The sequence below is a fragment of the Osmerus mordax genome, unplaced genomic scaffold (genome assembly GCF_038355195.1).
Source record: "Osmerus mordax isolate fOsmMor3 unplaced genomic scaffold, fOsmMor3.pri Scaffold_30, whole genome shotgun sequence".
Lineage (NCBI taxonomy): Eukaryota > Metazoa > Chordata > Actinopteri > Osmeriformes > Osmeridae > Osmerus > Osmerus mordax.
In genome coordinates this window covers 161,481-233,180 of record NW_027120587.1, presented here as the reverse complement: position 1 = coordinate 233,180, position 71,700 = coordinate 161,481, and the positions used below count along the sequence as shown (strand labels likewise).

General features: G+C 42.8%; 3 protein-coding genes across 3 annotated transcripts; 1 reads left to right on the top strand and 2 right to left on the bottom strand.

Moving 5' to 3' along the window:
* The first annotated feature begins 44,514 nt into the window (after nt 1-44,514).
* On the top strand, nt 44,515-47,589 carry LOC136939642 (uncharacterized). Its single transcript, XM_067232208.1, has 4 exons — nt 44,515-45,180; nt 45,417-45,655; nt 46,142-46,326; nt 46,577-47,589. The coding sequence occupies exons 1-4, from the start codon at nt 44,913-44,915 to the stop codon at nt 47,370-47,372; spliced, it is 1,488 nt and encodes a 495-aa protein (XP_067088309.1). The 5' UTR covers nt 44,515-44,912; the 3' UTR covers nt 47,373-47,589.
* LOC136939643 (G2/M phase-specific E3 ubiquitin-protein ligase-like) lies at nt 47,452-50,779 on the bottom strand. The gene is made up of 7 exons (XM_067232209.1): nt 50,722-50,779; nt 50,130-50,341; nt 49,659-49,978; nt 49,313-49,488; nt 49,074-49,246; nt 48,565-48,779; nt 47,452-47,904 (listed from the first exon to the last, which is right to left on the bottom strand). Exons 1-7 carry the CDS (start codon nt 50,740-50,742, stop codon nt 47,636-47,638), a joined length of 1,386 nt encoding a protein of 461 aa, XP_067088310.1. The 5' UTR covers nt 50,743-50,779; the 3' UTR covers nt 47,452-47,635.
* A 368-nt stretch (nt 50,780-51,147) lies between these two features.
* LOC136939641 (uncharacterized) lies at nt 51,148-54,217 on the bottom strand. Its single transcript, XM_067232207.1, has 9 exons — nt 53,951-54,217; nt 53,182-53,301; nt 52,655-52,902; nt 52,449-52,571; nt 52,180-52,314; nt 51,855-51,923; nt 51,478-51,525; nt 51,282-51,401; nt 51,148-51,162 (listed from the first exon to the last, which is right to left on the bottom strand). Exons 1-9 carry the CDS (start codon nt 54,153-54,155, stop codon nt 51,148-51,150), a joined length of 1,083 nt encoding a protein of 360 aa, XP_067088308.1. The 5' UTR covers nt 54,156-54,217.
* Between the last annotated feature and the right edge of the window lie 17,483 nt (nt 54,218-71,700).

Sequence of the window (71,700 nt, the reverse complement as noted above, 5' to 3'; positions counted from 1 at the left end):
AGTGAAATAGTAGACTACTGTTTCCGAAAGTAGATGTACTTCCTTAATAATATCAGCTTATATTGTACATTACACATCACAATTGTGTGTCATATCACAAAGTAAAATGAGTAAATATTTATCACCCTGGCCTCTTTGTTTGTGGCGTTTCTGCAGCTGCCTTGCAGTAAAGCTATAGTTAGCCTAGCTATCCCCCAAGTTAACAGATGCCAAACGAATGTTCTGCCAAAGGTAGTCACGCGTGTTTTCGTGACATTATTGCAGACCGGTGTAAAAATTGACCTAATCTCTATGATTTAAACGTCATTTTAAGTTTTTCTCTTCTCATGATATTTTCAGGCATTTAGCCTACTCATATTGCATTCATTCATGAATAAACAACCCCTTTGAAGATTATTCTACGACGTTACCCGGCAGTAGAAGATGGAATCGCAATTCAAACGGTACCATCTGCTAACTGAAAATATGCCCCCCAAAACGTAAATAAGCTTGACATTTATTTAGTGGAAAATTGCTCATTCATAAAAAGCATATTGGTAGCGATCATTGTCAGTAACAACGCAAAATGCGATATAGCCCTGCGTTGAGAAGCTGCCCCGGTAAATTGTACTACTACGGTACAGTACTAGGCTACTGCTGTGTTCGTCTTGGTAGCGATTGCGTTGGTTGAATTGGATTTAACGTTCCGTTGTACGGTTTAGGCTGAAATTAATTATTTTCATGAACAGATTGACAACGTTTAGGCTGTGGCAATGAAGTTCAGGTTAGTAGTTAGATAGACTTTTGATTTAAGTAAGGGGAGTGCCGAACATTTTCTGTCGCCGTTTGACTTCCTAAACAGCTGTGTACTGTAGCTAGATGTTTTTGTAGTGTGTCTCGCGTAAGCTACAGCGTTGCAGTGAGCTACACTGGTTTGAAACCACAGGTAATGGTAATTTCACCAACAAATCGGTTTCTAATGTCAGAATAAATCCTACAACGAAAATGTATATGTGAGGAATGTTTATTTTAACGATTGAAAACAGATAACGCTACATCATAGACCACTGTAGTATGTGTTGCCCGGGAAGCACAGGCTAATGTCATGATGCTAATACTTCAGTGAAATAGTAGACTACTGTTTCCGAAAGTAGATGTACTTCCTTAATAATATCAGCTTATATTGTACATTACACATCACAATTGTGTGTCATATCACAAAGTAAAATGAGTAAATAGTTATCACCCTGGCCTCTTTTCTTGTGGCGTTTCTGCAGCTGCCTTGCAGTAAAGCTATAGTTAGCCTAGCTATCCCCCAAGTTAACAGATGTGAAACGAATGTTCTGGCAAAGGTAGTCACGCGTGTTTTCGTGACGTTAGAGACGCAGTGACGTTAGTAACGTCAGTGACTGTGGCTAGCAAATTAGCCACCGTTAGCTTCACTTTTCGCCACAAAAACTTAACTTACGCTTAAACCATGCAACGGAACGTAAATTCCAATAGAAGCAACTCAATCGCTACCAAGACGAAACTTTTGACACCTACGTTGTCTATGTAGGCCAAGTATTTACTGAGTTTTAGGGGGGCAAAAAGAAAAAAAAAAAAAAATAATAATAATAATAATAATATATATGTGAGAGAACAAAGGTTGTGCTCTCGCCGAAGGCTTGAGCACACCCAATAACTAGAGAGGATACAATTTCTGGGGAAATTGTAGGGTGTGCTTGCTTGCGTCGGTTGCACAGGGGTCTGTATATTTTATATAAAAATGCATCGGGCCTACTTATTATTTATAAAGGTTACATAGATTTAAAAGCATCTTTTTTTTGCTGCTCATTTACAACTCAAAATACGAGTGAAGTGTCGAATGAAATATGATGTCTTCTCATTTCCCCTGCAAGAGGCAGCTGACAGGCTGAATCAAAACGAATACATTTGGCAGACCGGTGTAAAAATGGACCTAATCTCTATGACTTAAACGTCCTTTTAAGTTGTCCCTTCTCGTGATATTTTCAGGCATTTAGCCTACTCATATTGCATTCATTCATTAATAAAGAACCCCCTTTGAAGATTATTCTACGACTTTACCGGCAGAAGATAGAATCGCGATTCAAACAGTACCATCTGCTAACTGAAAATATGCCCCCAAAAACGTAAATAAGCTTGACATTTATTTAGTAGAAAATCGCTCATTCATAAAAAGCTCACTGGTAGCGATCATTGTCAGTAACAACGCAAAATGCGATATAGCCCTGTGTGGAGAAGCTGCCCCGGTAAATTCTACTACTACAGTACAGTACTAGACTACTGTTCGTCTTGGTAGCGATTGCGTTGGTTGAATTCGATTTAACGTTCCGTTGTACGGTTAAGGCTGAAATTAATTATTTTCATGAACAGATTGACAAAGTTTAGGCTGTGGCAATGAAGTTCAGGTTAGTAGTCAGATTGTTTCAACTATTGAAAGACTTTTGAGTAAGGGGAGTGCCGAACATGTTCTGTCACCGTTTGACTTGAACAGCTGAGGAGTTTTTGTTAGCTACTCACACTAGTGTCTCGGGTAGGCTACAGCGTTGCAGTGAACTACACTGGTTTGAAACCACAGGTAATGGTAATTTCACCAACAAATCGTTTACTAATGTCAGAATAAATCATATAACGAAAATGTATATGTGAGGAATGTTTATTTTAACGATTGAAAACAGATACATCATAGACCACTGTAGTATGTGTTGCCCGGGCAACACAGGCTAATGTCATGATGCTAATACTTCAGTGAAATAGTAGACTACTGTTTCCGAAAGTAGATGTACTTCCTTAATAATATCAGCTTATATTGTACATTACACATCACAATTGTGTGTCATATCACAAAGTAAAATGAGTAAATAGTTATCACCCTGGCCTCTTTTCTTGTGGCGTTTCTGCAGCTGCCTTGCAGTAAAGCTATAGTTAGCCTAGCTATCCCCCAAGTTAACAGATGCGAAACGAATGTTCTGCCAAAGGTAGTCACGCGTGTTTTCGTGACGTTAGTAACGTCAGTGACTGTGGCTAGCAAATTAGCCACCGTTAGCTTCACTTTTCGCCACAAAAACTTAACTTACGCTTAAACCATGCAACGGAACGTAAATTCCAATAGAAGCAACTCAATCGCTACCAAGACGAAACTTTTGACACCTACGTTGTCTATGTAGGCCAAATATTGACTGAGTTTTAGGGGGGCAAAAAGAAATAAAAAAAATAATAATATATATGTGAGAGAACAAAGGTTGTGCTCTCGCCGAAGGCTTGAGCACACCCAATAATAATATATATGTGAGAGAACAAAGGTTGTGCTCTCGCCGAAGGCTTGAGCACACCCAAATATATATGTGAGAGAACAAAGGTTGTGCCCTTGCCGAAGGCAAAGCACACCCAACTAGAGAGGATACAATTTCTGGGGAAATTGTAGGGTGTGCTTGCTTGCGTCGGTTGCACAGGGGTCTGTATATTTTATATAAAAATGCATCGGGCCTACTTATTATTTATAAAGATTACATAGATTTAAAAGCATCTTTTTTTTGCTGCTCATTTACAACTCAAAATACGAGTGAAGTGTAGAATGAAATATGACGTCTTCTCATTTCCCCTGCAAGAGGCAGCTGACAGGCTGAATCAAAACGAATACATTTGGCAGACCGGTGTACAAATGGACCTAATCTCTATGACTTAAACGTCCTTTTAAGTTGTCCCTTCTCGTGATATTTTCAGGCATTTAGCCTACTCATATTGCATTCATTCATTAATAAAGAACCCCCTTTGAAGATTATTCTACGACTTTACCGGCAGAAGATAGAATCGCGATTCAAACAGTACCATCTGCTAACTGAAAATATGCCCCCAAAAACGTAAATAAGCTTGACATTTATTTAGTGGAAAATAGCTCATTCATAAAAAGCTCACTGGTAGCGATCATTGTCAGTAACAACTCAAAATGCGATATAGCCCTGTGTGGAGAAGCTGCCCCGGTAAATTCTACTACTACAGTACAGTACTACTAGTAGACTACTGCTGTGTTCGTCTTGATAGCGATTGCGTTGGTTGAATTCGATTAAACGTTCCGTTGTACGGTTTAGGCTGAAATTAATTATTTTCATGAACAGATTGACAAAGTTTAGGCTGTGGCAATGAAGTTCAGGTTAGTAGTCAGATAGTTTCCCTACTGAAAGACTTTTGAGTAAGGGGAGTGCCGAACATGTTCTGTTGCCGTTTGACTTAAACAGCTGAGGAGTTGTTGTTAGCTACTCACACTAGTGTCTCGGGTACAGTAGGCTACAGCGTTGCAGTGAGCTACACTGGTTTGAAACCACAGGTAATGGTAATTTCACCAACAAATCGTTTACTAATGTCAGAATAAATCCTACAACGAAAATGTATATGTGAGGAATGTTTATTTTAACGATTGAAAACAGATACATCATAGACCACTGTAGTATGTGTTGCCCGGGCAACACAGGCTAATGTCATGATGCTAATATGTCAGTGAAATAGTAGACTACTGTTTCCGAAAGTAGATGTACTTCCTTAATAATATCAGCTTATATTGTACATTACACATCACAATTGTGTGTCATATCACAAAGTAAAATGAGTAAATATTTATCACCCTGGCCTCTTTGTTTGTGGCGTTTCTGCAGCTGCCTTGCAGTAAAGCTATAGTTAGCCTAGCTATCCCCCAAGTTAACAGATGCCAAACGAATGTTCTGCCAAAGGTAGTCACGCGTGTTTTCGTGACATTATTGCAGACCGGTGTAAAAATTGACCTAATCTCTATGATTTAAACGTCATTTTAAGTTTTTCTCTTCTCATGATATTTTCAGGCATTTAGCCTACTCATATTGCATTCATTCATGAATAAACAACCCCTTTGAAGATTATTCTACGACGTTACCCGGCAGTAGAAGATGGAATCGCAATTCAAACGGTACCATCTGCTAACTGAAAATATGCCCCCCAAAACGTAAATAAGCTTGACATTTATTTAGTGGAAAATTGCTCATTCATAAAAAGCTCACTGGTAGCGATCATTGTCAGTAACAACGCAAAATGCGATATAGCCCTGTGTTGAGAAGCTGCCCCGGTAAATTGTACTACTACGGTACAGTACTAGGCTACTGCTGTGTTCGTCTTGGTAGCGATTGCGTTGGTTGAATTGGATTTAACGTTCCGTTGTACGGTTTAGGCTGAAATTAATTATTTTCATGAACAGATTGACAACGTTTAGGCTGTGGCAATGAAGTTCAGGTTAGTAGTTAGATAGACTTTTGATTTAAGTAAGGGGAGTGCCGAACATTTTCTGTCGCCGTTTGACTTCCTAAACAGCTGTGTACTGTAGCTAGATGTTTTTGTAGTGTGTCTCGCGTAAGCTACAGCGTTGCAGTGAGCTACACTGGTTTGAAACCACAGGTAATGGTAATTTCACCAACAAATCGGTTTCTAATGTCAGAATAAATCCTACAACGAAAATGTATATGTGAGGAATGTTTATTTTAACGATTGAAAACAGATAACGCTACATCATAGACCACTGTAGTATGTGTTGCCCGGGAAACACAGGCTAATGTCATGATGCTAATACTTCAGTGAAATAGTAGACTACTGTTTCCGAAAGTAGATGTACTTCCTTAATAATATCAGCTTATATTGTACATTACACATCACAATTGTGTGTCATATCACAAAGTAAAATGAGTAAATAGTTATCACCCTGGCCTCTTTTCTTGTGGCGTTTCTGCAGCTGCCTTGCAGTAAAGCTATAGTTAGCCTAGCTATCCCCCAAGTTAACAGATGCTAAACGAATGTTCTGGCAAAGGTAGTCACGCGTGTTTTCGTGACGCAGTGACGTTAGTAACGTCAGTGACTGTGGCTAGCAAATTAGCCACCGTTAGCTTCACTTTTCGCCACAAAAACTTAATTTAAGCTTAAACCATGCAACGGAACGTAAATTCCAATAGAAGCAACTCAATCGCTACCAAGACGAAACTTTTGACACCTACGTTGTCTATGTAGGCCAAGTATTTACTGAGTTTTAGGGGGGCAAAAAGAAATAAAAATAAAAATAATAATAATAATAATATATATGTGAGAGAACAAAGGTTGTGCTCTCGCCGAAGGCTTGAGCACACCCAATAAGTGCCACTGTAATTTGGAGTTGGGATTCAACCATATTGCAGGGCCACAAGGCCACTAAACACAGGAATAAGAAATAATAATTCATAGTATCTTATTACAACAACAAACATATATATATATATATATATATATATTCATATATATAAGAGAGACTGCAAATATGGGAATCCCAAAGATCCGTATACTCTACCGATACTCTCCAAGTGAAGCCGAACTGTACCCTCCTAACTTACTATATGAAGAAACATGAAATAAATTTAATATTTTTCATTCAGACCCAACGGGTCGATGGTCCTTAATAAATGTATCCACGTTCTTTCCGCTTTTTGTCTGAGTGTTCTGGTCCAATGCCTCTTGCTTTCCAGCCCTTCAATTCTCATGCTTAAAATCCCATGTGCTATAAAATGTCTGTATAGAACTGTGTCTTCATTCCCCCTCCTGACCTGGTATTTATGCTGTTGAAAGCGAATCTGCATAGAGTGTTTTGTTTCCCCAATGTATAGTTTCTGGCACTTAATACAACTGATAGCATAGACCGTATTAGGAGTCTTAAACCCTATTTGATTCCTTATTGGTACCCCTCTCCCTGAATGTCTATTACCAATATAGACATTCATGTTAAAGGAATGGTTTTCCTCGGGGGATACCGCAGGTTTTTGGTTTAAGTTGGAATGTACCAGTCTATCCTTGAGGTTTTTGTTTCTCCTATATGCAGAAATCAGTTTAAAACGCCCCAAGTCTCCCAAGTCCCCCTGGGCCTGCTGAAAATTAAGCCTCAATTGACCACCCAAACGTCCTAGGGGTTGTGAATACGTTGTCACCACAGGTATTACCTCTTTATCTTCCCTCTCCACCACATACTTGCCATTCAATTCAAATATTTGTCTCACCTCCTGTTTTATTTCCCTCAGGAACCTACGAGAGTAACCCCGAGGCCTGAGGGCTTTGAACAGGATGGATGTCGCCTCCTCCACATCACTCAGGTAAGTACAAATACGATTGAATCGTATTAATTGTGACTTAACTAGTCCTTTGTATGTGTGTTTAGGATGATAGCTCTGTTTGTGGAGCAAAGCATGTCTATCGGTCTCTTTAAAAAAGACCTTTGTAGCCAAAGCTTTACTTGTTCCCAAACCGGGTATAAAAAAGACCTGTGTGTCTAAAAATTCGAGTTTTTCCCTCTGGACGTTGTGTGTAATTGTGATTGTTGGGTGATGCGAGTTCAAAATATCTAAAAACACCCTAAACTGTTCCATGTCCCCTTCCCAGATACCAAAGATGTCATCGAGGTACCTGAAGTATAGCGAAGGTAGATGTCTGCACTTTAAAAAGGCTGATTCCTCCCAGCTACACATATAAAGGTTGGCATAGGCTGGGGCAAATTTCTTGCCCATCGCCGTACCATGGATTTGTAAATAGTGCTTTTTGTTAAACTCAAAATCATTGCGGGTGAGGCTTATTTCCAACAGTTCTAAAATGTATTCATCAGGTCGCCCAGAGACGGGGAACTTATTAAAAGCAGCTCGAACTGACTGTAAGCCCAGAGTCGTGTCTATATTAGTATATAGAGAATTGATGTCTATAGAGAATAGAAATGCATCCGCAGAAACTGAAATATTCCCAACTTTCTCCACAAAGTCATACGTGTCTTTCACGTAGGACGCATGTCTCTGTGAAAGTGGGTTTATGTGAAAGTCCAGATATTCTGCTATGTTTGACGACTGAGCCACAGTCACTAACAATTGGTCGACCACAGGGAACCTGGCCAGGGACAGTCCACTTATCCAGTGCCTTATGTATCTTAGGAAGCAGATAGAACAACCTCGGTCTCGGGACGTCCGGTCCCAACAGGTAAGTCATTTGTTTTAATGTTATTATTTCTTCCTGATACATTTCACAGAGGATGTCTTTAATCATGTTTTGTGTTTCAGGTTGCATAGGATGGAATAGCGGCGCATAATGACTCCTGTTGGTAAGTTGTCTATCTGCCTCCAAAAGATATTGAGTCCTGTCCATTATCACTATCTGTGAGCCCTTGTCTGCCGGTTTGATCACAAGAGATGGATTATTTGCCAGAGTGTTAATGGCTTGCAGCTCTATTGCATTCAAGTTATGACTTGTTTCCGGTCTCGGTCTGTAGCGTCTTAAGCATTCCAGATCCTTTTTGACAAGGGTTTCAATAGGAGTTGCCACCTCCCGTGGTACCCAACTAGATGGATCTGTGAAAGGTACGTGAGAAAAGTGGCTTGCATACTTGAAATGATCTAATAATTTCAATCTCCTATGATAGGTGTGGAGATCCCTACGTAGTTCCCTGCGGTCAGGCTGCTTCGGAGTAGGAATAAAGGCAAGTCCTAATTCTAACACCCTTTTCTCCACCTCACTGAGTCTATAAGACCTCGAGAGGTTCATGATGTTAGACGCGGGAGTTGTGTTGTCACACTCCTCTCCCTCTAAAAGTTTAAATGGCCCCGCCATAATTTAAAAATCTCTTGCGCAGTTTCAGGTGTCCAGTGGACTGGATCCTGTGGCAACACACGGAAACGACGCTTCTCCAAGACAGGTAAGTATTGACATATTTTAACAATGTTGTGATTTAATCCCCTCAACAGACTCTTATTGAGCCGGTCAGAGAAGTGGATCTGAGCCACATGGATGGTGGCATGTGGGAACGTTCTCTCACACACCCGTAGTAGTTGCTGCAGTTGTTTCACTGCAGTATCTAGTTCTTGCTCCGAGAGACAATTGACTAGGCCCACAGAAAGCAGCACCTTCTCTGTTTCCAGATGGGGCGCTAACATTTGTATCACCTTCTTTAGATGGTCGCAATTGGCTCCCGGAAAACTATCCACCTGGATGTTAGCATCTTCAAAGGTAGGTATTTTTGAGAGATTGGAATCTCCTACAACTACCACAGGTTTTACCACCTCCAAGTTCCACTCGCTTGCCTTCCTCTGACTGTTGGGGTGCCTAACGGGTTCCCTCCGATGAGTGATTCTGGATGGCGGCTGACGGCGGGGATTCAGGTAAGTGGGGTCTGGGGGATTAGGGGTGGAGGGGTTAGGGATGGGAAGGGGAGGGTTAAGGTTAGGACCAGGGGTCTGGACCAGGATAGGCCTCCCATTAGTCCCCATTGGGGAGTTAGGGTTGGGATCCCCCATTGGGGGAGGGGTCAGAAGAGGAAGGTTGGGTTTAGGTATGGGAGGGGAAAGGTTGGGGTTAGGGATGGGGAGGGGAGGGTTAGGACCAGGGGTCTGGACCAGGGTAGGCCTCCCATCAGGCCCCGTTGGGGAAGAGTTAGGGTTAGGGTTAGGTTTGGGTTAGGGTAGGGTTAAAAGAAAAACTGGGTGGTCCTAAGGAGCACGGGCCTATTATTTCTGTGTTTTAAAATATAACAAAAGAAAGGAAAACAGAAATACAAAAAAATGTGTTGAGAAATAATGTGTGTGTTTTTTTCTTTTGCAGGTGCTGTGTGGTGGTGGTGACTGAGTGGATGGTGCTGAGGATTGGAGTGGATGGTGCTGATCAAGGTAAGTGTTGTTGGAGGTGTAATTTATTCATTGAGTGAAGCAGGTCTTGTATGAGGTGAAGAGTGTTATGTTTTTTCATTCAGTCCCAGGGGTGTAATTGTGTTTAACTGTGTGATCCATTTTCTTTCGGCGTGTTTCCGCTGTCCACTGGACCACCCGGATCCCGACTCCACACCAGATATGATGAGGTGAGTGACGGGGTGCTCCTGGAAGTGTGTGACGAGTGTTGTTTGTAGGTGTGCCCGTGAAATGTTGTATAGGTGTTGTTTGAGCCTAGTGTCTATTGATGAACCGGTTTCTCCTATGTAGTGTTTGTGACAGAGGGTGCAGGTGATGATATATACTGCATTGGAGGTTTGTAAGGTGAGGTTGTCCGGGACTGGAGCTGATGTGTGACTGAGGGTTTGTAATGAATTTTCTGTATTTATAATGAAGTGTATGAGGTTTGGCTGCTGGAGAGGGCATGGTGCTGAATTTGGTGTGTATGAGTATGTCCTTTAAGCTTTTATTTTTCCTGTATGCTGAAATGATCTTGTAGGGTTTTAGTGCGGGGTATGTGCGTTGAGCCGTGGTGAAGTTGTGTTTGAATGCATGTTGTAGGGGTCGAGTTTTATGTGAAAAGGTGGTGACTAGGGGAATGATAATCAACGGGTCTGTGACGGTGTCTGAGGTGAATGGTGTGCCGGTGTTGGTTGTGGGTGGTGGGGACGGGGGGGTGAAAACAGAATCCTGAGTGTTGTTAAAATCAGGATCGGGAAGAATGGTGGGGTTAAAGGGCGGGTTAGAGCACCCGGGGGGCCAGGGGCCCCTGACGGTAAAAGTTGAAACAGGTGAGGCGTGAGGTGACGGACGGGGTCAAGGGGGGCCGGGGGGCTCCCCGGGGGGGTCAACGGACCCCAGGGGCCCCCAATGGTCAAAATCAAAATTGGTGAAGTGTGAGGTGACGGACGGGGTCAAGGGGGGCCCAGGGGTCCCTAATGGGCCAAAATTTAAAAAGGTGAAAGGCAAGGGTATTAAGGGTAAGGGATGTTTGGATGGTGAATCTAGAGGTTGGGGTAAGGTATAGTTCTCAAGGGTTGTGGTTAGGGTCAGTGAGTGGGGTGGGGTTCTGGTCAGGTTGAAGGTCCTATCCGGTAGAGGTGAGGTACTGGTCCTGAGTTTTAGGTTTAGGCGTGATCTCAGTCGTCGAGGGTCAGAAGTGGTGGTCCAGTAAACTCAGAGTCCAGGTCCGGAGTTCCATCAGGGTAGAATTGAGTATTGCTCCCCTGGGTTTAGGTCCCGTGTTGGGCGTAGGTCCAAAGAAGGGTGTAATGGGTCAAGGGAAAGCACATACCGAGGAGCCAGAGTTGTATACAAAATCCATGACAAAGGGATACTTTCAGGAAACCTTTTTATTATCAATTAAGCATTTTATTTGTAAAGCACAGTAAAACAACCAGCGCTAATCAATATGCTATACAGTGTTGAATAGGATTACAATATGATAACTCATACAAACAGAATAATCGCATCAATATTCATTTTATTAGGACTAATCAAACAATAAGGTCCCAAGCAGAAAGAGACTGAATACCATTTTAAATAAGTTTATTAGGGAAACAAGTGAACTAGTAGATACAATGATAATCAAAATAAATGTTGGAAAGGATAGGTGTGTCTGCAGGTGTCTATAGAAACAGGGAAGAGTGTCCCCCGTAAAATGAGTCAGCAATAAAGCGTGAAAATAATCTTTTTATGTTTTAAAGGGGAGGGGCTCAGATTTGGTGGGAGTCTTAAGTAGACCAAGGTCAAAAAAACTTCCCAACCATCATCACGTGGTGCCCCAATTCCCTAATATTTTTTTTAATTATTTTATTCAGAAATGGTAAATAGGAGGTAACCAACAAATGGACATATGTACAGTGAACACGGCTTGCTATATAAGAATGAATGGAGAACTATATACAATAAAATGTAGAATTATGTACAATGGAAGGGATAGAACATCAACAACAGGTTGAACTATATACAATAAAACTGGGAAAACATGTAACATGGGAAAAACACCAACTGAGGGTCGACCTATATATGAAAAGGCTTTAGGGTTTCAGATCTCGTTGAGACCCACTGGGTGTCTGGAGTTGAGTCTGTTGATCCATGAGCTTTCCGCCCGCCGTCTGGTTTCTGTGGTCCAAGTTGCGTTGTGCGCTAAGGCACTTATGCACATGTTCTTTATGTCGTGTTTTCTAAAGTGGTCCGCCAAAATCGTGCTCTTCCACCCGGTTTGGATTGAATATTTATGGGTGCAGAGACGCGCAGCGATTGAATTGGAGGTTTGTCCCACGTATTGCTTGCCACAGGTACGGCATCGGATGACGTACACGCAATTTGTGGATGAGAGGGGTATCGTCCTTGGTATCAAGAACTTTTGTCCCGAGGTCGGGTTGCATACCCAGTGACGTTGGGGTAGGGGCTTTGCCTGGCGTCGGGTTGAAGGGAGCTTAGCCCTTACCAAGTGGTCCTGGAGGTTCGGATTCATGCGGAATGCCGATATAACTCGTAGGTTGGTTGTCCATGGGAGATTCGCAGTCATCTCCTCCATATGTTTCTTGAAGGTTTGGTGGAGTCTCGCCGTATACCCCGAGAAGGTGGAGATAATTGGTATTGTCCTCTGTGTAGGTGGTAGAGTGGGCTTTTTGGGAGCGGATTTCCAGTCTGATCGGATCTTGCGGAGGAAGGTCCAGGAGTAGCCCCTCTTCCTAAGTGCCGTAAAGAGGGTTAGGGTTAGGGTTGGGTTTAGGGTTAGGGTTAGGGTTAGGTGTGGCAGTAATCACGAGGAAACACCCTGTGGGACCCCAACGGGACCACAGTACAGGTGAGACCCCATTTAGGCACGCGCACCTGAAACCCCACTCACTCTGTCCCCCTGAAATGAATGAATGAGCAGGAGTCTGTTTTATAGGCTCCTCCCTTTCCCCTGCCAGACCTATCGACCAATAGGAGTAGTATTAGTAACCCTCAGGGATACAGTTGTCCGAAGACTTTACTACTACCAATTGTAACATAGGATATTCTTCTTGGACATATTGTTCCTGATGATCCTATGTCCATGTCTTGTTTTCTTCTTTCCAACCTGACCTTATTGGTAAATGGGAGCCTATCAGTATTAACAACCCCCAGGGATGACATACTGTTGTCCGAAGACATTAACACTACCCATTGCTAAGGTCATCAGAATAAAAATATCTTGAGTCCAAGTCTTCATCCAACATCTTGTGTCCAAGTCTTCTTCCAATATCCTGTGTTCAGAATATCCTTGTCTTGTTGTCTTCTTTCCAACCTGACCTTATTGGCAAATAGGAGCCTATCAGTATTAACAACCCCCAGGGATGACATACTGTTGTCCGAAGACATTAACACTACCCATTGCTAAGGTCATCAGAATAAAAATATCTTGAGTCCAAGTCTTCATCCAACATCTTGTGTCCAAGTCTTCTTCCAATATCCTGTGTTCAGAATATCCTTGTCTTGTTGTCTTCTTTCCAACCTGACCTTATTGGCAAATAGGAGCCTAGGGTTAGGGTTAGGGTTAGGTGTGGCAGTAATCACGAGGAAACACCCTGTGGGACCCCAACGGGACCACAGTACAGGTGAGACCCCATTTAGGCACGCGCACCTGAAACCCCACTCACTCTGTCCCCCTGAAATGAATGAATGAGCAGGAGTCTGTTTTATAGGCTCCTCCCTTTCCCCTGCCAGACCTATCGACCAATAGGAGTAGTATTATTAACCCTCAGGGATACAGTTGTCCGAAGACTTTACTACTACCTATTGTAACATAGGATATTCTTCTTGGACGTATTGTTCCTGATGATCCCATGTCCATGTCTTGTTTTCTTCTTTCCAACCTGACCCTTTTGGCAAATAGGAGCCTATCAGTATTAACAACCCCCAGGGATGACATACTGTTGTCCGAAGACATTAACACTACCCATTGCTAAGGTCATCGAATAAAAATATCTTGTGTCCAAGTCTTCATCCAACATCTTGTGTCCCAGTCTTCTTCCAATAACCTGTGTTCAAGTCTTCATCCCAAATCCTGTGTCCAAATCTTCTTCCAATATCCTGCGTTCAGAATATCCTTGTCTTGTTGTCTTCTTTCCAACCTGACCCTATTGGCAAATAGGAGCCTATCAGTATTAACAACCCCCAGGGATGACATACTGTTGTCCGAAGACATTAACACTACCCACTGCTAAGGTCATCCGAATAAAAAAATCTTGTGTCCAAGTCTTCATCCAACATCCTGCGTCCAAGTCTTCTTCCAATATCCTGTGTACAAGTCTTCATCCAACATCCCGTGTCAAAGTCTTCTGTCACTGTCTGGTCTTCTTCTTTAAGACCTAACCTTTTTTGGCAAGTAGGAGCCTATCAGCATTAACATCCCTCAGGGATGACATACTGTTGTCCGAAGACATTAACACTACCCATTGCTAAGGTCATCAGAATAAAGATATCTTGTGTCCAAGTCTTCATCCAACATCTTGTGTCCAAGTCTTCTTCCAATAACCTGTGTTCAAGTCTTCATCCAACATCCTGTGTCCAAGTCTTCTTCCAATATCCTGTGTTCAAGTCTTCATCCAACATCCTGTGTCCAAGTCTTCTTCCAATATCCTGTGTTCAAGTCTTCATCCAACATCCTGTGTCCAAGTCTTCCTCCAAAATCCCGTGTCCAAGTCTTCTTCCAATATCCTGTGTACAAGTCTTCATCCAACATCCCGTGTCAAAGTCTTCTGTCACTGTCAGGTCTTCTTTAAAACCTAACCTTTTTTGGCAAGTAGGAGCCTATCAGCATTAACATCCCTCAGGGATGACATACTGTTGTCCGAAGACTTTAACACTCCCCATTGCTAACATAAGTACAGCTGTCTTATCGTCTGTCAGTCATGTAGAAGTGAGAAATAAATCCAAATGTGAATCTAAATTGTGGAAACACATCATCAGTAGTATACCTAGGATCATCGGGCGTTTCGGCCTTCGAAACACTAGACACCCTCCCCATAGGCAGGCCCACCAGGGTTGATCAAATCCCCAGTGTGTGTTTCCAGTCCAATTGGTGAATCAACAGATACATTTGGAAAAATAGTAGTCTGGTCCACAGAAAAATAGTCCACCCTAATGCAGTCTTGAGGTGTAACTGGAGAGAATAAAGAAAACACCAGCGGAATACACATACATTTATGAATTAAACAGCCGCCTTGAACCAAAGCGTCTTTACAATAAAAAGTCACTTAACAATATAACAACATGAATGTCAACAATAATACTTACCAATACAAAGTCACTTAACAATAAAACAACATGAATGTCAACAATAATACTTACCTGTGCTAGGAGTAAAAGAGGGTTAGGGTTAGAAGAGAAAGCAAGGAGGGTTAGGTTTAAGACAAGAAAAAGAGAGACCCACCAGGGGTCTAGGGTTGGGGTTAGGATAGGGTGCAGGTGGGGTTAGGGTTGAGAGCAGGAGGGTTGGGTTTAGGTAAGAGAAGGAGAGGAAAATTAAATCAGTGACTCATACAGGGTCGACACCCACAGGGCGAATGACACTGCTGCCCACGGGGCTTGAGTCGAATTCTCCCGCCCAGCCCAAAGGAATCAATCCCAGGGGGTGGAAGGCAGAGACAGAGTAGGAAAAGCAGGGAATAGTGAAGAAGATCTGTTTGACCCGGTCCAGAATGATGTGAAGAATCCAAAATTAGGAGAGCCACAAGCCATCCTAAATTAATTGTAAAGTGAAAAAATCCTGTAGAAGACTGGAATGAGGAAGTCCTGTTTACTTCAGTCCAGAGTGTTGTGAAAAATCTTGTTCAAGCTTGTCCAGAGTGTTGTGAAAAATCCAAAAATAGGAGAGCAAGGCCACAGGCTATCTTACAAAAATTGTAGAGTGAACAAAACCTTGTAAAATATCTTCTTGAGGCAATATAATAAATAAGAGCGGAAATGGAAAGGGGGCAATATGAGCAAGTGGGGCCAAGGCCCCGGCAGAGTTAGGTGTGGCAGTAATCACGAGGAAACACCCTGTGGGACCCCAACGGGACCACAGTACAGGTGAGACCCCATTTAGGCACGCGCACCTGAAACCCCACTCACTCTGTCCCCCTGAAATGAATGAATGAGCAGGAGTCTGTTTTATAGGCTCCTCCCTTTCCCCTGCCAGACCTATCGACCAATAGGAGTAGTATTATTAACCCTCAGGGATACAGTTGTCCGAAGACTTTACTACTACCTATTGTAACATAGGATATTCTTCTTGGACGTATTGTTCCTGATGATCCCATGTCCATGTCTTGTTTTCTTCTTTCCAACCTGACCCTTTTGGCAAATAGGAGCCTATCAGTATTAACAACCCCCAGGGATGACATACTGTTGTCCGAAGACATTAACACTACCCATTGCTAAGGTCATCGAATAAAAATATCTTGTGTCCAAGTCTTCATCCAACATCTTGTGTCCCAGTCTTCTTCCAATAACCTGTGTTCAAGTCTTCATCCCAAATCCTGTGTCCAAATCTTCTTCCAATATCCTGCGTTCAGAATATCCTTGTCTTGTTGTCTTCTTTCCAACCTGACCCTATTGGCAAATAGGAGCCTATCAGTATTAACAACCCCCAGGGATGACATACTGTTGTCCGAAGACATTAACACTACCCACTGCTAAGGTCATCCGAATAAAGATATCTTGTGTCCAAGTCTTCATCCAACATCCTGCGTCCAAGTCTTCTTCCAATATCCTGTGTACAAGTCTTCATCCAACATCCTGTGTCCAAGTCTTCTTCCAATATCCTGTGTTCAAGTCTTCATCCAACATCCCGTGTCAAAGTCTTCTGTCACTGTCTGGTCTTCTTCTTTAAGACCTAACCTTTTTTGGCAAGTAGGAGCCTATCAGCATTAACATCCCTCAGGGATGACATACTGTTGTCCGAAGACATTAACACTACCCATTGCTAAGGTCATCAGAATAAAGATATCTTGTGTCCAAGTCTTCATCCAACATCTTGTGTCCAAGTCTTCTTCCAATAACCTGTGTTCAAGTCTTCATCCAACATCCTGTGTCCAAGTCTTCTTCCAATATCCTGTGTTCAAGTCTTCATCCAACATCCTGTGTCCAAGTCTTCTTCCAATATCCTGTGTTCAAGTCTTCATCCAACATCCTGTGTCCAAGTCTTCCTCCAAAATCCCGTGTCCAAGTCTTCTTCCAATATCCTGTGTACAAGTCTTCATCCAACATCCCGTGTCAAAGTCTTCTGTCACTGTCAGGTCTTCTTTAAAACCTAACCTTTTTTGGCAAGTAGGAGCCTATCAGCATTAACATCCCTCAGGGATGACATACTGTTGTCCGAAGACTTTAACACTCCCCATTGCTAACATAAGTACAGCTGTCTTATCGTCTGTCAGTCATGTAGAAGTGAGAAATAAATCCAAATGTGAATCTAAATTGTGGAAACACATCATCAGTAGTATACCTAGGATCATCGGGCGTTTCGGCCTTCGAAACACTAGACACCCTCCCCATAGGCAGGCCCACCAGGGTTGATCAAATCCCCAGTGTGTGTTTCCAGTCCAATTGGTGAATCAACAGATACATTTGGAAAAATAGTAGTCTGGTCCACAGAAAAATAGTCCACCCTAATGCAGTCTTGAGGTGTAACTGGAGAGAATAAAGAAAACACCAGCGGAATACACATACATTTATGAATTAAACAGCCGCCTTGAACCAAAGCGTCTTTACAATAAAAAGTCACTTAACAATATAACAACATGAATGTCAACAATAATACTTACCAATACAAAGTCACTTAACAATAAAACAACATGAATGTCAACAATAATACTTACCTGTGCTAGGAGTAAAAGAGGGTTAGGGTTAGAAGAGAAAGCAAGGAGGGTTAGGTTTAAGACAAGAAAAAGAGAGACCCACCAGGGGTCTAGGGTTGGGGTTAGGATAGGGTGCAGGTGGGGTTAGGGTTGAGAGCAGGAGGGTTGGGTTTAGGTAAGAGAAGGAGAGGAAAATTAAATCAGTGACTCATACAGGGTCGACACCCACAGGGCGAATGACACTGCTGCCCACGGGGCTTGAGTCGAATTCTCCCGCCCAGCCCAAAGGAATCAATCCCAGGGGGTGGAAGGCAGAGACAGAGTAGGAAAAGCAGGGAATAGTGAAGAAGATCTGTTTGACCCGGTCCAGAATGATGTGAAGAATCCAAAATTAGGAGAGCCACAAGCCATCCTAAATTAATTGTAAAGTGAAAAAATCCTGTAGAAGACTGGAATGAGGAAGTCCTGTTTACTTCAGTCCAGAGTGTTGTGAAAAATCTTGTTCAAGCTTGTCCAGAGTGTTGTGAAAAATCCAAAAATAGGAGAGCAAGGCCACAGGCTATCTTACAAAAATTGTAGAGTGAACAAAACCTTGTAAAATATCTTCTTGAGGCAATATAATAAATAAGAGCGGAAATGGAAAGGGGGCAATATGAGCAAGTGGGGCCAAGGCCCCGGCAGAGTTAGGTGTGGCAGTAATCACGAGGAAACACCCTGTGGGACCCCAACGGGACCACAGTACAGGTGAGACCCCATTTAGGCACGCGCACCTGAAACCCCACTCACTCTGTCCCCCTGAAATGAATGAATGAGCAGGAGTCTGTTTTATAGGCTCCTCCCTTTCCCCTGCCAGACCTATCGACCAATAGGAGTAGTATTATTAACCCTCAGGGATACAGTTGTCCGAAGACTTTACTACTACCTATTGTAACATAGGATATTCTTCTTGGACGTATTGTTCCTGATGATCCCATGTCCATGTCTTGTTTTCTTCTTTCCAACCTGACCCTTTTGGCAAATAGGAGCCTATCAGTATTAACAACCCCCAGGGATGACATACTGTTGTCCGAAGACATTAACACTACCCATTGCTAAGGTCATCGAATAAAAATATCTTGTGTCCAAGTCTTCATCCAACATCTTGTGTCCCAGTCTTCTTCCAATAACCTGTGTTCAAGTCTTCATCCCAAATCCTGTGTCCAAATCTTCTTCCAATATCCTGCGTTCAGAATATCCTTGTCTTGTTGTCTTCTTTCCAACCTGACCCTATTGGCAAATAGGAGCCTATCAGTATTAACAACCCCCAGGGATGACATACTGTTGTCCGAAGACATTAACACTACCCACTGCTAAGGTCATCCGAATAAAAAAATCTTGTGTCCAAGTCTTCATCCAACATCCTGCGTCCAAGTCTTCTTCCAATATCCTGTGTACAAGTCTTCATCCAACATCCCGTGTCAAAGTCTTCTGTCACTGTCTGGTCTTCTTCTTTAAGACCTAACCTTTTTTGGCAAGTAGGAGCCTATCAGCATTAACATCCCTCAGGGATGACATACTGTTGTCCGAAGACATTAACACTACCCATTGCTAAGGTCATCAGAATAAAGATATCTTGTGTCCAAGTCTTCATCCAACATCTTGTGTCCAAGTCTTCTTCCAATAACCTGTGTTCAAGTCTTCATCCAACATCCTGTGTCCAAGTCTTCTTCCAATATCCTGTGTTCAAGTCTTCATCCAACATCCTGTGTCCAAGTCTTCTTCCAATATCCTGTGTTCAAGTCTTCATCCAACATCCTGTGTCCAAGTCTTCCTCCAAAATCCCGTGTCCAAGTCTTCTTCCAATATCCTGTGTACAAGTCTTCATCCAACATCCCGTGTCAAAGTCTTCTGTCACTGTCAGGTCTTCTTTAAAACCTAACCTTTTTTGGCAAGTAGGAGCCTATCAGCATTAACATCCCTCAGGGATGACATACTGTTGTCCGAAGACTTTAACACTCCCCATTGCTAACATAAGTACAGCTGTCTTATCGTCTGTCAGTCATGTAGAAGTGAGAAATAAATCCAAATGTGAATCTAAATTGTGGAAACACATCATCAGTAGTATACCTAGGATCATCGGGCGTTTCGGCCTTCGAAACACTAGACACCCTCCCCATAGGCAGGCCCACCAGGGTTGATCAAATCCCCAGTGTGTGTTTCCAGTCCAATTGGTGAATCAACAGATACATTTGGAAAAATAGTAGTCTGGTCCACAGAAAAATAGTCCACCCTAATGCAGTCTTGAGGTGTAACTGGAGAGAATAAAGAAAACACCAGCGGAATACACATACATTTATGAATTAAACAGCCGCCTTGAACCAAAGCGTCTTTACAATAAAAAGTCACTTAACAATATAACAACATGAATGTCAACAATAATACTTACCAATACAAAGTCACTTAACAATAAAACAACATGAATGTCAACAATAATACTTACCTGTGCTAGGAGTAAAAGAGGGTTAGGGTTAGAAGAGAAAGCAAGGAGGGTTAGGTTTAAGACAAGAAAAAGAGAGACCCACCAGGGGTCTAGGGTTGGGGTTAGGATAGGGTGCAGGTGGGGTTAGGGTTGAGAGCAGGAGGGTTGGGTTTAGGTAAGAGAAGGAGAGGAAAATTAAATCAGTGACTCATACAGGGTCGACACCCACAGGGCGAATGACACTGCTGCCCACGGGGCTTGAGTCGAATTCTCCCGCCCAGCCCAAAGGAATCAATCCCAGGGGGTGGAAGGCAGAGACAGAGTAGGAAAAGCAGGGAATAGTGAAGAAGATCTGTTTGACCCGGTCCAGAATGATGTGAAGAATCCAAAATTAGGAGAGCCACAAGCCATCCTAAATTAATTGTAAAGTGAAAAAATCCTGTAGAAGACTGGAATGAGGAAGTCCTGTTTACTTCAGTCCAGAGTGTTGTGAAAAATCTTGTTCAAGCTTGTCCAGAGTGTTGTGAAAAATCCAAAAATAGGAGAGCAAGGCCACAGGCTATCTTACAAAAATTGTAGAGTGAACAAAACCTTGTAAAATATCTTCTTGAGGCAATATAATAAATAAGAGCGGAAATGGAAAGGGGGCAATATGAGCAAGTGGGGCCAAGGCCCCGGCAGAGTTAGGTGTGGCAGTAATCACGAGGAAACACCCTGTGGGACCCCAACGGGACCACAGTACAGGTGAGACCCCATTTAGGCACGCGCACCTGAAACCCCACTCACTCTGTCCCCCTGAAATGAATGAATGAGCAGGAGTCTGTTTTATAGGCTCCTCCCTTTCCCCTGCCAGACCTATCGACCAATAGGAGTAGTATTATTAACCCTCAGGGATACAGTTGTCCGAAGACTTTACTACTACCTATTGTAACATAGGATATTCTTCTTGGACGTATTGTTCCTGATGATCCCATGTCCATGTCTTGTTTTCTTCTTTCCAACCTGACCCTTTTGGCAAATAGGAGCCTATCAGTATTAACAACCCCCAGGGATGACATACTGTTGTCCGAAGACATTAACACTACCCATTGCTAAGGTCATCGAATAAAAATATCTTGTGTCCAAGTCTTCATCCAACATCTTGTGTCCCAGTCTTCTTCCAATAACCTGTGTTCAAGTCTTCATCCCAAATCCTGTGTCCAAATCTTCTTCCAATATCCTGCGTTCAGAATATCCTTGTCTTGTTGTCTTCTTTCCAACCTGACCCTATTGGCAAATAGGAGCCTATCAGTATTAACAACCCCCAGGGATGACATACTGTTGTCCGAAGACATTAACACTACCCACTGCTAAGGTCATCCGAATAAAAAAATCTTGTGTCCAAGTCTTCATCCAACATCCTGCGTCCAAGTCTTCTTCCAATATCCTGTGTACAAGTCTTCATCCAACATCCCGTGTCAAAGTCTTCTGTCACTGTCTGGTCTTCTTCTTTAAGACCTAACCTTTTTTGGCAAGTAGGAGCCTATCAGCATTAACATCCCTCAGGGATGACATACTGTTGTCCGAAGACATTAACACTACCCATTGCTAAGGTCATCAGAATAAAGATATCTTGTGTCCAAGTCTTCATCCAACATCTTGTGTCCAAGTCTTCTTCCAATAACCTGTGTTCAAGTCTTCATCCAACATCCTGTGTCCAAGTCTTCTTCCAATATCCTGTGTTCAAGTCTTCATCCAACATCCTGTGTCCAAGTCTTCTTCCAATATCCTGTGTTCAAGTCTTCATCCAACATCCTGTGTCCAAGTCTTCCTCCAAAATCCCGTGTCCAAGTCTTCTTCCAATATCCTGTGTACAAGTCTTCATCCAACATCCCGTGTCAAAGTCTTCTGTCACTGTCAGGTCTTCTTTAAAACCTAACCTTTTTTGGCAAGTAGGAGCCTATCAGCATTAACATCCCTCAGGGATGACATACTGTTGTCCGAAGACTTTAACACTCCCCATTGCTAACATAAGTACAGCTGTCTTATCGTCTGTCAGTCATGTAGAAGTGAGAAATAAATCCAAATGTGAATCTAAATTGTGGAAACACATCATCAGTAGTATACCTAGGATCATCGGGCGTTTCGGCCTTCGAAACACTAGACACCCTCCCCATAGGCAGGCCCACCAGGGTTGATCAAATCCCCAGTGTGTGTTTCCAGTCCAATTGGTGAATCAACAGATACATTTGGAAAAATAGTAGTCTGGTCCACAGAAAAATAGTCCACCCTAATGCAGTCTTGAGGTGTAACTGGAGAGAATAAAGAAAACACCAGCGGAATACACATACATTTATGAATTAAACAGCCGCCTTGAACCAAAGCGTCTTTACAATAAAAAGTCACTTAACAATATAACAACATGAATGTCAACAATAATACTTACCAATACAAAGTCACTTAACAATAAAACAACATGAATGTCAACAATAATACTTACCTGTGCTAGGAGTAAAAGAGGGTTAGGGTTAGAAGAGAAAGCAAGGAGGGTTAGGTTTAAGACAAGAAAAAGAGAGACCCACCAGGGGTCTAGGGTTGGGGTTAGGATAGGGTGCAGGTGGGGTTAGGGTTGAGAGCAGGAGGGTTGGGTTTAGGTAAGAGAAGGAGAGGAAAATTAAATCAGTGACTCATACAGGGTCGACACCCACAGGGCGAATGACACTGCTGCCCACGGGGCTTGAGTCGAATTCTCCCGCCCAGCCCAAAGGAATCAATCCCAGGGGGTGGAAGGCAGAGACAGAGTAGGAAAAGCAGGGAATAGTGAAGAAGATCTGTTTGACCCGGTCCAGAATGATGTGAAGAATCCAAAATTAGGAGAGCCACAAGCCATCCTAAATTAATTGTAAAGTGAAAAAATCCTGTAGAAGACTGGAATGAGGAAGTCCTGTTTACTTCAGTCCAGAGTGTTGTGAAAAATCTTGTTCAAGCTTGTCCAGAGTGTTGTGAAAAATCCAAAAATAGGAGAGCAAGGCCACAGGCTATCTTACAAAAATTGTAGAGTGAACAAAACCTTGTAAAATATCTTCTTGAGGCAATATAATAAATAAGAGCGGAAATGGAAAGGGGGCAATATGAGCAAGTGGGGCCAAGGCCCCGGCAGAGTTAGGTGTGGCAGTAATCACGAGGAAACACCCTGTGGGACCCCAACGGGACCACAGTACAGGTGAGACCCCATTTAGGCACGCGCACCTGAAACCCCACTCACTCTGTCCCCCTGAAATGAATGAATGAGCAGGAGTCTGTTTTATAGGCTCCTCCCTTTCCCCTGCCAGACCTATCGACCAATAGGAGTAGTATTATTAACCCTCAGGGATACAGTTGTCCGAAGACTTTACTACTACCTATTGTAACATAGGATATTCTTCTTGGACGTATTGTTCCTGATGATCCCATGTCCATGTCTTGTTTTCTTCTTTCCAACCTGACCCTTTTGGCAAATAGGAGCCTATCAGTATTAACAACCCCCAGGGATGACATACTGTTGTCCGAAGACATTAACACTACCCATTGCTAAGGTCATCGAATAAAAATATCTTGTGTCCAAGTCTTCATCCAACATCTTGTGTCCCAGTCTTCTTCCAATAACCTGTGTTCAAGTCTTCATCCCAAATCCTGTGTCCAAATCTTCTTCCAATATCCTGCGTTCAGAATATCCTTGTCTTGTTGTCTTCTTTCCAACCTGACCCTATTGGCAAATAGGAGCCTATCAGTATTAACAACCCCCAGGGATGACATACTGTTGTCCGAAGACATTAACACTACCCACTGCTAAGGTCATCCGAATAAAAAAATCTTGTGTCCAAGTCTTCATCCAACATCCTGCGTCCAAGTCTTCTTCCAATATCCTGTGTACAAGTCTTCATCCAACATCCCGTGTCAAAGTCTTCTGTCACTGTCTGGTCTTCTTCTTTAAGACCTAACCTTTTTTGGCAAGTAGGAGCCTATCAGCATTAACATCCCTCAGGGATGACATACTGTTGTCCGAAGACATTAACACTACCCATTGCTAAGGTCATCAGAATAAAGATATCTTGTGTCCAAGTCTTCATCCAACATCTTGTGTCCAAGTCTTCTTCCAATAACCTGTGTTCAAGTCTTCATCCAACATCCTGTGTCCAAGTCTTCTTCCAATATCCTGTGTTCAAGTCTTCATCCAACATCCTGTGTCCAAGTCTTCTTCCAATATCCTGTGTTCAAGTCTTCATCCAACATCCTGTGTCCAAGTCTTCCTCCAAAATCCCGTGTCCAAGTCTTCTTCCAATATCCTGTGTACAAGTCTTCATCCAACATCCCGTGTCAAAGTCTTCTGTCACTGTCAGGTCTTCTTTAAAACCTAACCTTTTTTGGCAAGTAGGAGCCTATCAGCATTAACATCCCTCAGGGATGACATACTGTTGTCCGAAGACTTTAACACTCCCCATTGCTAACATAAGTACAGCTGTCTTATCGTCTGTCAGTCATGTAGAAGTGAGAAATAAATCCAAATGTGAATCTAAATTGTGGAAACACATCATCAGTAGTATACCTAGGATCATCGGGCGTTTCGGCCTTCGAAACACTAGACACCCTCCCCATAGGCAGGCCCACCAGGGTTGATCAAATCCCCAGTGTGTGTTTCCAGTCCAATTGGTGAATCAACAGATACATTTGGAAAAATAGTAGTCTGGTCCACAGAAAAATAGTCCACCCTAATGCAGTCTTGAGGTGTAACTGGAGAGAATAAAGAAAACACCAGCGGAATACACATACATTTATGAATTAAACAGCCGCCTTGAACCAAAGCGTCTTTACAATAAAAAGTCACTTAACAATATAACAACATGAATGTCAACAATAATACTTACCAATACAAAGTCACTTAACAATAAAACAACATGAATGTCAACAATAATACTTACCTGTGCTAGGAGTAAAAGAGGGTTAGGGTTAGAAGAGAAAGCAAGGAGGGTTAGGTTTAAGACAAGAAAAAGAGAGACCCACCAGGGGTCTAGGGTTGGGGTTAGGATAGGGTGCAGGTGGGGTTAGGGTTGAGAGCAGGAGGGTTGGGTTTAGGTAAGAGAAGGAGAGGAAAATTAAATCAGTGACTCATACAGGGTCGACACCCACAGGGCGAATGACACTGCTGCCCACGGGGCTTGAGTCGAATTCTCCCGCCCAGCCCAAAGGAATCAATCCCAGGGGGTGGAAGGCAGAGACAGAGTAGGAAAAGCAGGGAATAGTGAAGAAGATCTGTTTGACCCGGTCCAGAATGATGTGAAGAATCCAAAATTAGGAGAGCCACAAGCCATCCTAAATTAATTGTAAAGTGAAAAAATCCTGTAGAAGACTGGAATGAGGAAGTCCTGTTTACTTCAGTCCAGAGTGTTGTGAAAAATCTTGTTCAAGCTTGTCCAGAGTGTTGTGAAAAATCCAAAAATAGGAGAGCAAGGCCACAGGCTATCTTACAAAAATTGTAGAGTGAACAAAACCTTGTAAAATATCTTCTTGAGGCAATATAATAAATAAGAGCGGAAATGGAAAGGGGGCAATATGAGCAAGTGGGGCCAAGGCCCCGGCAGAGTTAGGTGTGGCAGTAATCACGAGGAAACACCCTGTGGGACCCCAACGGGACCACAGTACAGGTGAGACCCCATTTAGGCACGCGCACCTGAAACCCCACTCACTCTGTCCCCCTGAAATGAATGAATGAGCAGGAGTCTGTTTTATAGGCTCCTCCCTTTCCCCTGCCAGACCTATCGACCAATAGGAGTAGTATTATTAACCCTCAGGGATACAGTTGTCCGAAGACTTTACTACTACCTATTGTAACATAGGATATTCTTCTTGGACGTATTGTTCCTGATGATCCCATGTCCATGTCTTGTTTTCTTCTTTCCAACCTGACCCTTTTGGCAAATAGGAGCCTATCAGTATTAACAACCCCCAGGGATGACATACTGTTGTCCGAAGACATTAACACTACCCATTGCTAAGGTCATCGAATAAAAATATCTTGTGTCCAAGTCTTCATCCAACATCTTGTGTCCCAGTCTTCTTCCAATAACCTGTGTTCAAGTCTTCATCCCAAATCCTGTGTCCAAATCTTCTTCCAATATCCTGCGTTCAGAATATCCTTGTCTTGTTGTCTTCTTTCCAACCTGACCCTATTGGCAAATAGGAGCCTATCAGTATTAACAACCCCCAGGGATGACATACTGTTGTCCGAAGACATTAACACTACCCACTGCTAAGGTCATCCGAATAAAAAAATCTTGTGTCCAAGTCTTCATCCAACATCCTGCGTCCAAGTCTTCTTCCAATATCCTGTGTACAAGTCTTCATCCAACATCCCGTGTCAAAGTCTTCTGTCACTGTCTGGTCTTCTTCTTTAAGACCTAACCTTTTTTGGCAAGTAGGAGCCTATCAGCATTAACATCCCTCAGGGATGACATACTGTTGTCCGAAGACATTAACACTACCCATTGCTAAGGTCATCAGAATAAAGATATCTTGTGTCCAAGTCTTCATCCAACATCTTGTGTCCAAGTCTTCTTCCAATAACCTGTGTTCAAGTCTTCATCCAACATCCTGTGTCCAAGTCTTCTTCCAATATCCTGTGTTCAAGTCTTCATCCAACATCCTGTGTCCAAGTCTTCTTCCAATATCCTGTGTTCAAGTCTTCATCCAACATCCTGTGTCCAAGTCTTCCTCCAAAATCCCGTGTCCAAGTCTTCTTCCAATATCCTGTGTACAAGTCTTCATCCAACATCCCGTGTCAAAGTCTTCTGTCACTGTCAGGTCTTCTTTAAAACCTAACCTTTTTTGGCAAGTAGGAGCCTATCAGCATTAACATCCCTCAGGGATGACATACTGTTGTCCGAAGACTTTAACACTCCCCATTGCTAACATAAGTACAGCTGTCTTATCGTCTGTCAGTCATGTAGAAGTGAGAAATAAATCCAAATGTGAATCTAAATTGTGGAAACACATCATCAGTAGTATACCTAGGATCATCGGGCGTTTCGGCCTTCGAAACACTAGACACCCTCCCCATAGGCAGGCCCACCAGGGTTGATCAAATCCCCAGTGTGTGTTTCCAGTCCAATTGGTGAATCAACAGATAAATTTGGAAAAATAGTAGTCTGGTCCACAGAAAAATAGTCCACCCTAATGCAGTCTTGAGGTGTAACTGGAGAGAATAAAGAAAACACCAGCGGAATACACATACATTTATGAATTAAACAGCCGCCTTGAACCAAAGCGTCTTTACAATAAAAAGTCACTTAACAATATAACAACATGAATGTCAACAATAATACTTACCAATACAAAGTCACTTAACAATAAAACAACATGAATGTCAACAATAATACTTACCTGTGCTAGGAGTAAAAGAGGGTTAGGGTTAGAAGAGAAAGCAAGGAGGGTTAGGTTTAAGACAAGAAAAAGAGAGACCCACCAGGGGTCTAGGGTTGGGGTTAGGATAGGGTGCAGGTGGGGTTAGGGTTGAGAGCAGGAGGGTTGGGTTTAGGTAAGAGAAGGAGAGGAAAATTAAATCAGTGACTCATACAGGGTCGACACCCACAGGGCGAATGACACTGCTGCCCACGGGGCTTGAGTCGAATTCTCCCGCCCAGCCCAAAGGAATCAATCCCAGGGGGTGGAAGGCAGAGACAGAGTAGGAAAAGCAGGGAATAGTGAAGAAGATCTGTTTGACCCGGTCCAGAATGATGTGAAGAATCCAAAATTAGGAGAGCCACAAGCCATCCTAAATTAATTGTAAAGTGAAAAAATCCTGTAGAAGACTGGAATGAGGAAGTCCTGTTTACTTCAGTCCAGAGTGTTGTGAAAAATCTTGTTCAAGCTTGTCCAGAGTGTTGTGAAAAATCCAAAAATAGGAGAGCAAGGCCACAGGCTATCTTACAAAAATTGTAGAGTGAACAAAACCTTGTAAAATATCTTCTTGAGGCAATATAATAAATAAGAGCGGAAATGGAAAGGGGGCAATATGAGCAAGTGGGGCCAAGGCCCCGGCAGAGTTAGGTGTGGCAGTAATCACGAGGAAACACCCTGTGGGACCCCAACGGGACCACAGTACAGGTGAGACCCCATTTAGGCACGCGCACCTGAAACCCCACTCACTCTGTCCCCCTGAAATGAATGAATGAGCAGGAGTCTGTTTTATAGGCTCCTCCCTTTCCCCTGCCAGACCTATCGACCAATAGGAGTAGTATTATTAACCCTCAGGGATACAGTTGTCCGAAGACTTTACTACTACCTATTGTAACATAGGATATTCTTCTTGGACGTATTGTTCCTGATGATCCCATGTCCATGTCTTGTTTTCTTCTTTCCAACCTGACCCTTTTGGCAAATAGGAGCCTATCAGTATTAACAACCCCCAGGGATGACATACTGTTGTCCGAAGACATTAACACTACCCATTGCTAAGGTCATCGAATAAAAATATCTTGTGTCCAAGTCTTCATCCAACATCTTGTGTCCCAGTCTTCTTCCAATAACCTGTGTTCAAGTCTTCATCCCAAATCCTGTGTCCAAATCTTCTTCCAATATCCTGCGTTCAGAATATCCTTGTCTTGTTGTCTTCTTTCCAACCTGACCCTATTGGCAAATAGGAGCCTATCAGTATTAACAACCCCCAGGGATGACATACTGTTGTCCGAAGACATTAACACTACCCACTGCTAAGGTCATCCGAATAAAAAAATCTTGTGTCCAAGTCTTCATCCAACATCCTGCGTCCAAGTCTTCTTCCAATATCCTGTGTACAAGTCTTCATCCAACATCCCGTGTCAAAGTCTTCTGTCACTGTCTGGTCTTCTTCTTTAAGACCTAACCTTTTTTGGCAAGTAGGAGCCTATCAGCATTAACATCCCTCAGGGATGACATACTGTTGTCCGAAGACATTAACACTACCCATTGCTAAGGTCATCAGAATAAAGATATCTTGTGTCCAAGTCTTCATCCAACATCTTGTGTCCAAGTCTTCTTCCAATAACCTGTGTTCAAGTCTTCATCCAACATCCTGTGTCCAAGTCTTCTTCCAATATCCTGTGTTCAAGTCTTCATCCAACATCCTGTGTCCAAGTCTTCTTCCAATATCCTGTGTTCAAGTCTTCATCCAACATCCTGTGTCCAAGTCTTCCTCCAAAATCCCGTGTCCAAGTCTTCTTCCAATATCCTGTGTACAAGTCTTCATCCAACATCCCGTGTCAAAGTCTTCTGTCACTGTCAGGTCTTCTTTAAAACCTAACCTTTTTTGGCAAGTAGGAGCCTATCAGCATTAACATCCCTCAGGGATGACATACTGTTGTCCGAAGACTTTAACACTCCCCATTGCTAACATAAGTACAGCTGTCTTATCGTCTGTCAGTCATGTAGAAGTGAGAAATAAATCCAAATGTGAATCTAAATTGTGGAAACACATCATCAGTAGTATACCTAGGATCATCGGGCGTTTCGGCCTTCGAAACACTAGACACCCTCCCCATAGGCAGGCCCACCAGGGTTGATCAAATCCCCAGTGTGTGTTTCCAGTCCAATTGGTGAATCAACAGATACATTTGGAAAAATAGTAGTCTGGTCCACAGAAAAATAGTCCACCCTAATGCAGTCTTGAGGTGTAACTGGAGAGAATAAAGAAAACACCAGCGGAATACACATACATTTATGAATTAAACAGCCGCCTTGAACCAAAGCGTCTTTACAATAAAAAGTCACTTAACAATATAACAACATGAATGTCAACAATAATACTTACCAATACAAAGTCACTTAACAATAAAACAACATGAATGTCAACAATAATACTTACCTGTGCTAGGAGTAAAAGAGGGTTAGGGTTAGAAGAGAAAGCAAGGAGGGTTAGGTTTAAGACAAGAAAAAGAGAGACCCACCAGGGGTCTAGGGTTGGGGTTAGGATAGGGTGCAGGTGGGGTTAGGGTTGAGAGCAGGAGGGTTGGGTTTAGGTAAGAGAAGGAGAGGAAAATTAAATCAGTGACTCATACAGGGTCGACACCCACAGGGCGAATGACACTGCTGCCCACGGGGCTTGAGTCGAATTCTCCCGCCCAGCCCAAAGGAATCAATCCCAGGGGGTGGAAGGCAGAGACAGAGTAGGAAAAGCAGGGAATAGTGAAGAAGATCTGTTTGACCCGGTCCAGAATGATGTGAAGAATCCAAAATTAGGAGAGCCACAAGCCATCCTAAATTAATTGTAAAGTGAAAAAATCCTGTAGAAGACTGGAATGAGGAAGTCCTGTTTACTTCAGTCCAGAGTGTTGTGAAAAATCTTGTTCAAGCTTGTCCAGAGTGTTGTGAAAAATCCAAAAATAGGAGAGCAAGGCCACAGGCTATCTTACAAAAATTGTAGAGTGAACAAAACCTTGTAAAATATCTTCTTGAGGCAATATAATAAATAAGAGCGGAAATGGAAAGGGGGCAATATGAGCAAGTGGGGCCAAGGCCCCGGCAGAGTTAGGTGTGGCAGTAATCACGAGGAAACACCCTGTGGGACCCCAACGGGACCACAGTACAGGTGAGACCCCATTTAGGCACGCGCACCTGAAACCCCACTCACTCTGTCCCCCTGAAATGAATGAATGAGCAGGAGTCTGTTTTATAGGCTCCTCCCTTTCCCCTGCCAGACCTATCGACCAATAGGAGTAGTATTATTAACCCTCAGGGATACAGTTGTCCGAAGACTTTACTACTACCTATTGTAACATAGGATATTCTTCTTGGACGTATTGTTCCTGATGATCCCATGTCCATGTCTTGTTTTCTTCTTTCCAACCTGACCCTTTTGGCAAATAGGAGCCTATCAGTATTAACAACCCCCAGGGATGACATACTGTTGTCCGAAGACATTAACACTACCCATTGCTAAGGTCATCGAATAAAAATATCTTGTGTCCAAGTCTTCATCCAACATCTTGTGTCCCAGTCTTCTTCCAATAACCTGTGTTCAAGTCTTCATCCCAAATCCTGTGTCCAAATCTTCTTCCAATATCCTGCGTTCAGAATATCCTTGTCTTGTTGTCTTCTTTCCAACCTGACCCTATTGGCAAATAGGAGCCTATCAGTATTAACAACCCCCAGGGATGACATACTGTTGTCCGAAGACATTAACACTACCCACTGCTAAGGTCATCCGAATAAAAAAATCTTGTGTCCAAGTCTTCATCCAACATCCTGCGTCCAAGTCTTCTTCCAATATCCTGTGTACAAGTCTTCATCCAACATCCCGTGTCAAAGTCTTCTGTCACTGTCTGGTCTTCTTCTTTAAGACCTAACCTTTTTTGGCAAGTAGGAGCCTATCAGCATTAACATCCCTCAGGGATGACATACTGTTGTCCGAAGACATTAACACTACCCATTGCTAAGGTCATCAGAATAAAGATATCTTGTGTCCAAGTCTTCATCCAACATCTTGTGTCCAAGTCTTCTTCCAATAACCTGTGTTCAAGTCTTCATCCAACATCCTGTGTCCAAGTCTTCTTCCAATATCCTGTGTTCAAGTCTTCATCCAACATCCTGTGTCCAAGTCTTCTTCCAATATCCTGTGTTCAAGTCTTCATCCAACATCCTGTGTCCAAGTCTTCCTCCAAAATCCCGTGTCCAAGTCTTCTTCCAATATCCTGTGTACAAGTCTTCATCCAACATCCCGTGTCAAAGTCTTCTGTCACTGTCAGGTCTTCTTTAAAACCTAACCTTTTTTGGCAAGTAGGAGCCTATCAGCATTAACATCCCTCAGGGATGACATACTGTTGTCCGAAGACTTTAACACTCCCCATTGCTAACATAAGTACAGCTGTCTTATCGTCTGTCAGTCATGTAGAAGTGAGAAATAAATCCAAATGTGAATCTAAATTGTGGAAACACATCATCAGTAGTATACCTAGGATCATCGGGCGTTTCGGCCTTCGAAACACTAGACACCCTCCCCATAGGCAGGCCCACCAGGGTTGATCAAATCCCCAGTGTGTGTTTCCAGTCCAATTGGTGAATCAACAGATACATTTGGAAAAATAGTAGTCTGGTCCACAGAAAAATAGTCCACCCTAATGCAGTCTTGAGGTGTAACTGGAGAGAATAAAGAAAACACCAGCGGAATACACATACATTTATGAATTAAACAGCCGCCTTGAACCAAAGCGTCTTTACAATAAAAAGTCACTTAACAATATAACAACATGAATGTCAACAATAATACTTACCAATACAAAGTCACTTAACAATAAAACAACATGAATGTCAACAATAATACTTACCTGTGCTAGGAGTAAAAGAGGGTTAGGGTTAGAAGAGAAAGCAAGGAGGGTTAGGTTTAAGACAAGAAAAAGAGAGACCCACCAGGGGTCTAGGGTTGGGGTTAGGATAGGGTGCAGGTGGGGTTAGGGTTGAGAGCAGGAGGGTTGGGTTTAGGTAAGAGAAGGAGAGGAAAATTAAATCAGTGACTCATACAGGGTCGACACCCACAGGGCGAATGACACTGCTGCCCACGGGGCTTGAGTCGAATTCTCCCGCCCAGCCCAAAGGAATCAATCCCAGGGGGTGGAAGGCAGAGACAGAGTAGGAAAAGCAGGGAATAGTGAAGAAGATCTGTTTGACCCGGTCCAGAATGATGTGAAGAATCCAAAATTAGGAGAGCCACAAGCCATCCTAAATTAATTGTAAAGTGAAAAAATCCTGTAGAAGACTGGAATGAGGAAGTCCTGTTTACTTCAGTCCAGAGTGTTGTGAAAAATCTTGTTCAAGCTTGTCCAGAGTGTTGTGAAAAATCCAAAAATAGGAGAGCAAGGCCACAGGCTATCTTACAAAAATTGTAGAGTGAACAAAACCTTGTAAAATATCTTCTTGAGGCAATATAATAAATAAGAGCGGAAATGGAAAGGGGGCAATATGAGCAAGTGGGGCCAAGGCCCCGGCAGAGTTAGGTGTGGCAGTAATCACGAGGAAACACCCTGTGGGACCCCAACGGGACCACAGTACAGGTGAGACCCCATTTAGGCACGCGCACCTGAAACCCCACTCACTCTGTCCCCCTGAAATGAATGAATGAGCAGGAGTCTGTTTTATAGGCTCCTCCCTTTCCCCTGCCAGACCTATCGACCAATAGGAGTAGTATTATTAACCCTCAGGGATACAGTTGTCCGAAGACTTTACTACTACCTATTGTAACATAGGATATTCTTCTTGGACGTATTGTTCCTGATGATCCCATGTCCATGTCTTGTTTTCTTCTTTCCAACCTGACCCTTTTGGCAAATAGGAGCCTATCAGTATTAACAACCCCCAGGGATGACATACTGTTGTCCGAAGACATTAACACTACCCATTGCTAAGGTCATCGAATAAAAATATCTTGTGTCCAAGTCTTCATCCAACATCTTGTGTCCCAGTCTTCTTCCAATAACCTGTGTTCAAGTCTTCATCCCAAATCCTGTGTCCAAATCTTCTTCCAATATCCTGCGTTCAGAATATCCTTGTCTTGTTGTCTTCTTTCCAACCTGACCCTATTGGCAAATAGGAGCCTATCAGTATTAACAACCCCCAGGGATGACATACTGTTGTCCGAAGACATTAACACTACCCACTGCTAAGGTCATCCGAATAAAAAAATCTTGTGTCCAAGTCTTCATCCAACATCCTGCGTCCAAGTCTTCTTCCAATATCCTGTGTACAAGTCTTCATCCAACATCCTGTGTCCAAGTCTTCTTCCAATATCCTGTGTTCAAGTCTTCATCCAACATCCCGTGTCAAAGTCTTCTGTCACTGTCTGGTCTTCTTCTTTAAGACCTAACCTTTTTTGGCAAGTAGGAGCCTATCAGCATTAACATCCCTCAGGGATGACATACTGTTGTCCGAAGACATTAACACTACCCATTGCTAAGGTCATCAGAATAAAGATATCTTGTGTCCAAGTCTTCATCCAACATCTTGTGTCCAAGTCTTCTTCCAATAACCTGTGTTCAAGTCTTCATCCAACATCCTGTGTCCAAGTCTTCTTCCAATATCCTGTGTTCAAGTCTTCATCCAACATCCTGTGTCCAAGTCTTCTTCCAATATCCTGTGTTCAAGTCTTCATCCAACATCCTGTGTCCAAGTCTTCCTCCAAAATCCCGTGTCCAAGTCTTCTTCCAATATCCTGTGTACAAGTCTTCATCCAACATCCCGTGTCAAAGTCTTCTGTCACTGTCAGGTCTTCTTTAAAACCTAACCTTTTTTGGCAAGTAGGAGCCTATCAGCATTAACATCCCTCAGGGATGACATACTGTTGTCCGAAGACTTTAACACTCCCCATTGCTAACATAAGTACAGCTGTCTTATCGTCTGTCAGTCATGTAGAAGTGAGAAATAAATCCAAATGTGAATCTAAATTGTGGAAACACATCATCAGTAGTATACCTAGGATCATCGGGCGTTTCGGCCTTCGAAACACTAGACACCCTCCCCATAGGCAGGCCCACCAGGGTTGATCAAATCCCCAGTGTGTGTTTCCAGTCCAATTGGTGAATCAACAGATACATTTGGAAAAATAGTAGTCTGGTCCACAGAAAAATAGTCCACCCTAATGCAGTCTTGAGGTGTAACTGGAGAGAATAAAGAAAACACCAGCGGAATACACATACATTTATGAATTAAACAGCCGCCTTGAACCAAAGCGTCTTTACAATAAAAAGTCACTTAACAATATAACAACATGAATGTCAACAATAATACTTACCAATACAAAGTCACTTAACAATAAAACAACATGAATGTCAACAATAATACTTACCTGTGCTAGGAGTAAAAGAGGGTTAGGGTTAGAAGAGAAAGCAAGGAGGGTTAGGTTTAAGACAAGAAAAAGAGAGACCCACCAGGGGTCTAGGGTTGGGGTTAGGATAGGGTGCAGGTGGGGTTAGGGTTGAGAGCAGGAGGGTTGGGTTTAGGTAAGAGAAGGAGAGGAAAATTAAATCAGTGACTCATACAGGGTCGACACCCACAGGGCGAATGACACTGCTGCCCACGGGGCTTGAGTCGAATTCTCCCGCCCAGCCCAAAGGAATCAATCCCAGGGGGTGGAAGGCAGAGACAGAGTAGGAAAAGCAGGGAATAGTGAAGAAGATCTGTTTGACCCGGTCCAGAATGATGTGAAGAATCCAAAATTAGGAGAGCCACAAGCCATCCTAAATTAATTGTAAAGTGAAAAAATCCTGTAGAAGACTGGAATGAGGAAGTCCTGTTTACTTCAGTCCAGAGTGTTGTGAAAAATCTTGTTCAAGCTTGTCCAGAGTGTTGTGAAAAATCCAAAAATAGGAGAGCAAGGCCACAGGCTATCTTACAAAAATTGTAGAGTGAACAAAACCTTGTAAAATATCTTCTTGAGGCAATATAATAAATAAGAGCGGAAATGGAAAGGGGGCAATATGAGCAAGTGGGGCCAAGGCCCCGGCAGAGTTAGGTGTGGCAGTAATCACGAGGAAACACCCTGTGGGACCCCAACGGGACCACAGTACAGGTGAGACCCCATTTAGGCACGCGCACCTGAAACCCCACTCACTCTGTCCCCCTGAAATGAATGAATGAGCAGGAGTCTGTTTTATAGGCTCCTCCCTTTCCCCTGCCAGACCTATCGACCAATAGGAGTAGTATTATTAACCCTCAGGGATACAGTTGTCCGAAGACTTTACTACTACCTATTGTAACATAGGATATTCTTCTTGGACGTATTGTTCCTGATGATCCCATGTCCATGTCTTGTTTTCTTCTTTCCAACCTGACCCTTTTGGCAAATAGGAGCCTATCAGTATTAACAACCCCCAGGGATGACATACTGTTGTCCGAAGACATTAACACTACCCATTGCTAAGGTCATCGAATAAAAATATCTTGTGTCCAAGTCTTCATCCAACATCTTGTGTCCCAGTCTTCTTCCAATAACCTGTGTTCAAGTCTTCATCCCAAATCCTGTGTCCAAATCTTCTTCCAATATCCTGCGTTCAGAATATCCTTGTCTTGTTGTCTTCTTTCCAACCTGACCCTATTGGCAAATAGGAGCCTATCAGTATTAACAACCCCCAGGGATGACATACTGTTGTCCGAAGACATTAACACTACCCACTGCTAAGGTCATCCGAATAAAAAAATCTTGTGTCCAAGTCTTCATCCAACATCCTGCGTCCAAGTCTTCTTCCAATATCCTGTGTACAAGTCTTCATCCAACATCCCGTGTCAAAGTCTTCTGTCACTGTCTGGTCTTCTTCTTTAAGACCTAACCTTTTTTGGCAAGTAGGAGCCTATCAGCATTAACATCCCTCAGGGATGACATACTGTTGTCCGAAGACATTAACACTACCCATTGCTAAGGTCATCAGAATAAAGATATCTTGTGTCCAAGTCTTCATCCAACATCTTGTGTCCAAGTCTTCTTCCAATAACCTGTGTTCAAGTCTTCATCCAACATCCTGTGTCCAAGTCTTCTTCCAATATCCTGTGTTCAAGTCTTCATCCAACATCCTGTGTCCAAGTCTTCTTCCAATATCCTGTGTTCAAGTCTTCATCCAACATCCTGTGTCCAAGTCTTCCTCCAAAATCCCGTGTCCAAGTCTTCTTCCAATATCCTGTGTACAAGTCTTCATCCAACATCCCGTGTCAAAGTCTTCTGTCACTGTCAGGTCTTCTTTAAAACCTAACCTTTTTTGGCAAGTAGGAGCCTATCAGCATTAACATCCCTCAGGGATGACATACTGTTGTCCGAAGACTTTAACACTCCCCATTGCTAACATAAGTACAGCTGTCTTATCGTCTGTCAGTCATGTAGAAGTGAGAAATAAATCCAAATGTGAATCTAAATTGTGGAAACACATCATCAGTAGTATACCTAGGATCATCGGGCGTTTCGGCCTTCGAAACACTAGACACCCTCCCCATAGGCAGGCCCACCAGGGTTGATCAAATCCCCAGTGTGTGTTTCCAGTCCAATTGGTGAATCAACAGATACATTTGGAAAAATAGTAGTCTGGTCCACAGAAAAATAGTCCACCCTAATGCAGTCTTGAGGTGTAACTGGAGAGAATAAAGAAAACACCAGCGGAATACACATACATTTATGAATTAAACAGCCGCCTTGAACCAAAGCGTCTTTACAATAAAAAGTCACTTAACAATATAACAACATGAATGTCAACAATAATACTTACCAATACAAAGTCACTTAACAATAAAACAACATGAATGTCAACAATAATACTTACCTGTGCTAGGAGTAAAAGAGGGTTAGGGTTAGAAGAGAAAGCAAGGAGGGTTAGGTTTAAGACAAGAAAAAGAGAGACCCACCAGGGGTCTAGGGTTGGGGTTAGGATAGGGTGCAGGTGGGGTTAGGGTTGAGAGCAGGAGGGTTGGGTTTAGGTAAGAGAAGGAGAGGAAAATTAAATCAGTGACTCATACAGGGTCGACACCCACAGGGCGAATGACACTGCTGCCCACGGGGCTTGAGTCGAATTCTCCCGCCCAGCCCAAAGGAATCAATCCCAGGGGGTGGAAGGCAGAGACAGAGTAGGAAAAGCAGGGAATAGTGAAGAAGATCTGTTTGACCCGGTCCAGAATGATGTGAAGAATCCAAAATTAGGAGAGCCACAAGCCATCCTAAATTAATTGTAAAGTGAAAAAATCCTGTAGAAGACTGGAATGAGGAAGTCCTGTTTACTTCAGTCCAGAGTGTTGTGAAAAATCTTGTTCAAGCTTGTCCAGAGTGTTGTGAAAAATCCAAAAATAGGAGAGCAAGGCCACAGGCTATCTTACAAAAATTGTAGAGTGAACAAAACCTTGTAAAATATCTTCTTGAGGCAATATAATAAATAAGAGCGGAAATGGAAAGGGGGCAATATGAGCAAGTGGGGCCAAGGCCCCGGCAGAGTTAGGTGTGGCAGTAATCACGAGGAAACACCCTGTGGGACCCCAACGGGACCACAGTACAGGTGAGACCCCATTTAGGCACGCGCACCTGAAACCCCACTCACTCTGTCCCCCTGAAATGAATGAATGAGCAGGAGTCTGTTTTATAGGCTCCTCCCTTTCCCCTGCCAGACCTATCGACCAATAGGAGTAGTATTATTAACCCTCAGGGATACAGTTGTCCGAAGACTTTACTACTACCTATTGTAACATAGGATATTCTTCTTGGACGTATTGTTCCTGATGATCCCATGTCCATGTCTTGTTTTCTTCTTTCCAACCTGACCCTTTTGGCAAATAGGAGCCTATCAGTATTAACAACCCCCAGGGATGACATACTGTTGTCCGAAGACATTAACACTACCCATTGCTAAGGTCATCGAATAAAAATATCTTGTGTCCAAGTCTTCATCCAACATCTTGTGTCCCAGTCTTCTTCCAATAACCTGTGTTCAAGTCTTCATCCCAAATCCTGTGTCCAAATCTTCTTCCAATATCCTGCGTTCAGAATATCCTTGTCTTGTTGTCTTCTTTCCAACCTGACCCTATTGGCAAATAGGAGCCTATCAGTATTAACAACCCCCAGGGATGACATACTGTTGTCCGAAGACATTAACACTACCCACTGCTAAGGTCATCCGAATAAAAAAATCTTGTGTCCAAGTCTTCATCCAACATCCTGCGTCCAAGTCTTCTTCCAATATCCTGTGTACAAGTCTTCATCCAACATCCCGTGTCAAAGTCTTCTGTCACTGTCTGGTCTTCTTCTTTAAGACCTAACCTTTTTTGGCAAGTAGGAGCCTATCAGCATTAACATCCCTCAGGGATGACATACTGTTGTCCGAAGACATTAACACTACCCATTGCTAAGGTCATCAGAATAAAGATATCTTGTGTCCAAGTCTTCATCCAACATCTTGTGTCCAAGTCTTCTTCCAATAACCTGTGTTCAAGTCTTCATCCAACATCCTGTGTCCAAGTCTTCTTCCAATATCCTGTGTTCAAGTCTTCATCCAACATCCTGTGTCCAAGTCTTCTTCCAATATCCTGTGTTCAAGTCTTCATCCAACATCCTGTGTCCAAGTCTTCCTCCAAAATCCCGTGTCCAAGTCTTCTTCCAATATCCTGTGTACAAGTCTTCATCCAACATCCCGTGTCAAAGTCTTCTGTCACTGTCAGGTCTTCTTTAAAACCTAACCTTTTTTGGCAAGTAGGAGCCTATCAGCATTAACATCCCTCAGGGATGACATACTGTTGTCCGAAGACTTTAACACTCCCCATTGCTAACATAAGTACAGCTGTCTTATCGTCTGTCAGTCATGTAGAAGTGAGAAATAAATCCAAATGTGAATCTAAATTGTGGAAACACATCATCAGTAGTATACCTAGGATCATCGGGCGTTTCGGCCTTCGAAACACTAGACACCCTCCCCATAGGCAGGCCCACCAGGGTTGATCAAATCCCCAGTGTGTGTTTCCAGTCCAATTGGTGAATCAACAGATACATTTGGAAAAATAGTAGTCTGGTCCACAGAAAAATAGTCCACCCTAATGCAGTCTTGAGGTGTAACTGGAGAGAATAAAGAAAACACCAGCGGAATACACATACATTTATGAATTAAACAGCCGCCTTGAACCAAAGCGTCTTTACAATAAAAAGTCACTTAACAATATAACAACATGAATGTCAACAATAATACTTACCAATACAAAGTCACTTAACAATAAAACAACATGAATGTCAACAATAATACTTACCTGTGCTAGGAGTAAAAGAGGGTTAGGGTTAGAAGAGAAAGCAAGGAGGGTTAGGTTTAAGACAAGAAAAAGAGAGACCCACCAGGGGTCTAGGGTTGGGGTTAGGATAGGGTGCAGGTGGGGTTAGGGTTGAGAGCAGGAGGGTTGGGTTTAGGTAAGAGAAGGAGAGGAAAATTAAATCAGTGACTCATACAGGGTCGACACCCACAGGGCGAATGACACTGCTGCCCACGGGGCTTGAGTCGAATTCTCCCGCCCAGCCCAAAGGAATCAATCCCAGGGGGTGGAAGGCAGAGACAGAGTAGGAAAAGCAGGGAATAGTGAAGAAGATCTGTTTGACCCGGTCCAGAATGATGTGAAGAATCCAAAATTAGGAGAGCCACAAGCCATCCTAAATTAATTGTAAAGTGAAAAAATCCTGTAGAAGACTGGAATGAGGAAGTCCTGTTTACTTCAGTCCAGAGTGTTGTGAAAAATCTTGTTCAAGCTTGTCCAGAGTGTTGTGAAAAATCCAAAAATAGGAGAGCAAGGCCACAGGCTATCTTACAAAAATTGTAGAGTGAACAAAACCTTGTAAAATATCTTCTTGAGGCAATATAATAAATAAGAGCGGAAATGGAAAGGGGGCAATATGAGCAAGTGGGGCCAAGGCCCCGGCAGAGTTAGGTGTGGCAGTAATCACGAGGAAACACCCTGTGGGACCCCAACGGGACCACAGTACAGGTGAGACCCCATTTAGGCACGCGCACCTGAAACCCCACTCACTCTGTCCCCCTGAAATGAATGAATGAGCAGGAGTCTGTTTTATAGGCTCCTCCCTTTCCCCTGCCAGACCTATCGACCAATAGGAGTAGTATTATTAACCCTCAGGGATACAGTTGTCCGAAGACTTTACTACTACCTATTGTAACATAGGATATTCTTCTTGGACGTATTGTTCCTGATGATCCCATGTCCATGTCTTGTTTTCTTCTTTCCAACCTGACCCTTTTGGCAAATAGGAGCCTATCAGTATTAACAACCCCCAGGGATGACATACTGTTGTCCGAAGACATTAACACTACCCATTGCTAAGGTCATCGAATAAAAATATCTTGTGTCCAAGTCTTCATCCAACATCTTGTGTCCCAGTCTTCTTCCAATAACCTGTGTTCAAGTCTTCATCCCAAATCCTGTGTCCAAATCTTCTTCCAATATCCTGCGTTCAGAATATCCTTGTCTTGTTGTCTTCTTTCCAACCTGACCCTATTGGCAAATAGGAGCCTATCAGTATTAACAACCCCCAGGGATGACATACTGTTGTCCGAAGACATTAACACTACCCACTGCTAAGGTCATCCGAATAAAAAAATCTTGTGTCCAAGTCTTCATCCAACATCCTGCGTCCAAGTCTTCTTCCAATATCCTGTGTACAAGTCTTCATCCAACATCCCGTGTCAAAGTCTTCTGTCACTGTCTGGTCTTCTTCTTTAAGACCTAACCTTTTTTGGCAAGTAGGAGCCTATCAGCATTAACATCCCTCAGGGATGACATACTGTTGTCCGAAGACATTAACACTACCCATTGCTAAGGTCATCAGAATAAAGATATCTTGTGTCCAAGTCTTCATCCAACATCTTGTGTCCAAGTCTTCTTCCAATAACCTGTGTTCAAGTCTTCATCCAACATCCTGTGTCCAAGTCTTCTTCCAATATCCTGTGTTCAAGTCTTCATCCAACATCCTGTGTCCAAGTCTTCTTCCAATATCCTGTGTTCAAGTCTTCATCCAACATCCTGTGTCCAAGTCTTCCTCCAAAATCCCGTGTCCAAGTCTTCTTCCAATATCCTGTGTACAAGTCTTCATCCAACATCCCGTGTCAAAGTCTTCTGTCACTGTCAGGTCTTCTTTAAAACCTAACCTTTTTTGGCAAGTAGGAGCCTATCAGCATTAACATCCCTCAGGGATGACATACTGTTGTCCGAAGACTTTAACACTCCCCATTGCTAACATAAGTACAGCTGTCTTATCGTCTGTCAGTCATGTAGAAGTGAGAAATAAATCCAAATGTGAATCTAAATTGTGGAAACACATCATCAGTAGTATACCTAGGATCATCGGGCGTTTCGGCCTTCGAAACACTAGACACCCTCCCCATAGGCAGGCCCACCAGGGTTGATCAAATCCCCAGTGTGTGTTTCCAGTCCAATTGGTGAATCAACAGATACATTTGGAAAAATAGTAGTCTGGTCCACAGAAAAATAGTCCACCCTAATGCAGTCTTGAGGTGTAACTGGAGAGAATAAAGAAAACACCAGCGGAATACACATACATTTATGAATTAAACAGCCGCCTTGAACCAAAGCGTCTTTACAATAAAAAGTCACTTAACAATATAACAACATGAATGTCAACAATAATACTTACCAATACAAAGTCACTTAACAATAAAACAACATGAATGTCAACAATAATACTTACCTGTGCTAGGAGTAAAAGAGGGTTAGGGTTAGAAGAGAAAGCAAGGAGGGTTAGGTTTAAGACAAGAAAAAGAGAGACCCACCAGGGGTCTAGGGTTGGGGTTAGGATAGGGTGCAGGTGGGGTTAGGGTTGAGAGCAGGAGGGTTGGGTTTAGGTAAGAGAAGGAGAGGAAAATTAAATCAGTGACTCATACAGGGTCGACACCCACAGGGCGAATGACACTGCTGCCCACGGGGCTTGAGTCGAATTCTCCCGCCCAGCCCAAAGGAATCAATCCCAGGGGGTGGAAGGCAGAGACAGAGTAGGAAAAGCAGGGAATAGTGAAGAAGATCTGTTTGACCCGGTCCAGAATGATGTGAAGAATCCAAAATTAGGAGAGCCACAAGCCATCCTAAATTAATTGTAAAGTGAAAAAATCCTGTAGAAGACTGGAATGAGGAAGTCCTGTTTACTTCAGTCCAGAGTGTTGTGAAAAATCTTGTTCAAGCTTGTCCAGAGTGTTGTGAAAAATCCAAAAATAGGAGAGCAAGGCCACAGGCTATCTTACAAAAATTGTAGAGTGAACAAAACCTTGTAAAATATCTTCTTGAGGCAATATAATAAATAAGAGCGGAAATGGAAAGGGGGCAATATGAGCAAGTGGGGCCAAGGCCCCGGCAGAGTTAGGTGTGGCAGTAATCACGAGGAAACACCCTGTGGGACCCCAACGGGACCACAGTACAGGTGAGACCCCATTTAGGCACGCGCACCTGAAACCCCACTCACTCTGTCCCCCTGAAATGAATGAATGAGCAGGAGTCTGTTTTATAGGCTCCTCCCTTTCCCCTGCCAGACCTATCGACCAATAGGAGTAGTATTATTAACCCTCAGGGATACAGTTGTCCGAAGACTTTACTACTACCTATTGTAACATAGGATATTCTTCTTGGACGTATTGTTCCTGATGATCCCATGTCCATGTCTTGTTTTCTTCTTTCCAACCTGACCCTTTTGGCAAATAGGAGCCTATCAGTATTAACAACCCCCAGGGATGACATACTGTTGTCCGAAGACATTAACACTACCCATTGCTAAGGTCATCGAATAAAAATATCTTGTGTCCAAGTCTTCATCCAACATCTTGTGTCCCAGTCTTCTTCCAATAACCTGTGTTCAAGTCTTCATCCCAAATCCTGTGTCCAAATCTTCTTCCAATATCCTGCGTTCAGAATATCCTTGTCTTGTTGTCTTCTTTCCAACCTGACCCTATTGGCAAATAGGAGCCTATCAGTATTAACAACCCCCAGGGATGACATACTGTTGTCCGAAGACATTAACACTACCCACTGCTAAGGTCATCCGAATAAAAAAATCTTGTGTCCAAGTCTTCATCCAACATCCTGCGTCCAAGTCTTCTTCCAATATCCTGTGTACAAGTCTTCATCCAACATCCCGTGTCAAAGTCTTCTGTCACTGTCTGGTCTTCTTCTTTAAGACCTAACCTTTTTTGGCAAGTAGGAGCCTATCAGCATTAACATCCCTCAGGGATGACATACTGTTGTCCGAAGACATTAACACTACCCATTGCTAAGGTCATCAGAATAAAGATATCTTGTGTCCAAGTCTTCATCCAACATCTTGTGTCCAAGTCTTCTTCCAATAACCTGTGTTCAAGTCTTCATCCAACATCCTGTGTCCAAGTCTTCTTCCAATATCCTGTGTTCAAGTCTTCATCCAACATCCTGTGTCCAAGTCTTCTTCCAATATCCTGTGTTCAAGTCTTCATCCAACATCCTGTGTCCAAGTCTTCCTCCAAAATCCCGTGTCCAAGTCTTCTTCCAATATCCTGTGTACAAGTCTTCATCCAACATCCCGTGTCAAAGTCTTCTGTCACTGTCAGGTCTTCTTTAAAACCTAACCTTTTTTGGCAAGTAGGAGCCTATCAGCATTAACATCCCTCAGGGATGACATACTGTTGTCCGAAGACTTTAACACTCCCCATTGCTAACATAAGTACAGCTGTCTTATCGTCTGTCAGTCATGTAGAAGTGAGAAATAAATCCAAATGTGAATCTAAATTGTGGAAACACATCATCAGTAGTATACCTAGGATCATCGGGCGTTTCGGCCTTCGAATATGGCAAGCCGTTTTAACATTTATTTCTACAAACGTACTAGTCACTATTTTAAAGTTACTAGTACTTATTCTTTAGTTACTAGTAACTAATCCAATAGTTACTAGTATATATTCCCATTTTACTAGTAACTTTCATTAGATACTAGTAACTATTCTTTAGTTACTAGTAACTAATCCAATAGTTACTAGTATCTATTCCCGTTTTACTAGTAACTTTCATTAGATACTAGTAACTATTCTTTAGTTACTAGTAACTAATCCAATAGTTACTAGTATCTATTCCCGTTTTACTAGTAAGTTTTCATTAGATACTAGTACCTATTTTTTAGTTACTAGTAACTATTCCGACATATCCCGAAACCAATAAGTACTAGTAACTATTGCCAACAAGATATCTAGTTAACATGCAAATTAGCTTTAGAAGATATCTAGTTAACATGCAAATGAGCTTCTAAAGATATCTAGTTAACATGCAAATTAGCTTTAGAAGATATCTAGTTAACATGCAAATTAGCTTCTGAAGATATCTAGTTAACATGCAAATTAGCTGCTGAAGACCACACCTCACAGAAGACAGCACCACAGAGAAAATATCAACGAACCGATTTGAGAAATGGCACACCTATGTGTAATTGAAGAAATAGGACGAAAATGCAGAGCATTAGAAAGAGCTTTCCAACAAGCTAACATAAGCCACGCACGATTGATGCCGATTGAGTCATCACTTGTGAATTTAAGAAGACTGGACGGTATTTTATCGGTGGAGACAATGCAAGAACTTGTTGCTAGCCTTGAAGAACTCCGAGCTCTCATCACCACCACACATGCGATGTCAGGAGAGCACAGCGAAGACGCCTTTTCAGCCCCTCGTATGCCCTCAGGTAACGTTTGGATTTTACTTTTAGAATAACATTACTCGTACAATGGTAATATGGTGGTTAGCCAAATATACCTTGTATTAGAGATCCCTGTAGGTTATTACTTAAGATAGCTTGCTAGCTGTCGAGGGCCGATGTTATCTACCTTGACTTTACAGTATTGTCTTTATTAGCTACATTAGTTGCTAACGTTTCCTGACCATCTCTGCCCAACTTGTATCTCTAACTTATGTTCTCAGGCCAGCGAGGGAGACCTAAAATTGCCATAACAAGGCAGCAAATACAGTTCCTCGTGGGTCAAGGCTACACAGTCAAGCGGATGGGACAGCTGCTGAAATGTTCAGCATCTTTTTTATATCAGAAAACCAGAGCGCTTGGATTACCAATTAGGAGTTCCAGGTCAAGAACCCTAACCAATGAGGAACTTGAAGATCATATAAGAAGACTTCACAGACAGTTTCCAAGATCTGGAAATGAGGTGACATTGTTATAAGTGTATTATAACTAATCAGTATTTTTGTAACATTTTCTAGCATCCTGGCCCGTGTGATGTAGGCTAGCCTACACGTTTTCATTCTGAAAGTTTGTTGGCCTTTTTGTTAGCATAAATAGACGTATAATAGTGTTCATGCACTACCGCTCAAATGTTTAAGAACACCTAGGGTTATTAATGTTTTAGATAGAGTTTCACTAAGGTGACATTAAATTGATTAAAATAGATATCCAATACCTTACCAATGTTGCAAATATCTATCACTGTTGTAAATGACTGATTCATGATTACTAATGTAAATACAACTGCAGAGACATTTTCCTTTTAGCTCATTCATAATTAATTATGTTTGACTATTATTTCTGATATATTTAATGCCACCTTGGGGAATGAAGATTCAATTTTCTATCAAAACACGTCAATTTAGTAAAAAAATGTTTTACCAAAGGTGTAAATTGCCTGTGGTTTCAGATGATGAGGGCATTGCTGCGAGCAGAAGGATTCTTTGTAACACGACAGAGAGTGAGAGCGATGCTGACTTATATTGACCCAGCGGCTGCTGCGCGAAGATGGAGTGCTACCGTGGCAAGAAGAACATACCATGTGCCATATCCCAACAGTCTGTGGCATATGGATGGAAACATGCGTCTCATCAGGTATTCAGTTGTATTTGACAATTAAATATGCACTGTTGTACCAAGCAAACTACTTTCTTCTTCAGTAACCAGCTTCCAAAAGCTGTAGAACATGTATTCCCTGATTATCAGAAATTCAGCATTTAAGATGGTCAGCTGGAAAGAGAAACTAGTTTGTTTCTTCTCATATTCTACAAATGGCACCATTAAAGATGTATTGTATATAACTGAGAAGTACTAATTTTGTTGACCAATAGTTTTTCCTTTACAGGTGGGGCTTAGTTGTTCATGGAGCCATAGATGGATACTCACGCCTAGTAACATACCTAAACTGTAATACAAACAACAAAGCTGTCACTGTACTTACACAGTTCTTGAAGGCAACATGCCTGTATGGACTCCCATCCAGAGTTCGCTCTGATCATGGTGGGGAGAACACACAAGTAGCATTGTTCATGAATATTGTCCAGGGTGTAGAGCGCAGTAGTCACATAACAGGGGAATCTGTTCACAACCAGAGGATAGAGCGCCTCTGGAGAGACGTGTTCCTGCAAGTTCTACACTACTTCTACAATGAATTCTACAGCCTAGAGGATGCTGCCATACTAGATCCAGAAAATGACATCCACAAGTTATCACTACACCTGACCTATCTACCAGAAATTCAACGTAGGTTGAACATGTTTAGAGAGGCCTGGAATCAGCACAGTCTAAGGACAGAAAACAACCGAACACCCTCACAGATCTGGACAGAGGGCATGCTGACCAACATAGAGGCAGACAGCACTCCCATCAACAACGTATTTGGTGATGACCCATATAGGGAGGACAGTTTAGAGGCCCTTCTGGCACAACATGGCATCAACAACTTTCCAACTGACATAGAAGAACAGTTCCCAGCTGTAGTTGTCCAACAACTAAATGTAAATCTTAACCACCAACAACAGCAAGACATTTTGAGGGCTATAGAGGGAATTGTGGACTTGAAAGTGAAATATCAAACATGCTGCACTGAAATTTCTAATAAGTTGAATGAGCCAGCCAGGGGACTGCCTTCAATCACATGACTAATGCATGTCTATGCTCTCTTTTTAGATTTGCCTTGCAATGTGCTTGATTCATAGATCTAGGTGATGTTATAGTAACAGAAAGACCACTTTTATTGTACAACCCTTCCGTCACATTTAGTTGAACAACATTTTTGTACAATTGTAAATTACATTTGAGGTTCAGAAACAAAAACTTGGTTTGAATTTGTGAATTAAAGATGAACAGTACCAAAAAACAAAAAGCCTATTGACAGTTTCCTTACACCATTTCATTCTAAGCCCTACTCTTGACCAAAGCCCTGTGTATTGCAAATACCAAAGTCCATATTGTACTTAAAGGCAGTGTAATCCTTGTGCAAAGGTAGACGCAAGCAGTTCACACATGTGTTTGCCGTTGGAAACTTCGCCCTCTGTTGAGTGTCCCCAGGTAAAAGACAGTCAGTGTGCAGGAACTCGATGGATGGTTCCGGCTTCAAGCCAATGGCAGGTAGCGCACTGCATCCAGTCGCAAACATTAGAATTTTCTCCAACGAGCAGGGGGAGTTACCTTCTGTAAAGAAAGAAATGTTATAAGGAAGCCAATTCAAGCTGCCCTATGCAACTTTCCATAAAGTGATCCTGTCAGCCTTAAACTAGTTATTACTGAACATGGTAATACAGGGACAATAACCAATTTCTGAAAATGCACATTATTAATTTGTCCATAATATGCATTATTTTCAAGTTGATGTCGATTTAGCCATTTTATTGTCGTCTATAGTTTGTATTACCGTATTGTTCGCACTCAGGCGCACTGTCAATGAATGGTCCATTTTCGATCTTTTTCATATATAAAGCGCTCTGGATTATAAAGCTCAGTTTTTATTTTAATTAAAGGCTTTTAAGTGTACCTTATAGTCCGGAATATACGGCAGTCAAATTTGTATTTTTCAACCACTGGATCCAATATATTAGTTCCTACCATTTACACAGTTTATATATATTTTGGGGGGGGGGGGGGGTTTCAAAAAGTTATAGTGCAGGTTTAAGTGGTGTTCAGAATCATGCACTAGAGTATTAAGTTAAGCGTCAGCGAGCTGTAGCGTGTCTAACTCGTCAGTGGCCGGGGTTTGGATAATGTGTGTGACATTCAAGCTATGCACGGGCAGGCCCAACTTGCCTGGTAAAATTATGGTAAACTAAATAAAAAGCAAACTGATCTATTACTTGCCCTCTGCATCTAGAAGGTAGTCTCTCCAAAAGCCCACAGCAATGTTTTCCTGTACTCGTCTGTTACTTCCTGCACTGGAAAAACAGATGACAAACAGGTGATCGAGACCATCTGCGTTAAGGGTCTGTGGTGGGCTGCAGAAGAGAGGACGAAAGGCTTCTGGCTGTTTGACAACCTCCTCCAACAATCCTAATGTCCTCAGGCCTTCCTTGAACCTTGAAGAATTAAAAGTGGATAGATCCAGTAAGTGAGTGAGCTCAAGCCTGAATTGTCACATTATACAAATGTAGCATTGAAAAGCAAACTAAAATTGTGTACTGTAAGAACAGAACTTAAACATTTCACGTTGTGTTACTGTGTAACCAGGCACTGCATAGTGCAGGGAATCATTATCCCGTATAAATATCTCATGGGATAAATGAAAATTTACAGCATTTGTACGCTGGTTGCTACAATGAATGTTAGAGCTCAAATCGACAAACAGCACTTAAAACAATGCTCAATTATACCGTTCGAGTGGACCATGGAGTCGGTTTACGACTTGGAACTGGAGGATGTCCTGCAAAAGCAGGTCTTTGTCCTCCAGACATTTTAAAGCTCGTAGGCAGCCTGCATTAGACAGGTAGTCACTGTGACTCGACACAACTGAACGCAACTCCTCCATGGACTTGGCCTCTGATACCTGGCAAAATCAGATATTTTAGCACGAATAGGTCAAGTAAAAAATTAAAAAATAAACTGAAATTACCTGTATGATTTTAGCTCGCAAGTCAAGGTCGTGCACATCATCGATGGTGGGTGAGACGTTATCTTTCACAATGCAATCAAATAAAGTGGGAGAAAAGAATCCCGGTGATGGCCCCCCATGAACCATACTGACTGATATAGCCTTCCCCATGATATAGTACTTGTCTTCTCTGACAGCTGGAGAGTAAAATTGACATGATAACATTACTCCAAAGTAGTCTTACATGTAATAGCCAATTATCCATGATTACTTCATTTTATTCAAAACTTCCAAGGCAACCATTCCATCTTTTGCCAGTGCTACTGAAATGAAAATGTTAACTGAAAATGTAGACAAAAGGGCTCACCAATCGAGTCAAGAGCAAGGTTTTTTTGTCCATCTGGACCTGCCAGCATCGGGGAGCGCTCAATGTCTTCCATTAGTAGACTTAAAAGCTCTCGTCTTGGACCTCCCAAATCTATTCCTTCCTCAACATGTCCAGTTTCATCAGAAAACTTAACAGAAATTCTCTTAAATGGATTGTATGATTTCCGGTTGAATGCTCTAAATGCACCATCGAGTACATTGTTTCGGTTGATGTTAAATCTGCAGCTCAAGTTGTAGTTAATATTTTTCCCAAGTTCCAAAAGAATTTCTTTTGGGGAACAGTCAAAATCTTCTGTGCATCTGCAAACATTTTAATATTGTAAATATTAAAATGCAGTAAAGTCCACCCCCCCCCCCAATGCATTCAAAGTCACATGCCAAAATCTATATTTTCATCTAGAAACAACTGACCATAGACTGGAAACGCTACAACAAAATATGTACAACTCACTGAATTTCGATGTTATCCGTTAGCTGCATCTCATCTGGCTCAGACAGCTGCATCTCATCTGGCTCTGACATCTCAGTCTCTGGCATGATGTCAAGGTAATCTATGTAGATTTCCTCTGCAGGTCCACACTGTGTAGGCCCAAAATCACTTTGGACAACCTCCATCAAATCAGGCACTTCAGCAGAAACTCTGTTTTGCTGCTGGTAAATGGTCTTCAGAAAGTGATAAGTTGTAAATACACAAAGATAAAAGATTACATCTATTACATTGATTTCGGAGCTAAAACTTAACACCTTTGTAAATCTTTACTTTCAAAAAAGTAAATTTTAATTCAAAGGTAATCTAATTTAGTTCTATCCACAACAATGTTAACCAAATCACACTTTCAAATTGGTAAATGAGCTTTGAGGTCTAGCATGCAATGCATTAAACAAGTGTTGAATGAAGTTGTAACTGCTGCTTTAATACCAAAAGGTACGTTACACATGAGTCATTGCAAATTTTGTGTTAAAATTGATTTCACAGAAACATAAATGAGGCTGTCCAAAACACAAGTGATAAATACCCACCCCACTTTTATTATATTATTCACCTGCACTTCCTCCATGTCCATCCATCGAACATGGAGGTTCAATGGAGAGGTGATGTTGTGGTCCAGAAGAGTCCAGGACACCATGTTGATGACTGTGGTGCCTGACGTAGTTTCTCTGATGTAAAAAGTCTCATTTACACACCAGTGGAGGGTGAGTAGTAAAATGTTAAGGTTTTTAGTTTCCAGAGTTATGAGGCCTGCTTGCAGGCACCAGTAGATGGTCAATTTAGACAACAAGGACAAACCATGTCTATGTAAGGATGAGGAAATTGATATGATATTACATAATGTCATCATGTGTTCAGAGGTTTAATTAGGTAACCTCATACAGTGCGGAATGCTAAGCACTCAATTGAATGATTTTGCCTTCTGTAAAAACACAGCCTTTTCTTTGAAAAGCCGTTTTCATATTTGAGATGCAAAACCTTACAGATCTACATTCTTCAGATGGGTCATGGTTTTTGGTTGGAAAATCCCAAATTTTACAAATCCAGAAGAATCACATAATTTTTTTTTAGCAAATTAAGCATTTATACATCTGTACATTCAACAATGTTTACCTGCATAGGATCAGATGTATGGAACCGTCTGATCTTCATTGTGCCATCTGGAAAACTGACTTTCAGAGGTATGCCACCAGCAGGTTCCTCAGTTGTCCTCATGAGTCTCTCATCTATTGTCTGAGAGACAGTGAGTTTGTAACAGGTTGAATATGTGCCTTCTACTGAATAGATGCTTACGGAGATGATATAGTACCTTCAAACGCCTCTCCTCGTAGTCGCAGACAGCTCGTCTGCTCTGATCCTGTCATCAAATAAAAACCATCAGCTTCAGAAATTTTAATCACCATGAAAGTTTGCACAGACAAGGAATTGATGTTGGCAGGAAGGTGCATGCGTATAGGAATACATAAGTGGTGTTAAGTTTAAACAAATCTAACTATACTAACAAGGTACAAAGCCAACCTAAAACCAACTACTACGGGGAAAGGTATGCAGAATAAATTATAATGTATATAGTTAATATACACAATATAAAAGGCCCTGGGGACTTGAGGTGCAGCCGTTAGTGTACAAGGAGAAGAGCAGAGGGGAAAGGCAAATACCTAGTTAAATGTTCCAAAAAAAATATACCTTTTCTTGGTCAGCTCTCAATGACAGATTGTATTCAATGTCTTGTTGTTGCCGTACAGTCCTCCACTCCTGTTAAAACAATTATTAAAACCAGGAAGCAAATGCTATAACACTTTTTTATAACTATTGTTTAAATGACAATGGTGAACAATTAATTGAAATTGCTTGGGTATTAATTCAAGTTGCACATTACTACAACAAACCAGAGTCAAGGATAGAGACAACAATGAGTCATAGAAAAAAAAGAAAACCTTGACACAGCAGATACATTTATTTGGATAGGTCCTCCAACCCCTCTATGTAAAGTTAGGAAAGAACAAGTTACCTCTACATCATGTGGTGTTCCATTTATAGGCAGTACAACCAGTCCTGGACTTTGAGCTCTCTCAAGGTTTTCTACAGTCTCAGTGCTGGTCGGATGTAGACTCTGATGATGACTGGACAAGTCAGAGGTGTACCCCTGCAATTCAGAAAAGCAAATAGGACATGTGGTTACGCATTTGCTCTGATCCGCCAACCTCCCTTGTGTTCATATAAATAGTCACGGATGAAATCCAGTCCAATAGTAAAGAATTAAGACAGCAAGTTACCTACCTCTACATCATTTATTGTCGCAGGTACAGTGAGGACTTCTGCTCTTGGACTTTGAGGCCTCTCAAGTGCTGGGTTGCCTTGTGCTTCATGTATGGTGTCAGGTGGTATGGGTAGATCCTGTGTCTGAAGAGACAAATCAGAATATTTTGTGAATTATGCACTTGGACACATGGATGCAAATACAGTGAATAGAAACTGCACTGTACCTGCCCCACTTCAGCACAGGGGAGAATGTAGAGTCTGCTCTTTCCCATCACTTTCTTCAGGGCTCTCACAGAGTTGGCTTGGACCTTTTTGATTTTTTTGCCCTTGTCTACTTTTGCCAGCTCAAACCCCACCAGGTTCAAGCTAATCATTGGGAATCTCTGACAAACAAAGTGGTTCAATTCTGCCAGACTCCAATTCAGCTCAATGGTGGACAGTTGTCCATCCACTGACTCCTGCACTGGTACTCCTAAAAGAATATTGAAAACAAATGAATGAAAGACATAATCCTCTAAAACTGATAAACCATCTACTAGATTGACTATGCCTGTATTGGCTTGCAATACTAGTTTGATTACATACATTAACTTTTTTTTAAGGATTGACAAACTGCAAATGCATTATCCATTTGATCATTTTAAAATTACAAAAGTTTCTATTATATTATATTACCAATGTCATACAAGTTAATATTATTTTTTGTCAAACACATTTCATTGCTTCTACCTAATAACAGTGCATGATGTACCTAATCCATTATTTGTTAGAGCCTGACGCGCAGAAGTTGATGGCAGAGACTGGATATCTGGTCTTGGGAGCAGAAAGAGGCCCACCTGCCAAGTCGAACGTCCCCTTCTGGAGGATGTGCCTAAATCAAAGTTTCAATAAGATTGAGATTTACTTTATGAATGAATAATTTCAATACTTCAGGCGATTTGCAAAGCAAACTTCCAGTTGTGGTATTATAGCACACCTAATTTAAAGCCAGCATGGAGCCCATCTGCATCTCAAATGAGTTTTAAGTATCTTGGTTTACTCGTATGCAGTTTAGCCAGCGGGACCAACTTTTAAGGGGTGGGAAAATAAATACATATGCAAGAGAACAATGGTTGTAGGCCTACTCGCCGAAGCCTTTGAGCACACCCAATTATGTTATTGTAATAGGCTACAGTGTCATTTTGGAAACTTTTTGGTCGTTGGTGTGCTGCAAGATTTTTCCAATGTAAAAAAATGTGCCGTGGCTAAAACAAGTTTGTAATCGCTGAGCTAACGCTAGCTTATGTCATTGATGAACGCCATGTGCACCCCCAACCGATTAGATTTTCAAGCTGCAATGGAAAATGTTTAAATAACGTGGCAGAATCGATAACTAGCTATATTTGTGCATTTAGGTAGGAATATTGTACAACGAAAGTAAAAAAATAATGATCTCTGTAATTATCGTTAGCCATTATTAGCCAAATTACATAGTTGTGCCACCACTGAATGAACTGGATAGAGCTAGCTACAGTACTAACCTTGAACTCGATTTCCACGTCTTCTGAAAAGATTTCTGGTTGATGTCAAAATGTTGGTGCCAGAAGTCCCTGCCGATGGAGCCAACGTCAATTCGTGCCTAGCACGTTGCAGAGCATTAAACACTCGGTCAAACACTGCTGCAGCTGCAACTGGTTGCTCATTAGTGTCTTGATTAGTGTTCGTCGGTGAACGTGTCTCCGCCATAGCTCAATTAGCTATATGGCGATCAGCCTGTGCTGGTGAATTGTCAAGCTCCAGAAAGGCGCGGGAATTGAGCTAGGAGATTTCATTGGCTGAATAAAAAAAAAAAACATTGTGCGGTCTTCTGTGAGGTGTGGTCTTCAGAAGCTAATTTGCATGTTAACTAGATATCTTCTAAAGCCAATTTGCATGTTAACTAGATATCTTGTTGGTAATAGTTACTAGTAACTAAAGAATAGTTACTAGTATCTAATGAAAAGTTACTAGTAAAACGGGAATAGATACTAGTAACTATTGGATTAGTTACTAGTAACTAAAAAATAGGTACTAGTATCTAATGAAAAGTTACTAGTAAAACAGGAATAGATACTAGTACCTTTTGGAATAGATACTAGTTGGAAACAAATAGTAGATATCTGTACAGGAGAGCCCCATAGAATACAATTGTAAAATTGGTCAATTTGTTACTAGTAAAACGGGAATAGATACTAGTAACTATTGGATTAGTTACTAGTATCTAATGAATAGTTACTAGTAAAACGGGAATAGATACTAGTAACTATTCTTTAGTTAACTATTCCGACAAGAGATATCCCGAAACCAATAAGTACTAGTAACTATTGCCAACAAGATATCTAGTTAACATGCAAATTAGCTTTAGAAGATATCTGGTTAACATGCAAATTTGCGTCTGAAGATATCTAGTTAACATGCAAATTAGCTTTAGAAGATATCTAGTTAACATGCAAATTAGTTTTTGAAGATATCTAGTTAACATGCAAATAAGCTTTAGAAGATATCTAGTTAACATGCAAATAAGCTTTAGAAGATATCTAGTTAACATGCTAATTAGTTTTGAAGATATCTAGTTAACATGCAAATTAACTGCTGAAGACCACACCTCACAGAGGACAGCACTACAGAGAAAATATCGACGCAAACCGATTTCAGAAATGGCACATACGTGTTATTGACGTGAATTTGAGAAGACTGGAAGGCATTTTATCGATGGAGACGATGGAAGAACTTGTTGCTAGTCTTTCAGAACTCCGAGTTCTCCACGCACTCCATGGCAATAAGAGAGCACAACGAAGACGCCTTCTCAGACCCTCGTATGCCATCAGGTAACTTTTGGATTTCGCTTTTAGAATAACATTACTCGTACAATGGTAATATGGTGGTTAGCCAAATATACCTTGTATTAGAGATCCCCGTAGGTTATATTCCTTAAACTAGCTTGCTAGCTGGCGAGCGCTTATGTTATCTACCTAGAATACCAGGACTTAGCGTTAGCTTATACTTATCAAAATGTCTAACCACTGGGTGACCAAAGGCAGGCTAGGGGAACTCGTATTAATGTTAAATAACCTCATAAAGTGACATTTGAATGCCTTAAGACCTTAACAAAACAATCACCATGGCAATGACTACACAATGGAACTTGCATTTAGCTTAGCTTAGTTCTAACAATAAGGGCCAATATATGGTTATGGTGTTGCATGACAAGTTATTGGCTATCCAATCAGAATATGCAAAATGTGTGTCATTCAACAGTTTGTGATGGTGCCCTTACCTGTGTTGCAGCTGGCTAGGGCACACTCTCATACTCTTGTGTCATGGCGCTCCCCACTGTCCTATCTGAGGCAAAGGCTACTATTTGACTGTAGTTCCAAATTTGTGTCCTGTTTTTCATTACTGCAGGTACATGGATGACCTCCGCAAAGCAGGACGACTGACATTATCCACCTCTGCTGCTCACCAGGCTGCTGCGCTGCTTTTTGAAAATGGCGTTGGCACAGATTTGGACGTAGAAGCTGGGCAGTGCTCTGTGCCGTCACTGTCAACCAACACAGCGTACAAAGTAAACTTGTTACACTTCACGTGTGAGCAGTGAAGTGTGGAGAGGGTGGCGGGACTTCCGCTTCTTGGGGGTCCACTTACAGGACAGCCCATCCTGGAGTGTGAACACCTCTGAGCTGCTGAAAAAGACTGTACTTCCCGAGAACACTCAGGAGGAATAACATCACACAAAGACTGCTGGTGTCCTTCTACCGAGCCTCCATTGAAAGCATCCTCACATACTGCATATTCATTTGGTATACCAGCTGTACAGTGGCTCAGAGGGTCATACACAGCATTGTTGGCTGCCCTCTCCCCGCACTGGAAGACCTACACAGATCCTGTGCCCAGAACATCATAAAAGACACTTCACACTCCTGGGCACTCCCTGTTTAAAATGTTGCCTTCAGGCAGACAATACAGATCAATCAAGGCAAGGACAAACAGACTAAAACAGTGTCTATCCAACTGCAATAACCACATACCAACATAATGTGCACAATGTTATGTATCATGTAATGACTGTGTGTGGTTCTTTACGGTACAGTCTTAGGTATATTTATTTGAGTAATTTTAGCACTTTAGTAATTTTATCCTGATTTTTAAGTCAATGAATGATCCACTGACCGGAAGCACTTTAATTTCTTTGTACCTGTGACAATGACAATAAAGATCTATTCTATTCATTTGTATAGTATGCAATTGTGTTTGGGGGCACAGCCTGGCCCAAGGAAAATGCTGTAGACTGTAGTTACATGGAGATTTTTATTAATGGACCCAGTAGTGTTTGTTATGGGACAGTTTATACATGAGATGATCAATAAAACTACCATACCTGAGAAATCCCCAGAACAATATAATGATCAATTCTCGCAACTGGCTGAGCCTAAAACATCAGAACAATGGCCATTTGGTCTCATAGACAGAAGTCCTTGTATTCCACACGTACACTGGTACAACATGATACTAGTGTGTCCATTTCTCTCAGGCAGACAGTCTGAGAGATCAACCAGCCCAACACATATTTCCTACATTATCCTACACTAACTGCAGCTGAGGTGAGGCAGCGCAGATCAACCCTCGCAAGGCTCCTGGCCCAGACGGTATATCAGGTAGGGCCCTTGGGTTGTGCTGACCAGCTAGCAGGGGTCTTCAGTGACGTCTTCCACCTCTCCCTCAGCCTGTCTGTACCCCCCATCGCTTCAAGATGACCACCATTATCCCTGTGCCCAAGAACACCAAGGTCACATGTATGAACCACTATTGCCCGATAGCACTGACCTCTGTCATCATGAAGTGCTTCGAGCGGCTAGTCAAATCATTCCTCTGCCCCTCGCTGCCCCCCACCCTGGACCCAATGCAGTTTGCATACCGGTCCAACAGGTCTACAGACGATGCCATCGCTCTGACAATGCACACCGCTCTCTCCCACCTGGACAAAGGGAATACGTATGTGAGGATGCTGTTCATTGACTACAGCTAAGCATTCAACACCATTATCCCCTCCAGACTTGTCTCCAAGTTTGTGGACCTGGGACTAAGCTCCTCCCTCTGCAAGTGGATCTTCAACTTCTTGACGGGGAAGCAGGTGGTGAGAATCGGTGACCGCACCTCATCCACACTGATCACCAACACAGGCACCCCCCAGGGCTGTGTGCTTAACCTTGTTCACTCACGATTGTGCGGCAACCTCCTTGTTAAGTTTGCTGACGACACAACCATCGTGGGCCTCATCTCTGACAGTGTCAGCCTACAGAGAGGAGGTTGATGACCTGAAATCATGGTGTCAGGACAATAACCTCTCTCTCAACATCAGCAAGACCAAGGAGATGATTGTGGACTATAGGAGGCGGCAGGAAGAAGAGCATGCACCCCTACACATCAACGGATCCGAAGTGGAAGGTCAGCTGCTTCAAGTTCCTCGGGGTGAACATCAGTGATATGAAGATTTTCTATACATATGTGAGGTTGTCTCTTGCTGTGGTCAAGAGGTCACGCAGTGGGCCTTTGACAATACCCATATAGATCAGGGAATGTGCTCTGTTTAACCTTTGAGAAAAGTACAAACAATGAGTTATGACACATCACCAGTGTGCTATTTCTCCTGTGCATTAAGTTGTGAAATGTGTACTGTTTAAGGGCATGTTTTGGTGGTTACTATATCTGTATGGGCCAGCTCATGTATATAATGGACCTCTGAGAGACTTGTTTCTCTCACATGCTATCCCTCTGTCATGGACTGATGGCATGATCTGACGTTGTTACTAATAAAACCGAGTCAACCCTTTTCTAATAGTCGTGCCTCCTTCCGGCTTGCTTGGAGACAGAGATCTCATCCTTACAATCAGCAATGATCTCACCTGGTCTGCTCACACTTACAAAGGTGGTCAAAGCGGCCTGTAAACGCCTCTTCTTCCTGTGGAGACTGAAGAAGTTCAGCATGGACTCAGTTATCCTCACTAACTTCTACAGATACACTATAGAGAGCATACTGACTGGTTGCATCTCAGTGTGGTATGGGAGCTGCACAGACAGGGACCGCAAGGCCTTAAGTAGTGTGGTCTGTTCTGCTGAGTTCATCGGCAACACAATTCATGATGAATTCTCTTAGCCTTCATATATTGCATCATCAAGAAATATAGCTATTCAATTGAATTGTACTCAAAACAGAAAATGTCATTGATAATCATCCAGCTTGTTGTAGTGCTGATACTTCTGGCTTGTACATTTTGCCATTGAACCACAACTTCCACCAGTTATTCTTGGACAAAATACATATGAGATATATTAATTATACAGGGATGATACCACACTGGTCCCATGGGAAAATACAAATAATCATTAAGATATATTGTCTTCTTTCTCTGGTGTCTCCTCCGCACGGACAGACCCCCACACTAGCATCATGTTGTACCAGTGTCGGTGTGGAATACAATGACTTGTGCTTATGAGACCAAATGGCCATTGTTCTGATATTTTAGGCTCAGCCAGTTACAAGAATTGATGATTATATTGTTCTCTGGATTTCTCAAGTATGGTAGTTTTATTGATCATCTCATGTATAAATTGTCCCCTAACAAACACTACTGGGTCCATTAACAAAAATCTCCATGTAACTACAGTATACAGCATTCTCCTTGGGCCAGGCTGTGCCCCCAACACAATCACATACTATACAAATGAATATAATAGATCTTTATTGTCATCGTCACTGGTACAACGAAATTTAACTTCTTCCGGTCAGTGCATCATTCATTGACTCAATATCAATAAAAAGGATAAAATTACTAAAGTGCTAACATTACTCAAATAAATAAGAATTAATATACCTAAGACAGTGCCGTGAACAACCACACACAGTCATTACATAATACATAACATTGTGCACATTATGTTTTGGCAACATTAACAGTGGTTATTGCAGTTGGATAGAAACTGTGTTTTAGTCTGTTTGTCCTTGCCTGGATTGATCTGTATCGTCTGCCTGTAGGCAACATTTCAAACAGGGAGTCCCCAGGAGTGTGAAGTGTCTTTTATGATGTTCTGGGCTTTTTTGAGGCAACGGGATCTGTGTAGGTCTTCCAGTGCGGGGAGAGGGCAGCCAACAATCTTTTGAGCGGTGTTGATGACCCTCTGGAGCGTTTTCCTCTGAGCCACTGTACAGCTAGTATACCAAATGCATATGCAATATGTGGGGATGCTTTCAATGGAGGCTCGGTAGAAGGAACCCAGCAGTCTTTGTGTGATGTTATTCCTGCTGAGTGTTCTCAGGAAGTACAGTCTCTGCTGGGACTTTTTCAGCAGCTCAGAGGGGTTCACACTCCAGGATGGGCTGTCCTGTAAGTGGACCCCCAGGAAGCGGAAGTCCCGCCACCCTCTCCACACTTCACTCCTCACACGTGAAGTGTAACAAGTTTACTTTGTACGCTGTGTTGGTTGACTTTGACGGCACAGAGCACTGCCCAGCTTCCATGTCCAATTCTGTGCCCACGCCATTTTCAAAAAGCAGCGCAGCAGCCTGGTGAGCAGCAGAGGTGGATAATGTCAGTCGTCCTGCTTCGCCGAGGTCATCCATGTACCTGCAGTAATGAAAAACAGGACACAAATTTGGAACTACAGTCAAATAGTAGCCTTTGCCTCAGATAGGACAGTGGGGAGCGACAGGACACAAGTGTGAGAGAGTGTGCCCTAGCCAGCTGCAACACAGGTAAGGGCACCATCACAAACTGTTTAATGACACACATTTTGCATATTCTGAATGGATAGCCAATAACTTGTCATGCAACACCATAACCATATATTGGCCCTTATTGTTAGAACTAAGCTAAGGTAAATGCAAGTTCCATTGTGTAGTCATTGCCATGGTGGTTGTTTTGTTAAGGTCTCAAGGCATAAAAATGTCACTTTATGAGGTTATTTAACATTAATACGAGTTCCCCTAGCCTGCCTTTGGTCACCCAGTGGCTAGACATTTTGATTAGTATAAACCAAGCCCTGGTACTGTATTCTAGGTAGATAACATTAGCGCTCGCCAGGTAGCAAGCTAGTTTAAGGAATATAACCTATGGGGATCAGGTATATTTGGCTAACCATATTACCATTGTATGAGTAATGTTATTCTAAAAGCGAAATCCAAAAGTTACCTGATGGCATACGAGGGTCTGAGAAGGCGTCTTTGCTGTGCAGACATCGAGTGCGTGGTGCTCGAGTTCTGAAAGACTAGCAACACGTTCTTCCAATGTCTCCATCGATAAAATGCCTTCGAGTCTTCTTAAATTCACCAGTAATGAATCAATAGGCAATCAATTGTGCGTGGCGTACGTTGCCTTGTTGGAATTTGTTCAATAACACGTGTGTGCCATTTCTGAAATAAATTCGTGTCGATAAGTTCACTGTAGTGCTGTCTTCTGTGAGGTGTGGTCTTCGGCAGCTAGTTTGCATGTTAACTAGATATCTTCTAAAGCCGATTTGCATGTTAACTAGATATCTTCTAAAGCTAATTTGCATGTTAACTAGATATCTTCTAAAGCTAATTTGCATGTTAACTAGATATCTTGTTGGCAATAGTTACTAGTACTTATTGGTTTCGGGATATCTCTTGTTGGAATAGTTACTAGTAACTAAAGAATAGTTACTAGTATCTATTCCCGTTTTACTAGTAACTATTCTTTAGTTACTAGTAACTAATCCAATAGTTACTAGTATCTATTCCCGTTTTACTAGTAACTTTCATTAGATACTAGTAACTATTCTTTAGTTACTAGTAACTAATCCAATAGTTACTAGTACCTATTCCCGTTTTACTAGTAACTTTCATTAGATACTAGTAACTATTCTTTAGTTACTAGTAACTATTACAATTCTTACTAGTAACATTATTATTCTTACTAGTAACAAATGCGTTTTTACTCGTCATTGCTTATGACGAGTAAAAATGACTACTTGATAGTACAATTTAAAATGTTACTAGTAAAACGGGAATAGATACTAGTAACTATTGGATTAGTTACTAGTAACTAAATAATAGTTACTAGTATCTAATGAAAGTTACTAGTAAAATGGGAATAGATACTAGTAACTATTGGATTAGTTACTAGTAACTAAAGAATAGTTACTAGTATCTAATGAATAGTTACTAGTAAAACTGGAATAGATACTAGTAACTATTTGAATAGATACTAGTTGGACACAAATAGTAGATATCTGTAAAGCAGAGCCCCATAGGATACCATTGTAAAATTGTCCAATTTGTTACTAGTAAAACGGGAATAGATACTAGTAACTATTGGATTAGTTACTAGTAACTAAAGAATAGGTACTAGTATCTAATGAAAACTTACTAGTAAAACGGGAATAGATACTAGTAACTATTGGATTAGTTACTAGTAACTAAAGAATAGTTACTAGTATCTAATGAAAGTTACTAGTAAAACGGGAATAGATACTAGTAACTATTGGATTAGTTACTGGTAACTAAAGAATAAGTACTAGTAACTTTAAAATAGTGACTAGTACGTTTATAGAAATAAATGTTAAAACGGCCTGCCATATTCGAAACACTAGACACCCTCCCCATAGGCAGGCCCACCAGGGTTGATCAAATCCCCAGTGTGTGTTTCCAGTCCAATTGGTGAATCAACAGATACATTTGGAAAAATAGTAGTCTGGTCCACAGAAAAATAGTCCACCCTAATGCAGTCTTGAGGTGTAACTGGAGAGAATAAAGAAAACACCAGCGGAATACACATACATTTATGAATTAAACAGCCGCCTTGAACCAAAGCGTCTTTACAATAAAAAGTCACTTAACAATATAACAACATGAATGTCAACAATAATACTTACCAATACAAAGTCACTTAACAATAAAACAACATGAATGTCAACAATAATACTTACCTGTGCTAGGAGTAAAAGAGGGTTAGGGTTAGAAGAGAAAGCAAGGAGGGTTAGGTTTAAGACAAGAAAAAGAGAGACCCACCAGGGGTCTAGGGTTGGGGTTAGGATAGGGTGCAGGTGGGGTTAGGGTTGAGAGCAGGAGGGTTGGGTTTAGGTAAGAGAAGGAGAGGAAAATTAAATCAGTGACTCATACAGGGTCGACACCCACAGGGCGAATGACACTGCTGCCCACGGGGCTTGAGTCGAATTCTCCCGCCCAGCCCAAAGGAATCAATCCCAGGGGGTTAGGGTTAGGGTTAGGGTTAGGTTAGGCGACAGATCTCAACCCCCTGCAGGGTTGGAGTTGCACTGGCGCTAGCCCCCCGTGTTGGACTGTGGAGGTCTATTGTTCCTGTGAGAATGTGAAAAAAAAGAAGAAGGAGATTTGAAGGTCTGTAAGGTAAGTGTTTGCAAAATTATGAAACATACAATTTGTCCTCTATGAGGGTGCAAGAAACTGATGTTTCACCCCTTTTCTCTCTCCCCAGGTGGATCCCTCGACATTGAATGCAGCAAGAAAGGTAAGTGCAACTGCATTTTTTGGAGTTGGGATCCCCCACACAGCGGGGCAACAAGCACCCAACAAAAATGTAATAAATCATAATTCATAATATCATTATTACAACAAAAAACATATATACATATTAATATATATGAAAACCCGCCATGTGGAAGATCCCAACTACCTGTAGTGTCTACAGGTACCCCCAAGGAAGACCAAGGTAAGTTTTTTTCAACACTTTCTGATGTTTATTTAGGGCCTTTTTGGATTTTTAATATTTTTCATTTAGCCCTAGCGGGTCAATTGTTTTTAAAAGATGTATCCAGGTCCTTTCAGCCTTCTGCCTTTGAGTTTTTGTCCACTCTTTATGGCTCTCCAGACCCTCAATCCCCATGTTGTTAACCCCATGCATTACAAAGTGCCGGTAAAGGACTGTATCCTCGTTTCCTCTCCTGACCTGATACCTGTGCTGTTTAAAACGGATCTCCATGGAGTATCTGATTTCTCCTATGTACAGTTTCTGGCAACTGGAGCATCTGATAGCATAGACCACGTTGTAAGTTTTAAAATCAATGCTATTCCCTATAGGTACCCCCCTCCCAGAATATCTATTCCCAATATAGACATCCTGTTGGAAGTGTTGTTGTTCCGTTAGGGATACCTTAGTTTTTTTATTCAGGCTCGAGTGTACCAGTTTATCTTTAAGATTTTTGTTTCTCCTGTATGCAGAGATCAATTTAAAACCACCCAGGTCCTCCAGGGTCTCCTGGGCCTGTCCAAAGTTGAGCCTCAGCTGGCCACCCAAACGTCCAAGAGGATGAGAGAACGTCGTGACCACAGGTATAATTTTCTTCTCATCATTTTGCACTACATATCTCCCATTTGTTTGGAACACCCGCCTCACTTCACTCCTTATCCCCCTCAGGAACCTCCGAGAATATCCCCGAGGCCTCAGGGCTTTAAAGAGGACCGATGTCGCCTCCTCCACATCACTAAGGTGAGTACAAATGCGATGGAATCTGATCAATTGTGATTTGACCAGACCCTTATATGTATGCTTAGGATGGTAACTGTTTTTGTGGAGCAACGCATGCCTATCTGTTTCCTTAAAGAAAACTTTAGTGGCTAATGTTTTTATTGTTGCTCCCAAACAAGATGAAAAGAATACCTGTGTGTCTAGAAACTCCAATGTTTCCCTCTGGATGTTGTGTGTTATTTTGATGGCCGGATGATGTGTGTTTAAGACTTCCAAGAATGCTTTAAAACTCTCCATGTCTCCCTCCCAGATACCAAAGATGTCATCAAGGTACCTCAAATACAGCGACGGCAGATGGCGGCATTTCACAAATGCTGATTCTTCCCACCCACACATATACAAGTTGGCATAGGCTGGGGCAAATTTTTTGCCCATCGCTGTACCATGGATCTGGAGGTAGTGTTTGTTGTTAAACTCAAAGTCATTCCGGTCAAGGCTCATCTTTAACAGTTCTAAAATATACGCATCAGGTCTTCCTGGAACAGGAAATTTATTAAAAGCAGCTCTTATTGACTGTAGGCCCAAGGTCGTATCTATGTTGGTGTATAGAGAGTTGATGTCAATAGAAAACAAAAACGCATCAGCTGAGACTGAAATTAACCCAACTTTCTCCACAAAATCATACGTATCCTCTATGTAGGAAGCATGTTTGTGTGAAAGAGGGTTAATGTGCAGGTCCAGATACTCAGCGATGTTAGACGACTCTGAGCCACAGTCACTCACTATTGGTCGACCACAGGGAACCCGGCCCGGGACAGTCCATTGGTCCAGGGCCTTGTGTATCTTAGGAAGCAGGTAGAAGACTCTTGGCCTGGGAACATCCGGCCCCAACAGGTAAGTCATCTGTTTTGATGTTATTATGTCATCCCGGAACATATCACACAAGATGGATCGGATCATGATTTGTGTCTCGGGCTGCATTGAATGTAATAAAGGTGTGTAATGATCTCTGTTGGCCAATTGCCTCTCTGCTTCCAATAGATACTGTGTTCTGTCCATAATCACAATTTGTGATCCCTTATCTGCTGGTTTGATTACTAGAGCCGGGTCGTCCGCCAGAGTCTTAATGGCTTGGAGTTCCTCTATGCTCAAATTGTAAGTATGTTCCGGCATCGGTCTAAAAGCCCTTAAGGCTTCCAGATCTTTTTCAATAAGGGTCTCAATTGTGTTTGACACTCTCCCTGGTACCCAACTAGACGGGTCCGTGAAGGGTGTATGGACATATTCATTTTCATAATTAAAATGATCTAAAAGCTTCAATCTCCTGTGATACACATGGAGATCTCGGCGTAATTCCCTGCGGTCTGGCTGCCTCGGAGTAGGAATAAAGGTAAGTCCCAATTCCAACACTTTTTTCTCGACCTCATTCAGTCTATAAGACCTCGAGAGGTTCATAATGTTGGATGTCGGAGCTGTATCATCACACTCGTCTCCGTCTAGTTTAAAAATTCAAGCCAAAGTTTAAAAATTCTATCCGCAGTTTCCGGAGTCCAATGGACCGGGTCCCTTGGCATCACACAGAAGTGGCGCGTCTCCAAGACAGGTAGGTGTTCACAATGTTTAACAATATCCTCATTGAATCTCCTTAGTAGGCTCTTTTGTTTTTCATTCAGCCTATCTGAGAAGTGGATCTGTGCTACATAAATAGTGGCATGTGGAAATGCTGTGTCACATACTGCTAGGAGTCGTCGCATCTGTTTTAGTAACGTATCAGGTACGTTCTCCTTTAAACAGTTCACCAGGCCCACAGAAAGGATCACCTTTTCTACTTCTGTTTGGGGTGTTAGCTTTGCTATTACTCCCCTTAGGTGATCACAAGAGGCTCCTGGGAAACTGTCCACCTGAATGTTGTTATCCTCAAAGGTGGGTATTCTTGCGAGATTAGAGTCTCCTATAAACAGTATTGGTTTCGTGACTTCCAGATTCCAAATGTAGATCTTTCTTACAACACTTTGATGTTTTACAGGTTCCCTACGAGAGGCGGTGCCCAGTGGCAGCTGGCGGCGAGGACTAAGGTAAGTGGGGCTGGGGGGGTGTGGGGAGGGGCGGGAACGGGGAACGGGACGGTTGAGGTTAGGATCAGGTAACAGGGGAGAGGTCAGACCCCCATTAATCCCCAAACAATTGGGGTTAGGCACCGAGGGCAGAATGGGGGTAAAATCCCCATCTGTCCCTAGTGGAGGAGAGGCCCAGGAAAGGGAGGGGTTGGGGTTAGGTAAGGGGTTGGGGTTAGGTAAGGGGGAAACAGGGAAGGGTTAGGGTTAGGGTTAGGGTTAGGTGTGGCAGTAATCACGAGGAAACACCCTGTGGGACCCCAACGGGACCACAGTACAGGTGAGACCCCATTTAGGCACGCGCACCTGAAACCCCACTCACTCTGTCCCCCTGAAATGAATGAATGAGCAGGAGTCTGTTTTATAGGCTCCTCCCTTTCCCCTGCCAGACCTATCGACCAATAGGAGTAGTATTAGTAACCCTCAGGGATACAGTTGTCCGAAGACTTTACTACTACCAATTGTAACATAGGATATTCTTCTTGGACGTATTGTTCCTGATGATCCCATGTCCATGTCTTGTTTTCTTCTTTCCAACCTGACCCTTTTGGCAAATAAGAGCCTATCAGTATTAACAACCCCCAGGGATGACATACTGTTGTCCGAAGACATTAACACTACCCATTGCTAAGGTCATCCAATAAAAATATCTTGTGTCCAAGTCTTCATCCAACATCTTGTGTCCCAGTCTTCTTCCAATAACCTGTGTTCAAGTCTTCATCCCACATCCTGTGTCCAAATCTTCTTCCAATATCCTGCGTTCAGAATATCCTTGTCTTGTTGTCTTCTTTCCAACCTGACCCTATTGGCAAATAGGAGCCTATCAGTATTAACAACCCCCAGGGATGACATACTGTTGTCCGAAGACATTAACACTACCCATTGCTAAGGTCATCCGAATAAAAAAATCTTGTGTCCAAGTCTTCATCCAACATCTTGGGTCCAAGTCTTCTTCCAATAACCTGTGTTCAAGTCTTCATCCAACATCCTGCGTCCAAGTCTTCTTCCAATATCCTGTGTACAAGTCTTCATCCAACATCCCGTGTCAAAGTCTTCTGTCACTGTCTGGTCTTCTTCTTTAAGACCTAACCTTTTTTGGCAAGTAGGAGCCTATCAGCATTAACATCCCTCAGGGATGACATACTGTTGTCCGAAGACATTAACACTACCCATTGCTAAGGTCATCAGAATAAAGATATCTTGTGTCCAAGTCTTCATCCAACATCTTGTGTCCAAGTCTTCTTCCAATAACCTGTGTTCAAGTCTTCATCCAACATCCTGTGTCCAAGTCTTCTTCCAATATCCTGTGTTCAAGTCTTCATCCAACATCCCGTGTCAAAGTCTTCTGTCACTGTCAGGTCTTCTTTAAAACCTAACCTTTTTTGGCAAGTAGGAGCTTATCAGCATTAACATCCCTCAGGGATGACATACTGTTGTCCGAAGACTTTAACACTCCCCATTGCTAACATAAGTACAGCTGTCTTATCGTCTGTCAGTCAAGTAGAAGTGAGAAATAAATCCAAATGTGAATCTAAATTGTGGAAACACATCATCAGTAGTATACCTAGGATCATCGGGCGTTTCGGCCTTCGAAACACTAGACACCCTCCCCATAGGCAGGCCCACCAGGGTTGATCAAATCCCCAGTGTGTGTTTCCAGTCCAATTGGTGAATCAACATATAAATTTGGAAAAAGTCTGGTCCACAGAAAAACAGTCCATCCTAATTGCAGTCTTGAGGTGTAACTGGGGATAATAAAGAAAATACCAACGGAATACATATACATTTATGAATTAAACAGCCGCCTTGAACCAAAGCGTCTTTACAATAAAAAGTCACTTAACAATAAAACAACATGAATGTCAACAATAATACTTACCAATAAAAAGTCACTTAAGGGTTAGGGTTAGGGTTAGGGTTAGGTTGTTATCTCTGATGCCCCCCGCGCCAAGCAGTTCAGTACTTCGACCCGCATAGGCTTAGGGGGAAATGCACTCGTATCCTAGAGCCATGTAGATCTTCCACCAGAGGGGGTAGGGGAGTAGACCCCCTCCAGGACCCCAAAGGGGTCCCAGGCCTGTAGACCCTGTTGCGCTCGCGGCCCAGGGTAAGTATAGGCCTAAGCACTAAAGAGGACGTTAGTAACCGATGGGTACATGGATGACCACCCCCGAATCCACTGACGGACGTGTGCGCACCACAGGGTCTAAGCAGGAGCGTGCTCTGAGGTCTTCTGTCCCCACAAGAGAGGTTCCCCCCGAGAGAGGTAGGTGACCTCGGGTGTCAAGGTTCACTCGTGGGTAGCAGAGGTGACCGGCCACCGTAGCACATGCTACATCCGAGTGTAGACACAGGGGGGTTCCCCTCGTCCAATCCGAAGCGCGCAGCGCCGAGGCGCGCAGCGCCGAGGTGCCGCGCTGAGGTAGTCCATCTAATCTTCTTCACCCCACTGGTGATGGCAGCAGGGCCGTCTACCTCTTCCGTCGGTAGGAAGCATGAGAAGGGAGGGGTCACTCCTGTCTCCTCCCCCTGAGTCCGGTCAGGAGGAGTGACTCGTAAAGCAGCGGAGCCGGTAAAACCGTGGTCCAAGCCTGAGGCCGGCTTGAAAATCAACCGTAGCCACGGCTTGAAAATCAACCGTAGCCACGTCAGGACTGCTTTAGATGAAGTGGTGGGGTGGGCTGGACCGTAGCCTGGGCCTACGGCCGGAGGGGTCAAAGATCCCCCCGTTGCCGTGTGAGGGCCGGATGATGTGTAGTACACATCACCGAAGGAGGGAGCTGAGACAGCTCGGTCATCAGAGATGACAGAGGATCACAGGCTATGACCGAGGATCACAGGCTATGTGCGGAGGACCAAGTCCCCGACGGTCCAGCCCCCAGGATGGGCGATGATGGTCCAGTGGAGGCCAATCCGGGTCCTCTTCAAGAGATGGGGCATGAGCGTGAGTGAATGGATGCACCTGAGTGTGTGAGTGCGTGTCCTACCTTGGCCCGGTAGCTAACCTAATCTAGGGGGAGCCTGCCTGAAAAATTCAAAAGCCTATCCAGGGCCTGGTTTTGATGAGTAGAGGACATCTGCACTTGTCGTGCTGCTGGGGAGGAAAGGGGGGTTAATGGACAGGACACATGAGTGCCATGAATGCAATAAATGAGGGCGCTCTGGGGAAGAGCGCCGCAGACATACATGAGTATGTGGAAGACGGGTGTGTGTGTGAGAGAGAGAGAGAGAGAGAGAGAGAGAGAGAGCAGTTAGGGGAGAGCGGATAGAGGGAGATCAGCTAGAGAGAGAACAGCTAGAGAGAGAACAGCTAGAGAGAGAACAGCTAGAGAGAGAACAGCTAGAGAGAGCACGCGTGTGTGTGGGTGTGTGAGGGAGAGAGAGAGCAAGAGAGGGGCTCTTCCGAGCAAATAAAAGGTGTAGTCAAAAACGCAGAACTCCACTCCCTGGGAGGTGCCTTCCTGCTGGCACCTACCACAACATTAAGCAGGGAATCGTGAGGTTCTAACCGGCCACGACTGCAGTTTCGCTCTCCTCAGAGCTTGTCAGGTAGCAAAGTATGAAATAAAACACGTTATGCAGGTCAAGGGCCGTCCTACGACTAAGGACTATCAAGAACTCAGGGGTGACGACAAAAAGCGTCATCCCCCCTGTGCCTTGGGCGCCCACCAGAAGCGGTAATCTCAATTAAACATCTAGGGAAAAGAGGAGACAAGAGAGAGAGAGAGAGAGAGAGGGAGAGGGTGTGTGTGTATATATATAAGTCAATATGGATGGATAGATAGTGTGAGACCAACCGGATCTGTGGAGGGTGAAAGGTGTACAGGTTAGGGTTAGTGGGGTGCAAGAGTGAACCTGTAAAGGAAACCGTGTGGATTAGGGTTAGTGAGGGGGTCAAGGAGACAGTAGACACAGACACCACAGGCCAGGGAAGAGTAAGGGGTGGGAGGGGGGGGGGGGGGGGGGGGGAAAGAGAGAGAGAGAGAGCAGGTAGTGAGAGCAGGGAGTGGGAAAGAGCAAGCAGGGAGAGCAAGAAAGAGAGAGAGAGTGTCAGGGAGAGAGAGAGAGCAAGGAGAGAGAGAGAGGAGAGCACGAGAGAGCGGAGAGAGAGGGCAGGTAGAGAGAGCAAGGGAGAGAGAGAGAGAGGGCAGGTAGAGAGAGCAAGGGAGAGAGAGCGGGATGTGAGAGAGAGAGAGAGAGAGAGAGAGAGAGAGAGAGAGAGAGAGAGAGAGAGGAGAGCACAAGAGAGCGGAGAGAGAGCAGGAGAGAGAGAGCAGGGGAGAGAGAGCGCAGGAGAGAGAGAGAGAGAGAGAGAGAGAGAGAGAGAGAGAGAGAGAGAGAGAGAGAGAGAGGAGAGCACAAGAGAGCGGAGAGAGAGCAGGAGAGAGAGAGCAGGGGAGGGAGAGCAGGTAGAGAGAGGGAGGGAGAGAGAGCGCAAGAGAGAGAGAGTGAGAGAGCAGGTAGAGAGAGCAAGAGCAAGAGAGCGCAAGAGAGAGAGAGCGCAAGAGAGAGAGAGAGAGCGCAAGAGAGAGAGAGAGAGAGAGAGAGAGAGAGAGAGAGAGAGAGAGCATGAGAGAAGAGGGGAGAGCCACAGGGTGGGAGGGGTTGGGGTTAGGATGAGGGGATGGGTGAGAGGTATGGAAAGAGAGGAACGGACAGGGTCAAAGTCAGGGCAGGGGAGGGACTTAAGGTTAGACCACAGGGTGGGAGGGGTTGGGGTTAGGATGGGTTAGGGTTAGGGTTAGGGTTAGGTTTTATGTCTGAAAATCCCCCGAGCCCAGTAGTTCAGTACTTCGACCCACTTAGGCTCAGGACTGAGGCACTCGCTATGCCAATGCTGAGTCATCCACCACATCCGAACAGGGGCTAGGCCCCTCCAGGAACCCCGAAGGGAACCCAGGCCGGGTGCCCCTGAAATGCTCGCCACTCGACACAAGGTGAGTGAGGAACACTCAGAGGGATAATAACACACAAACATACAACAAGAAACAATGCATAATCTATGAGTATAGGTCGAGCACATGGATAGCCATCTCCGAATCCACTAGACATGTTCTGGTAGCAGGGTTAATGCGGAAGCGTGCTCAGAGTCAGAAAAAGCCCCTCGGTGCGGATTCAAAAGTACCGCCGCCGATAGTTGTGATGAGAAAACCAGGATGTGGGGGGTCCTAATGTGTGAACACTGAAGGTCTCTCCAAGTTTCTTGGTTAGGTAGGGAGGGTCTTAGATGACAGGTGCAGAGTCATTAAATGGCAAAAATAATGAAATGAAGATCCTCTTCTCCCTTTAGTACTCCGAGTGTTGGCTATTGTTGTTAGACTGGATTCTCATCAGAGTCCCGACCCATAGGGGGTCGTGGTTAACATCATCAGAGTATTAATAGATGTGAGTATTCTCTATAATAGTATTGGCTGATTTCAGGGTCCTTGCTTTCAGGTAAACACCATTGGGAGTGTGCTATGAGTTTTTGGATTATTACTAGTGGGCTGGTTCTCATCAGGATTCTTAGTATCGTGGAGGTCAACAGTCAATATCATAAGTCTTGAAAAATATATTGGTATTACCAGTGGAAATTGTAGTCCTGAGGGTTCCTGTCCTCCTGGGGACCGAGTAAACATTATTTTTATAGTGTTATTAGAAGACTTTATTGTCTGAAGGGTCTCTATCCACCTGGGGATA

Bases quoted from the DNA above. Each gene is read 5' to 3' on its own strand.
- LOC136939641 (XM_067232207.1), bottom strand. From the start codon at position 54,155: ATGGCGGAGACACGTTCACCGACGAACACTAATCAAGACACTAATGAG. The intron at 52,572-52,654 runs GTACAGTGCAGT...TTGTCTCTTCAG, and splicing joins CCTGTGCTGAAGTGGGGCAG to ACACAGGATCTACCCATACC. The intron at 51,402-51,477 runs GTACTATATCAT...ACTGTCTCTCAG, and splicing joins ACGAGGAGAGGCGTTTGAAG to ACAATAGATGAGAGACTCAT.
- LOC136939643 (XM_067232209.1), bottom strand. From the start codon at position 50,742: ATGGACATGGAGGAAGTGCAG. The intron at 48,780-49,073 runs GTATAATTGAGC...TAATTCTTCAAG, and splicing joins CTCCATGGTCCACTCGAACG to GTTCAAGGAAGGCCTGAGGA. The intron at 47,905-48,564 runs GCAAGTAATAGA...CTTTCTTTACAG, and splicing joins CTACCTTCTAGATGCAGAGG to AAGGTAACTCCCCCTGCTCG.
- LOC136939642 (XM_067232208.1), top strand. From the start codon at position 44,913: ATGGCACACCTATGTGTAATTGAAGAAATAGGACGAAAATGCAGAGCA. The intron at 45,181-45,416 runs GTAACGTTTGGA...TTATGTTCTCAG, and splicing joins AGCCCCTCGTATGCCCTCAG to GCCAGCGAGGGAGACCTAAA. The intron at 46,327-46,576 runs GTATTCAGTTGT...TTTCCTTTACAG, and splicing joins GGAAACATGCGTCTCATCAG to GTGGGGCTTAGTTGTTCATG.